The sequence below is a fragment of the Hippopotamus amphibius genome, chromosome 6, assembly GCF_030028045.1.
Source record: "Hippopotamus amphibius kiboko isolate mHipAmp2 chromosome 6, mHipAmp2.hap2, whole genome shotgun sequence".
NCBI lineage: Eukaryota > Metazoa > Chordata > Mammalia > Artiodactyla > Hippopotamidae > Hippopotamus > Hippopotamus amphibius.
In genome coordinates this window covers 137,188,448-137,260,536 of record NC_080191.1, presented here as the reverse complement: position 1 = coordinate 137,260,536, position 72,089 = coordinate 137,188,448, and the positions used below count along the sequence as shown (strand labels likewise).

Genomic DNA, 72,089 nt, shown 5'->3' with positions numbered 1-72,089 from the left:
CTCCACCTTTTGATGTTCAAAGAACATTCTTTACCGCACAAAGAAAAAACAAAACATGGATAGATAAGACCAAACTTTTTGCTAAACAATCAACATTATGCTAACCATCTTTTATTTGCTCTGAATATGGCTTTAAAAACATCTTTTGTTGTCCTTGTCTTTTTTCCAGGTTTCAACTCATTCGAGATTTTAGCTTCCATGACACCATTCTGACAGATACGTACTACCCTCTTACCATTACCCCTGTATATACCTTACCTTCCAACTCTTTTATTACATAGATATGTTTAAAGAATCTGAACTCTGGGACTTTCCTGGTGTCACAGTGGTTAAGAATCCCCCTGCCAATGCAGGGGATACAGGTTCAATCACTGGTCTGCCAATGCAGAGGATACAGGTTCAATCTCTGGTCCGGGAAGATTCCACATGCCACAGAGCAACTAAACCCGTGAGCCACAGCTACTGAGTCTGAGCTCTAGAGCCCACGAGCCACAACTACTGAGTCCCTGTGCCACAACTACTGAAGCCCACAAGCCTAGAGCCCATACTCCACAGCAAGAGAAGCCACCGCAATGAGAAGTCCAAACACTGCAACAAAGAGTAGCCCCCGCTTGCTGCAACTAGAGAAAGCCTGCTCGCAGCAATGAAGACCCAATACAGCCAATTAATTAATTCATTAATTAATTTTAAAAAAAAGAATCCGAACTCTGTTTCTTTAGGTGCTTCCATTTGCTCATTCAGATCATTAGCAATTGGACAATCACAACAGTAGCTCTGAATTATAGGAGGGGCTTAGGGATAGTAGTAATTTGACCAAAATAAGAGTTGGGTCTTACTTTGAGGTGACAATAATAACAAGCAAATATATTTTTAACCATATTGTGTGTTACAGATCAATAAAAACAGTGATATTAATAAATATGTTTTCACACCTTAAATGAGATTAACAAAATACCCATTATCCATATCAATAAATATTTCATTATTATTTCCATTATTAGAGCTTTGTAGGGGCTAATGGAGATTAGTAAGGGGGCCTTCCAAGGCTCCCCTTTGGTACCACCTCTTCAGAGTTAGAATTACATTTTTCTGAGCTTCCCATTTCTTAAATCATCCTACCTCTCTGGGTATAATCCCACTGAAATGCCCAGGTCTTCCATTTCTCTGAACTTTTTGACATCTTTGGCACAGTCTGATTCTGCCTGCCCTCCCTGGAAACATGAACTCTTTGCCACGGGAGACCTCCTCCTCCAGACCTTCTCTATCCCTCCCATGGCACTAACCAGTGCTTCCTTAGCAGTCAGATTTAGAACCAGAATGGTAGTTTCCTTCTGGCTTCCTTTAAGTAGAGAAAAAAACATCAGGTTAAAATGTTGGAGATTCTCTCCTTTTGGCCAAAAGTAGCTTCAGCAGACACCCAGAAAAACAAAGGTTCCCTTACTACCAGATCTTGGGCTATGACAATGGCCAAGTTTTTCATAACCTTAAAGAAATAACCACTTCTAAAAGTGTCATTTTTATCCCTACAAAAAAAAATCAGCAGAAGTAGGTGAGTATACTTAAGAAAACAATCTTTTGCACACTCTAGGATAGCATACCTCCCAAATGAATCTGGCAGACACCATTCTAGGGCAGCCAGCTCTGAGCTTCAAGAGTGCATTTCCATGCTCCATGAATGTCCAATACAATTCCTCTAGTTCTTCACTTGTTCTACTTCTTTCATTTATTCTCATCCATTTACTTTCTTCAAAAAACCATCTACCTCCAAGTATATCCATATCTGTGTAGGTATAAATCTTCTTTATATTATTCAAACTCCCTTCTTAACAGTATAAATGTGATTCACTTTTCCATCACTTATGTCCTAAAATTGAGTCCTATACAATTAAGTTTTGGGGATACCTCTGAGAAAAACAGATTCCTTTTCATTTGAGTAGTGTGACCTTAATACTTTTCCAAGAGTTTGCCATTAAGGAATATTAAAATCTATTGTAGAAATCCAAAGCCAATGGTTTACCCAAACATCTTTTCTCTCTTTCAATGTCAAAATAGGTGCCTAGTAGAAAAAAACAGCATGCTTATGGCAGCAGACTCCATATGTGCATGTGTGCATATGTACACACATGCATGCACACACACAATGAATCATGCCCCTGAGCATCACATTCTTGTTCATTCCCGAAGTGCATCTGGCCTAGTCTTATGTAACCAACAGAATGTGGTGCAAGCAATGCTGTGCACCTTCCAAGGCTAGGTCATAAGGCTCACAGCTTCCTCCCTGCTCTTGAGGAACATTTTCTCTGAGGAAAAAACCAGGCACTATGTAAAAAGTCCAACTATATGAGGTCTTGATCTGTAAGGAAGCCCAAGATAACCATGCAGACAGACTATGTAGAAAGAGACCGATGCCTGGCCAGCCTCAAGCTATTCCAGACATCCTAGATGTTTGAGGGAAGAAGCCATCTTTAAAATACATCTTCTAGCCCAGCTGAACCCTCAGATGGCTACAGCTCCAACCCTGATCTGAGTGCAAGCAAGAACCAAGGTGACTCCATAATTGGAAGAGATAATATAAATCGTTATTTTAAACCACTAAGTTTTAGAGTGGCTTGTTATATGGCAATAGATAACCAGAACATTCCATATACTTAAGCTGAATGCCCAAGTTTCAATAAACTTTAAAGGTATTTCCAGGTTCTATTCTATAAGTGTCATTCATCCCCACAAAAAAAAATTGTCAGGAGTGGGTGAGTATTTTTCAGAAAACAATCCGGTGCACCTGTTTCCCAAATGAACCTGTTCAGCCTGCTCTGTTCCTGCCTCCCCATTAACAGAAAACCACCAACACCACAACTTTTCATTCCAGGCCAGCAACAGGTGGCTGACAAAGCTCAGGACTCTTCCTGGTTGGCATGTACTCCTCTCCCAAACATTCAGCTCCCCTCTGTGGGTGACCAGCACACCCATCAGGACTCTCCTGTCTCATCTGTCTCCTTTGTCTCATCTTCTGCTTTCCAAACTCCTGGTGCTGATTTTGATCCCTCCCACCTTAGCATAACCACCTTCTCCCTGCTTCTGCTTCTCTTTCATAAGCTCACGTACAGCCCCCCTCTCCAAGCCTCCCCACTCTGACCTCAACTATAGACATCAGCTTAGGGTTTGCCCTCACCTCACTAGAGTTCATCTCAGGCAGGAAGATGAACACTGCTTCCAATCTTCTCAGTCCTCCCAATGGAGGCTGATCTCTTTTCTGGGTTTTCATTCCTTATGGGATCCCCTTTTTTAATGGTGGCAGGTGCCCATCCCCTGCACCAGCCCTGACGGGTTCTGAGAGCTGCTATCCTGCTTTGTCTCACACAATCCTATGATGCTTCCTCCTGTCTCTGACCTGGACTCCCCTTCCCCACACAAATCAGTGTGTATCCTTGCTCCAGGCCACTGGCCCAAGTTCCAGCCTAGCTTTCTTGATTCAATCTTAATGCCTGAGTCCAGGCAGAGCCCTAGAAAGGAAGAATTTCTCTCTCAAGACTATAGCCCTTGCTCAACTCCTGCCACTTCAACATCTAACCCAAGTCCTCTTTTCTCTCTCTCTCTGCTTTCTGCAGACACTCATCCTCACTCAGCTGGAAATTTCCTCTGCCTAGGATCAGACCCCAACTGAAACCCCTTAGAGTTATGCAGAAATATGTGGGAGCAAAGTACAAGAGCGTGACAGAGCCTCAGTCCAGGTCATGCCAGATCATCACCCACATCTGAACAGGCTTATCTGATTCAAGGAACTTCAATAAGGGAAGAACTAAGAAGAGAAATATTTTACATATGCACAGCACTTATCACTATAACATACATATCATATATTTATATATAATATAGATACATATATTTAACTTATCGTGCTTATTGTATATCTCCCTTCATTAGAATGCAACTTTCATGAAAGCACAGATTTTTGCTTTATTCACTGCTATTTCCCAAGTGTTGAAAAGAGTACCTAATACACAGTAGGTACTCGATAAATATTTGGTGACTAAATGAATGAATGTATATTCACAGTCTCAATCAGAAATCCTGTTTCCTATGGGTTTACAGATGCCCAATTTATATATTAAGGTTTTTTGGTTTCATACAAGAGAAACCACTTCTGGTTTAAACAAAGGGGAATTTATTGGGAGGCTATCATGGAGCTCCCAGAATTGTCAAAGATAGGAGACTTGGAAAACAACTGTCACTCTGATGGCCAGAAAATGGGAGTGACCAGAACATTCTGATCATACTGCAAATAAAGGACTCCAACCTTTTCCAGTGTTTGTCCCACTACTCAAGAGTCCAATTCCAGAGAGGAGCTATGTCAGATCAGGAGCTAGCCCCTTGGACACTGAAGGATGGCATCAGACTATAGACAATAGGGCAGGGGCCCATCCCCCAAGGAATTTGCTAGGAAGCAGAAATTAATTCTGGGCAACCAAATACAAAATTCTCCATCCAAAGGATCATGTAATTAACTTGGGTTTAGCAACTCCCACATCCTAATTCTTGAACTGCTTTCCTGCTAAGAGAATTTTCATGCATTTTCTTCCACTACTGCATGCTTAGATAAGCAAAACCAAACTGTATTAGGAACTTATTAAAAACACTGTAAAATTATATTTTAAATACAGTTTCAATAAACTTAGGAGTCAATACTATAAAGGCTTGAAATATACTGACTCATTAAAAAAACACTCCCACTTAGAACCTTCTCTAACGGCCAATCACAACTTTGAGCTGCTTTGATTTACGACGTTGGCCACCATGGCCCAGCCATTTAATCTTATAATCAACATCAATCACCAATTTTTATTACAACATTTTGCAAGCTGAGCAAAAAATATTTCTCCTGAGGACAAATTAGGCACCCCAAAGTGACTTGCAAATAAATACTGTTGGCCATAACTTGCTGTGCTACAGTTCACTCACAGCAATTCATTCTATAAGTGCCACAGAAGCTAAAAGCAATTGAATAATTTTTAAAAATAAGAGAAATATCCAGAGAGATTCATATAACATAATGCCTATCTGGTGACTGAGTAAAGGTTTTTAGTGGTTCAATGACAACATGTACTTCCATTTACGCTTCCAATGGTTGTCATCCAAAAGATATTAAGTGTGTCCAAATATCCTTCAAGACAGATCATAACTCACCATTAAGATGACAAAAGGCCCTATTAGGTTGACAGGCAGACTTCCCCATTGGTTCAAGGTGCTCATCTCTGAGCTTGCACTCAATAGTGAAAATGTAACCGCCAAACAGAAGACACTATGCAGAATGGCTAATTGCCAGACAGACCACCAATAAATCAGCTGGATCCCATTAATAAGTAATGGTGCTCAATTTACTGTTAATTCAGATACTCCCTGCAAACCCAGGGAGCTCTTTAAAAGTAACTGCAGTAATAATTCCCCTTTATGTAAAGTCCAATAAAATTAGCATTTAATCCTGGAGTTGTACCCTACAGAAATAATCATTATGATAAATTATTTAAATATTTCCCCCCACAGTTTCCAGGATTCCCCAGTCCTAGGTTCAATATTCCTGCTTGGCTCTCAATATGCCACGCAGCTTGTTGTCTCTGAGTTCCCATGCTGCTGTTGGTAAAGCAGAAGAGCCCAAAATATTCCATAAATAATACATAAGTCCAGATTGAATCACTATTGACTATAATAACAAAATAATTTGTTTCCTCTGACAATCTCTACATACTTGATTCTCCAGGTTTCACCACGAATGGCACAAGAAGGATACAGAAAGTGTTTTTAAACAAGAAGGATATACATAAGTACTCAATAGGGAATCCAAGGGTTCCCTACTAATTTCTGTGAAGTACAAGGTAGTTTTCCCCTCTAATCTTGTAGTTTTTCCTCCAAGAAAGTACTTATATATTTTGTTCTTTTTTCCTGGTGGAAGAAATGATGAGATAGGATCAGTCCCTGGAGACTAACATGTCCAAAGCCAATCTGAACACCTGTTATCACACTGGTCAAAACAGAGTAAAAAGAATGTCTATGTTTCTACAGCATCTTTTTCTTCCCACGCATTACCAGGACTTTATCTCAAGCAAAGGACTTCCGTGTCAACACTTGAAAACATCCCACTTCCCTTCCAGGACTGTTGTGAGAAACAAATGAGATGACATACACAATGGCCCTCTGTAGATCAGTAAAATGTCATACAGATGCTGGACATGTGTAGGATATTATTATTAATACAATTTAGAAATAATAATAATATGCCTTAAACTCTCCATAAAAATAGCCTTCCACAGTCCATTAATCCAACCCCTGTCTGCAGCCTGGTATTTATATGTGCAGCACATCCTCTGAGAGCTATTCTGAACTGAATGCATACATTTAAAAAATATAACGACTTCCAAATTACAAATTATTTTTAGAAGACCACAATGGTTATTATAATGGGTAACATATTTAAATAACAATATAAGCTTTTCAAAAACTGTACTAAGAAATGTTTACAATGATTGTTTTGTTGGTCTTCAAAGGGTCGAGCTAACATACACCACAATTTGAGCTATCAGTCTTCTCTTCAAGTAGCCCAGAGGGCATCTCCCAGGCTCTTATTTTCTTGGATCTGAATATTGTAAGATGGCCCCACCTTCCACTACCAATATGAACCATGGATAACTCAATAAAGTCAGTGCCTGGGAAGACAGTGAGATCCAGGCATTGTGAATTTCTAGCACATTAACTATAAGAATTGTTGGTTTTAGTACTGCTTTCTGTGTTCAGATATTTTTAAATAAATACATAAAAATTTTCTCACTTCTTCAGCACTTGAAATCAATTTTTTAAAAAAGATCAGGACCTTTTGTCCAAATTAATAACTAGCTTATGATGTGCATAAATTTGCTTAATTGAGTTCAAAAGGCTCAAAGTCTAAGTATACAAAATAAAATAAATGAATTAGTGCTATAACTCTAAAGTGCATTTAAACTCAATACTCAAGACACAAAGAATATTTTCCTACCATCTCTTAAACCAATCAAGTTAACATCCTGGCTTAGAGAAATTAAATATTCATATAACAGTTCCTATTGTGAGCTCTTGGAAATGGGGATTATCAACCAGGGATAAACTTATATTCTCCACAAAGCCAGGTGAAGAATGCAGCTCACCAGCCCTTGGGGCAGGCTCATCATAAGGACATGTGTCATCACATATGCCCAGCACATCCCATACCCACCAAAGCACTGGCTTTACCCATCACCACACAAAATCCTAGGAAGACCCAACAGATTGTGACAACCGCACAGATGTGGCCAAGTCCCCTAACGATTTTGTTCCATGTCTGTTGTAGTATATATTATACATTTCCAACACTGAGCCAGGGAAGCTTGCTGATGACACAAATACAAAAAGGTGCAATTTACTTGTTTTTTTTCCTCAGAAGGTTTCCCAAAAGGTGGCAAATGTGTCATAATTGTAACCAATACACAGACAAACTTTAAAGTGAAATCAGTAGTCATATTATTTCCATGGATACTGAAATATACACCTCATCAAACTCATATTTTTATTATTTAAGATGTGACCATTAGATTCTTAAAATTTTTAATTCAAATTTAAATTGATATTTTAACGTGTCAATTTAAATTTAAATTTTTTAAGCATAGTCGATCCTAACCTACACAAGAATCTAAAAAAGAATGATTATATGTATATGTATAACTGAGTCACTTTGCTGTACACCTGAAACTAACACATTGTAAATCAACTATACTCCAATAAAATTAAAATTTTTAAAAAAATTTTTTAAGAATAGTATGTAGTAAAAAAAAAAAAGAAAAAAAAAGAAAAAAATTAAAAAAAATATAAAAGAATAGTATGTAGATATAGTAAAAAGGGTGCTGGCAGGCTTGCAAATTTCTGAACATTCAGAAATGCCAAGACTTTTTCTGTTACTAAAAATGTATTTATTTTTAATATCTAATAGTTTAGGATGCAGAAAGCTTAAACTGAGTAATTTACAGGTGTAAGTAGTATTGAGGATTTTTCCTCCTCGAGTTCCCTTAATGGCCTATTCAGTGATAGAGTGAATGTGAGTAGAAACCCTGATGTTTCTGTGTGCTAAACTGCAACTACATACATTTACATATATATAGAAACATTCAAGCTTAAAATTGCGGCCCTGCACTGTGCAGATTAAAGAACAAAACAAAACACTACATGGGCTTCTAAGGTCCTGCTGGGCTGAGTGACTGAGATCTGGGACACATGCTCTGAGTCTTCTCTGGGGCTTATCTGCAAAACAGGGGCAATAATAATCCCTACTTTGGCAGGTCACCGTTGAGTACAAAGGAATGATTTACAAGAAGGCATATACCTATATGTACATATATACATATATCTAATTGTGTTATAACTTTTATTATGGAGAAACCCCACAGTTCTCCAAAAGGATTTAAAAAAAAAAAACATCTTTCTCTGTCCCTGATTTCAGACTACAGTCAAGCTCACTTCCAGGGAGTTCTGGGACAGAGTAAGGGACTGCAGGGCCAGACTCCTGTGTCACCACACTCAGAATCAGCACCTGCACCCAGCAGGCTGGGATCTGTCAATTGATTCCCAATAGTTACATGCAGTCAGCACTCCACTTCCCAGCTTTTTCACCTGTGACTAAGTCTACAGAGCAAATAAAGCACAGAGCTCTTCCCCAGGAAGAGAACAGAGGGCTGCGGTACAGGATCTGCACAGGTGGGACAGGAGGACAGGCTCATTGAGGGAGCTCCTGTGACAGCAGGGGTAGCATAGGAGCCACTAAAAGGCTTGGGAGCTGGGAGGAAGGCCGTGTCAAACTCAAATGCCTTCTAGGGCCAAGCAGATAATGAACAAGCCTGGACAAACGTGGGCCATAGTGAGCTGCGGAGCCGATGCCTCAGCTCAGAGAAGCAGCCACTGCCCAGCCCTGGATGACTGTCGTCAAACAAAAACCGACCCTTCTGGAGAAGGCGGAAGTCATTTTTATGTGAACTCTCCACTTACTAACTAGGAACTGATCCCCCAACCCCAAATGGTAAATCCTCTGCAAGCCAAATAAAGTAAGTCTGTGGGCCACGTGCCATCCTACAGCTGCCACTTTGCAAGCTTTGTAGTACCTACCCAGGAGCGGGGTGGAGAAAAAGCAAATCATGCCAAGCAGGCCGGTTTTTAGGCATTCCCTCATGTCATACACACACACGTACACAAAAGATAGCCGGCCTGTAAACCAGAACTAACAATTCCCTTGCCGGGGTGCTGAGAAGACTGGCCAGAACACCAGTTTGGAATCCTCTGAGAAAGCAGCTGACCAGTGTTTGTCTTTGGCCCTGACCCATGTGGTACCGTTACCTCCTGCCTCCAGGTCCCTGGATTTTGAGGCAGGCTGACAAACCGATGACAGCCGCATACGTGAGCCTCGGTCACCTGCCTTCCTAACGAAGAACTGGCAGGCTTTCTGCCATTTCCCCACCTTCCCTTCAACCTTTGGGGCCCGGGCAGCGCAAACTCAGTCATCTGCAGCGATTATTCCCGTACAGGTAAAGCTAACCCCGGGCTGCTTCGAGTATTGCTCTCCAAAAGGCACTGCAATTGGGGGGCTTCGGAATCCAACAAAGAACGGTCCTGAGAATACCATACCTGACCCCAACACCACCTCTGCTTAGAGGGGACCCCACATTTCGGAACAGAAACTCAAATCACCTGCCTTTCCATCCTGAAGTATGTCTTCCAGAGACATGGACACAGGGGAGGTGCTAAGGCCTTTAACTCCCCCCAGTGCAGCTGATGTCACCGGATGCCGGATTTCCGGGTGTCCTTTGTGCGAGGCTGCGTGGCAGCCTGAGCTCCGGCGCCGGCCTCCATCACTCCCACAATGCCTTGCGGGGCGCAGGGTCGGCGAAGGCGGCCGAGCCGCCCGATTCCAACCACGCGGGGAGGGGCCTTCATTCGGCCCCCGGAACTACTACAGTTGGTTCCTCTCGTCTTCGTATTTCAGTAAATAAGAGGGAGGAGGATTCTTCGTGCTCTATCCTGATGAAACAGTAAAGCTGTTTGGAAAATCATGACATTCATCCTGTGCAATGAGATGTAAGCAGTGAAACTCAAGAGCATTTTCCCCAGTATTTGGAGGCCAGGTTTGCCCCCATCTGTAAATCCTACTTAATCCGAGTCTTTTGAAAAACCCAGAAGAAAACATCAGATACCCTTAGTTTATATTTCAGCTATTAGGTGGTTCCTTACCCATTGTATGCTGTGGACTTCTTTAAAGATGCTTTCTAGTTTAACAATTCCAGAAACACTTTAAATTCTTTCCAATTGCTACTTTTTACTAAACCCAAGTTACGCAGTTTTTCACACTGGAGGCCTGAACTAACTGTATTTAAAATATATATATGCCATTAACTCAATAAAATAAGACTTAAAAAACAGTAGCACTGAAAGAAATATTAGGGCTCCATCTTCCCAACCTCTTTATTTTAAAAAAATGTTCTTAATAAAATATAGCCAATATTCACCTGGGAACTTTGCTCTTTGGGAATCATGGGTGGACGGGCTTAGATGAAGGGCCATATTGTAATCACCTGTTATCAGGAGAAAGGTTTTGAATAATGAAGTAAGAATTTGCACAACTGGGTAAATTAGCCAAGATTAAAAGGGCCTCAATGAAACCAGCAATTACAATGAAATATGGCCCCTGTGTATGCTAGCCTCAGGGACATGGCACTGTGGAATGTGGTACAAAAATCTGGCCAACACTGGTATGGCAGCACCAACAGGAGGAAGCTGGACAGACCTCTTCACTTAGTTCTCTAAACAGAGACAGGCCAAGAAACAGGGAGGGACTGTGTAAATGAGCCTCAAAATCAGTCCTCCTTTTTCAGTGACTGAAAACCTCAAATGTGACAGCACCAGTTTCTTTTTCCAAAGACCACCATCTGGAGTGAAATCTGCCTCATCCCATCAGCGTCAAGGCCCTCATTATTCTTGACAGGGGGGGGGGGGGGGGGGGTGTGTGTGTGTGTGTGTGTGTGTGTGTGTGTGTGTGTGTGTGTGTGTCTGAACTCCCAAAGACCAAGCAAGAAGTCTCTGTACAAGCTCAACCCAGACACCAGAATAACACCAGATTGTGCCATCCACGGTGAGCTGCACGGACACTTCTGCATGCCTGTGCCCCCAGCCCACGGGACAGTAACAGGACAGGCTGGAGGGGAGAAGTGCCAGAAGGACACCTGAGCACAGCTGAGTGCAGGTGTGTCTGAGACACAGCCCCACAAATCTGTCATGTTGGCACAGCAATCCCATCTGAGCAGAAACACCTGGAAATCAGAGCAGCACAGCATTGTTGGTCCTACAATGCCAGTCCTCTAGTTACCAGAAAGGAAGTGGGGTAATCTTACAAGCACAGCTTGCCTGCCCTCAGCCCCACACTCTGATCTGTTTGCCACCATGTCCCTGAACCTCCAAACAGCAGAGGTTAAAATTCATGTTGGCAAAACTAAAGCAGAGCTGAAGCTGTGTTGCTATGGAACTTGAAGAAGTGGCCATAGAAACGGCAGCCTGGGGATGGGGAGGGAACACAATGGCAAAGCAGCAGCCAGAAGGCAAAGAAGAAGGAATGTCAGAGAGCCCCATTCCTCCTGCCCCTCCATGCCTCTTGGGCAGGAGCTACACAAATAACTAGCTAGCCACTTTACCCAAACAGTACAATTTCCTGAATGCTGCTCAGTGCTTGATATTAGGGCACTAAGGGGACAGTTGTTTCTGATAAGGGGTGGGGGGGGAGGGGAGTCTTTTTTTAAATAAAATGTATTTATTTATACTTGGCGGCTACCGGTCTTAGTTGCAGCATGTGGGATCTAGTTCCTTGACCAGGGATTGAACCCGGGCCCCCTGCTTTGGGAGCACAGAGACTTAGCCACTGGACCACCAGGAAGTCCCTGGGTGGGGGGCGGGGGGGCGGGGTCTTACGAGAAGTTTCAGAACAGAAGCCAGATTTGAGCTGACCAGTAATAACAGTGAGGATAACAGCTAAATGTACTGCATGTTTACACAGCTTAATTAACTGTGTTAAGTGCTTATGCAGATTATATAATTTAATATAATTATAAAATTAACTAGATGGGAAGGAAGGTGTGTAGAGAAAGCACTGCAGAAGGAAAAGCGTGAGCAAAGGTAAGGAAGAGAGAAAGTGTTATCATGTTCAGGAAATGGTGAGATAGAAGAAATAATGAGCAGGTGAGAGAAGAATCATGCCAAAAGAAAAAAAAAAACCAAAAGAATCATGCCAGGATAACATATTCTTCCCAGAAGCCTACCCTCATGGCAATTCCGCATTCTGATCACTGCTCTGTATATTGCCCCCTCCACACTTAAAATGCACATTTTGTAGGAAGTGCCTGTCAGGATTACATTTAGCTGGAAGTATCAACACCCAAAACGATAGACAGATGGCAGTTTATTGATCTTTCACGGAGAACCCCAGGGGTAGCTGCCCCACGGCAGTACGGCAGTCCTACAAATGCAGGGCCCCCAGCCTCCCCTGGACTCCACTCCACCATTCTAGGTGAGGCCCTCATCTGTGTGGGCCAGCATGGTCACAGCTCCAGCAATTACAACCACATCCAGTGAGCGAGAAGAAAACATGAAAAAGGGCCAAGGAGACATAACTGACATATAAGGAAAGTCCAGAAGCTGCCACAGATCAGTTCCTCTCACACAGGATGGTCCAGACTTGGCGCTGGCCACAACTTACCTACAAGGGAGGCCGAGAGATGCACCCTTACTCTGGGTGGCCAACTAAAAACTGGAATTTCATTACTAAGGAAGAAGGGGGATGTTGGGGGACACCTACTAGCCTCTGTCCATAAAAATTTATTTAATCTCTTGTTTCTAGAACATACTCTTTGACTCAACCATATTACAACTTCCTTAAGAGTAAGGACTGTCTTCTATTCTTCTATGTGTTTCATGGTATCTAGTACATACCAAGCATCCAAGAAATGATGTGGGAAAAGAATTGATGAATGACAAATGAAACAAGCAAATTCTTAAAATCTTGGTAGTTTTTATGGAGACTGTCTATTTTCACAGCTGAGCTACACAGAGCGTGACCATAAGATAATGAAACCAATTTCTTTTTCCAGTATGTATTATGGAAAGATAAAGACTCTTTTAAAGCCATTAGAAACAGGATTTTTTTTTAACAAACAAACCAGACCCTATATAACAAAGAAGAGTCTTCACCTTCAATTCAGTCTTCACGGCCCACTGCACGTTCTCTTTTATAGTAACCAACAGTGTTGAAACTTCCATCCTGTTAGGGTGTGTTTGGAATTTGGAAAAGTGATCCAGAAACAAGTCTGATGAATAATAAGCTAGATGATCCAGTATATCACACCATTTCAGTTGTTTATTTTATTAAAATGATAAAGTAGTCTAGATTCCTCATATGCTTTTTCTTTGCTTTTTTTTTAACTTTTTATTTTTTTATTTTTTACAATAAACTGCATATATTTAGAGTGTACAATTTGGTATCCCAGTCTCCCAATTCGTTCCCCACCCCCAACCCTCCCTGCTTTCCCCTTTGGTGTCCATATGTTTGTTCTCTACATCTGTGTCTCTATTTCTGCCTTGCAAACCAGTTGATTTGTACCATTTTTCTATAGTCCACATATATGGGTTAATATACAATATTTGTTTTTCTCTTTCTGACTCACTTCACTCTGTATGACAGTCTCTAGGTCCATCCATGTCTCTAGAAATATCCCAGGTTCATTGCTTTTTACAGCTGAGTAATATTCCATTGTATGTATGTACCACATCTTCTTTATCCATTCATCTGTTGATGGACGTTTAGGTTGCTTCCATGTCCTGGCTATTGTAAATAGTGCTGCAATGAACATTGCCACAGGCATTTTAAAAAGCATATAAGGAATACACTGGAAGGAACCTCATATGCTTTTTAAATCACATGCTTTTTAAAATGCCTGTGGCAATGTTCATTGCAGCACTATTTACAATAGCCAGGACATGGAAGCAACCTAAACATCCATCAACAGATGAATGGATAAAGAAGATGCGGCATATATATACAATGGAATATTACTCAGCCATAAAAAGGAATGAAATTGAGTTATCTGTAGTGAGGTGGATGGACCTCGAGTCTGTCATACAGAGCAAAGTAAGCCAGAAAGAGAAGAACAAATACTGTATGCTAATGCATATATATGGAATCTAAAAAAACGGTACTGATGAACCTAGTGGCAGAGCAAAAATAAAGACACAGACATAAAGAATGGACTTGAGGTTGGGGTGGGGAGGGGAAGCTGGGACAAAGTGAGAGAGTAGCATTGATAGATATACACTACCAAATGTAAAATGGATGGCTAGTAGGAAGCTGCTGCATAGCACAGGGAGATCAACTAGATGCTTTGTGACGACCTAGAGGGGTGGGATAGGGAGAGTAGAAGGGAGGCGCAAAAGGGAAGGGATATGGGGATATATGCATAGGTACAGCTGATTCACTTTGTTGTACAGCAGAAACTTGCACAACATTGTGAAGCAATTATACTCCAATAAAGATCTGAAAAAAATAAAATATAAAATAAGATAAAATGCCTGTGGAAAGTAATTTCAGGAGTGCAATTCCTGAAATCTTGTCAAGAATGCTGAATTAACTAAATGTCATAATTAGCAGTTACTTATCATGTTACATTATTTTAGAATAATAATACACATATATAAGCATATTAGCATACTATATCTACACGTGTATTATGTATATATACATACATACATACATCCTATTATTTAATGAACAGGATTACACATTATAGATAATGCAAATTACCATTTTATATTTCTATGTATATATACAAGACACACTACATATAAAGGCACACATACATGTGTATGTAGGTATGTATGTATCCTCCCTATTACTTGATTAGATAGGAAATCTAAATCCTGATTACAGGATTATCTAAAATGGATAAGCAAAATATTTACCAATCCAGGCCTTCCAGCGTATAAAGCATTTACTGGGCTCAATATTATCACCAACAGTTATTGAAAAGCAAACCAAAATAAACAAATAAAAAGAAAATACTCTGATAGGCAAATAAAAATACAGTAACAATATAATCAGTTTAAATCAAGTAATAATGTATTTTCGGAGAAAGAGAAGGCATTTTACAGACATCAATTTTCCTAAGGGAAAACAGGCCACATCTCTTCTGCCAGCAATTCTTGGCTGTTTATGCAAGGCTGGGCCATTATCTGATATGTGGAGAATTTTATATTAAGCACAAGGAAAAAACTGAATCAATAATGTTGTTTGGAATGGACACAGCACTTCTCAACTTCCTAACACTTTACCAACATTGATGAATTAAGCCTCCCGCGGTCCCAGTGAGAGGAAAACAGAGTCGTGCTCTTTCACTCAGGGAAGGAGACAGATATAGGAGGTCAAATCAATTGCCCTCAGCTCCGTGGGGGGCTAGGGTGGGGGCCAGCAGCAAGGTGGGCACCCGCGTGGGGAGTCATGAGGACCACACCCCAGCACACTCAAGCCTCCCACCCGCCTCATGGCCGTCTTCAGAGAACAGTGGTCTTGAAGCTCAGGCGCCCCACGGTCTGGGGCAGCGTGGAGAATGTATTTTCAAGTCAAATATCTATCAATCAACACACATTGATTTTCTTTAATTATCTCCATAGAGCGGACTTGATTCTGAAGAGCTTATGTGATTTGAGAAATGTATCACCTATTTGTCAGACATGTATAATTTATGAAGGCCCTTTCAGGTCTGTAGTCCAAAGCCAACGATTTGTGAGTTATTAACATGTTATTAGACACACCCTATTAAGATCTCCAGACTTTCAGCTCTTTACACAAAATCGAGAAAGACACTACGTAAATCTTCACTTGCGTTATTAAGCTCAGAGAATTCTGACTCTAACACCACCCCATGAATCCTTTCCAAGAAACTGCCTGATACAATGAAACTACCAAAAAAATTATCCTTACTTTAATCATTAGAGCCTTTTTTTTTAAAACGAGCCTCTTTACATGGAATGTATTTCAGTGACTTTCTCGCTATACACAGTGCTTGCCAATACTGATATTCAGCTCAACAGAAAATCTTAGGAATTTTTATTCCCAACAGATGCTCCTGAATTGGAGGACAGATCATCTATTTTAGAGGTAACCGACTTAAAAATAAGTACTAATACTTAATTCATGAAGCAATATTCCCTTTATATTAGCTGTCACTTACTGATACTAAGTATTATTAAATTTAGATATGTGCAAAAAACACGGTAGAGACTTCTATTAATCTGGTAAGATAATTAACGTTATACCTATTATTATCTTATGAATAGTAAAAATGAAGCAAGAATAAATAGACATGGCTCCATTCATAAAGAGGGATAAGAAGGTGTTACAGTGTGACCTGATTCATTTAATCTCCACAATTCTCATTTCAGGTTAGTGAGAGTTAATAAATACGCATAGATCCCATATCACATAGCCCAGCACTGGGGATGCAACAGAAAAGGAGACCAACACAGACCCTAGTGAGGGGCTCAGGGAAGATGGCCTTGAAGAAGCACCTGGAGCTTGGGGCTGAAGGGGGGTGAGGGACAGCAGTAAGGCAGGCAGAGGCCACTGCCCTGTGACGACCTGGTGGGAGAGAAGGGGGAATGTGGCAGGAGACAGAAGTCCAAGAGGCAGGGGAGACGCCTGGGGCCAGATGCTGCAGGGCTGCAGGCCGCCTGGGCAGGAGTCTGAGGACAGCAGGGGGCCATGGGAGGGTTTTGAGCTTGGGGGCGGCAGAAGCAGGCGACGGGCCTCAGGGACACCTGAAAAAAAATAATTATGAACCAGAAGGCCCTGGGAGTCCAGCTCTTTTGCAAAACCTACCTCGAATCTGAGTTTGAGGCGATGTTTTTAGATTAAAATGAAAGAAGAGACCACCTTTTCAAAACCACAAGAAGGTAACCCAATCTTCTAGAGGCTGTTTTCCACATGCAGTGCTATGACATCTCTCTGAGGTTGATATGAGGAAAAGGGGGGAAATGGAGAAGGGGAAGGACCATTTTATTATTATTTCCCATATACCAAAAAGCATAAAAAAGCAATAACAGATACACGTATGCCCACCAGCAAGATTTAACCAAGGTTAATATCTTACAATATTTGGTTTGGTTTTTTTTGGCTTTTGTTTTTATGGGTTTTTTTTTTTTTTTTTGAGAAATAAAACATTATAGACATAAACTAATTTCCCCAAAATTATTCTGAAATTCTTGTGTAGCCTTCTTCTACATTTTACTTTTATTAAAAATGTGTATACCTATATATAATATGGAGTCTTATATGTTTTTAAACTTCAAGTGGTTTCATACTATATGTAATTGTGCCAGTTGCTTTTTTCACCCAACGTGTTTTTGAGATACTTTCGTATTGATACATATAGTTCTAGTTCATTCATTTTAACTGCTGCATGAATCCTGTATGATTATAGCACAATACATTTATCAATTCTCCTATTGGTGGATATTTAGGCATTTTTTTTTCCTGGCCTCAAACAATAACTGCAGTGAACATCCTTGCATTTATCTATCTCCTGATGCACATGTGTGAGAACTTCTCTGAGGGATAATGTTTATGTAAAATGTTTTAACACATTATAGGAAGTTAGTCCACTAAATTGAACTAACATTCTAATTGCTAGCAGTGATGACAATAACAGTGATATGTTTAGTTTACAGGGAATAATTCAAAGCCACCATTTTCAGGACACATATTCAAAAATAAATGAAATCACTTTTGCAGACATAAAGAATGGGCATTTAGAGGTCAACCAGAACTTGGTCAAGTTTTTAATTCAATGGCTGAAGTTCTGCAGGGTCTGATCTAAGCTGAAAATCTAGTTGAAAGAGCTAAGCGTTTCTAATTTAAGATACATGCCAAGTAGACCTAAATAGCAAGGAAAAACAGGAATAGATGTACCGAGAGAAAAAAATCTTGAGATGTTCAGGTTAGCATCTCACTGAATAAGTTTCCCAACCCTCTGAGGCTCAACTAGCATGAAGAATTATATAGAATTAGCTATAGATCGATAAGATTTTCAAAGTCTGATTTTTCTTTCCTGAGTTTTTTCTTTCCCAGAACTAATAATCCAAGGCCAGGCTGGAGCCAGGATTTCCGTTCACATCCTAGTGCTGCTTTTTTCATCATTGCTCATCAACAAAACTCAAACAGCCACCTTGTCGGAACGTGCCCTCTGGCTAAGTGAACTGAGAGTGAAAAATCCTTCTAAACTGAACAGTAGTCCCGTGTGGGCGAGTGGCAAGGCTTCAGTGGGAAGAAATTAAGTACAGGATTCCTCCCCTCTAAGGTTGGCTAAGGGTGAAAGTCTTACATCTCCCCACCTGCCTACAAAGTGCAGAGCAACACTTTCTAACAGCCCAAAGAGGCCCCACAAATTGCGCCCTCAATACCACAGCTACTGTCACCCAGACACGCCATCCAGCATGCACCTGGAATCAGAGGAACACAGATGTTTTTTATTTACAATGAACTTGGAGATTCTCTAATTTAAACCCTTTGTTTTGCAGAAATGAGAGTTCAGTGGTACTAAACGTCTTGTCCAGGCTCACTCAGTAAACTATTGGTATACAAAGACTCCAAATTCTCCATATCATGCTCTCTGTCCTGCATTATGTGGCTTGTACATACTGCTAATACATCATGACAATTAAAAAATTCATTCTTTATTAAATTTTCATTCATAAGAATTTGCGAAAACTTTTCAGCAGCAGTACTTTTAGATCATTAGAAACTTCCTGTGGAAGATTATTTTGATATTAACATTCTCAATCATTTGTTCTGCCTCCCTATGAGAGAATTAAACTGTCCCATTGGTTTGACTATGTGATTTGCTTTGGCCAATGTCATGCAAACAGAAGTGAAGCATGCCTTTCTAAGCAGCAGCTTTAAAAGGCATTGCATATTTCCCCTCTCTTTTTTCCCCTCTGCTCTCAGACAAACATGTCCCAGACAGGGACCATTCCCTTGGCCTGGATCCCAAGATGGAGAAGAGACATGGAAAAGAGCTGACCCTCACTCACACTGGCACACTGGGAATGAGAAACAAACCTTTGCTGTTTTAAGCCATTAAGAGTTTAGGGTTCTTATAAAAACAGATGATTGACCTTGGTGTACCTCAAAGACAAATAAATAAATAAATAAATAAATAAATGGAAAAAAAAGAGTTTAGGATTCTTTGTTATTGCAGCACAACCTAATAAAAGCTCACTGATACAGCTATCAACAAACAGCAAAAACCATAAAAATGCTTGGTCAGTCAACACAAAACAACTCATAAAATTGTAAGTAGAGAGACCAACCTAACACATTATTTTTGAAGATGAAGACAAATCACAATTCATTCTTTTTTTTTCTTTTATGTATTCACTTTCATATTATACAGAACTTCTTTTCCAAGAGCAGTGTGAAAAGTTGGCTATGGGATCATTAATAGGTGCTTTTCACTTATCTTCCTCAAGAACACACACCTCATATTAAAGGAATCAAGACCTGAGAACATGAAATTGTAATGTTCTATCTCATTACCTATGGCTTCTGGAAAGGAGGGTGAAGAGTAGAAGCCATAGAGAAATTCAATACACCAAAAGTCAACACTTTGGGGACTGAAGGTTCAAGCTACTTTCCTCTGTGTACATCCATGATGGTGGTTACCCAACAACCACTGTCTCAGAGGCTAGCCTGTAATCGTCTGTATGAATCCAGCAATGAATTTCACCCTGCTGGGGTAAGAGAGGCAGCATGACCCTCAATAGAGCAACACACTTGTCTTCCTCTCTTCTGGAACAGTTAACAGGGCACTCCATCATTCAACTAAGATCTGTTGAGCGCCAACTATGTGCAAAGTACTGTTAGGCCCAAGGATATAAAAAAGAACAAGACAGAGGACATGGGATGGGAGGAGAAGGGGAAGCTCGGACGAAGTGAGAGAGTAGCGCTGACGTATATACACTACCAAATGTAAAATAGATAGCTAGTGGGAAGATGCTGTGTAACACAGGGAGATCAACTCGATGATGGGTGATGACTTAGAGGGCTGGGATAGGGATGGTGGGAGGGAGTCACAGGGAGGGAGGGGATATGGGGATATATGTATAAATACAGCTGATTCACTTTGGTGTACAGCAAACACTGGCACAACAGTATAAAGCAATTATATTCCAATAACGAGCTTAAAAAAAAAAAAAAACAAGAGAGACAAGGTCCCTTACCTCAATTATCTTATATTTTAGTGGAATACAGACAAAAACCAAGCAAAATAATAAAGATTTTATGAAAAATATAGAAAGTAAATAAGGTGCCATAGGAAGGAATTATAGCACAAATTGTTCTAGGTAGTAAAAAGCCCTCTCAGAACATATTTTAGCTGAGATCTGAAGGATAAGATGAATAGAGTCATGCAGAGAAAAAGCTAGGGAAAGTGTGCTCCAAGCAGTTGAGGGCAGGAATTGCAAATACTCTGGGGCATGAATGAGCATGACATGTTCAGGGGACAGATAGGCCTTCAGGGAAATGGACTTGTGATTTGGACCCTGGAACCAAATCTGGCATCAGAATAATCCAGACTGAATAAGAGTCAAGGATTGGACCATGGGGAAACAGGCTTTCTAGAATGCTTAAAAGCAAGAGGCAGACATTTTTCAGTCTTAACTGAATATTGACTCCCCTCCAGTGATAATGTGGCTTTGCTGATACTGAATTTGGTTCAAACCTGGAAAATCTAAGGGCAAAGTATACAGAAGGTTAGGCTTAGGTCTTTTTTTCTTTTTTTACATATACTCGTTTGGCTAGATTGTACGCTTTTCATCAATTTCTGTGCTGGTTTGTTCATTCATTCATTCATGTATTCTTTTGACCTAATGCTTTCTTTTTTTTATAAATTTATTTATTGATTGATTTTATTGGCTTTGTTGGGTCTTCTTTGCTGTGTGCGGGCTTTGTTTTTAGTTGCAGCTAGTGGGGGCTACTCTTCGTTGTGGTGCGCGGGCTCCTCATTGCCATGGCTTCTCTTGTTGCGGAGCATGGGCTCTAGGCACGTGGGCTTCAGTAGTTGCAGCACATGGGCTGAATAGTTGTGGCTCACGGGCTCTAAAGTGCAGGCTCAATAGTTGTGGCGCATGGGCTTAGTTTCTCCATGGCTTGTGAGATCTTCCTGGAGCAGGGATTGAACCCGTGTCCCCTGCATTGACAGGCGGATTCTCAACCACTGCGCCACCTAGGAAGCCCTAGGCTTAAGTCTTGATGTGAGCAAAAGAGAGTTGTGGTACAGCAAAAATATGGCTGTTTACTTAGAAATAGCAGGCCCCTATGCTGTTCTGTGTGGACATGCCATGGGGGTACTAGCAAAGAAGGAAAAGCTCTACCAGAATAGACTCATCTGCTCCTGTCCTCTATGGCCACCCTTTTTATGAAAAGTTTCTGGGCCCTGACTCCACCAATCAGGGTGTGTGTGTTTATGTGTGTGTATATGTGTTTATGTGTATGAGAGAGAGAGGGAGAAAGAGAGAGAGAGAGATTTCTCCTCTTGTCAACCCATAACCCAGCTGACACACTGCAGGCAGTTGGTGTGGCTATAACTAGAGAACTATAACATTCTCTCTATCTCCTAGCCCTGCAACTAGAGGATAGAGAGGATGAGACAAGGTTGGAGTGTAGGGCAGGGATAAGACCACACAGGACCTGCCAGTCCAAGGGAAGCAATTTGGGGTTCATCCTGAAGGATAATAGCAAGGCCACAGAATGCCTTTAGAAGGGCACATAGTCTGATTTATGCTTCATACAGATCACCCTGGCTGCTGTGCATGGAGCAGGTATAAGGAGGCATGGAGACCAGTGAGGGGTACAGCTGAAGTGGACAAAAGATTACAGAGCAAACACCAGGGTGGTGGCAGTGAGTAAGCAGTAGCGGATGGTGTGACAGATATTTGCTAAAACTTGGTGATGGACTGATGTGGGAGAAAGGAATAGAGAAGAATGGAGAATGATTTCTGGGATTTTTGCTTGAACAACTGGCTATGTAACATGTCATTTACTGAAATGATAGAGAATGTTGATCAGAGAGACAGATTTGGTTGGAGAAAAATGAGGAAATTAGGAGTCCACTCTGGGCCACATTAGGCGAAATATGTAAAATATCCGGGTAGTTCTAAGTGGGCAATTGGATATACAAGTTTGGAGCTCAGGGCTCAGAACAGAGCTGTAGATATGGATTAGGGAGTTATCAAGACATGGATAGTGTGAAGAAAACAAGCTTCACATACTGTTTAGAAATTATTCTTCTAGAATCACAAAGATATATTCCTCTAATAAACCCTATAACAAGAAAGTCAAGACAGGGACTTCCCTGGTGGTGCAGTGGTTAAGAATCTGCCTGCCAATGCAGGGGACATGGGTTCAATCCCTGGTCCAGGAAGAACCCACATGCTGCAGAACAACTAAGCCCGTGCCCCACAACTACTGAGCCTGCACTCTGGAGCCCGTGAACCACAACTACTGAGCCTGTGTGACACAACTACTGACGCCTGCGAGCCTAAAGGCTGTGCTCCACAACAAGAGAAGCCACCACAATGAGAAGTCCACGCACCACAACGAAGAGTAGCTCCCGCTCACTGCAACTAAAGAAAGCCCATGCACAGCAATGAAGACCCAACACAACCAATAAATAAATAAATAAATAATAAAAGTTAAAAAAAAAAAAAAAAAGTCACGACAAAGGGGATTAATGGTTCCTGACTAGAAACTGGGTTTATGAATTTAAGTAGAAATAGAGTTATGGGACAAAGTTAGTGAAGTCATTAACAGTGCTAGTGGGCACATGACCACTTAGGTATATAAATCCAATCTCCTATCCAGACATACTCTAATATATACAATTTCTTATAACAGACATAGTGAATAAATGCAATTCCCCACGACAAATATGTAAAACAAGCTTTGCAGTTACCACAGACTCGAGGTTAAAGATTGTAGTCCATAGATGATTACAATAAACCTCTATAATAAGGAAGGGAAATATCCCAGGAGAATTCTTTACCTTCTCAGCAAACAAACCAGCTAGAAGTTCAATTTCATCAGGAGAAGAGCAACATGGGGGCCATTGGGAACCTTGACAAATTCAGTCCAGTGCACTGGTATGTCAGAAACCAGATTCAGGTGGTTCCGTGGCATATCCTCCAAGCATTATTAGTCATGGCTCCTAATTGATAAAATGAAGCAGAAAGAGCACTGCACAGAGTACCAGGAGATCTGGACCTCAGATAAAGCGCAGCCACTAACCAGCTGTGTCTTCTTGAGCAAATTGCTCACTTAATCTCTTGGGGTTTAACAGCTGCCTCATCTATCAAGTGAGTACCCCTGCCTTGCACCCCAGGGCCCTCTAGCGCTAAAATTCTCGTTATTTTGTTATTTTCTGTTCTGAAACTTACTGGAAGAAGTCATCCAAATCTGCCCAGGTCCCATTAGCAATTCTCTCTTATATTGCTAAGTTAAATTCTCCTTGGCTTGGTTTTCATTTCATAGAATCATTTCCCTGAAGGCCACATCACTGCTGTGGTTGGCTTGGGCAGAGCCCTGGGGTATGCTCCCTGCCTCTGGCATTCCAGACTAAGTCTCTTCTCTGTGACCATCCACGGCTGACACTATCCCCACATGTCCTGTTTTGGGGTCTCCATGCCGCTTCTGCTCTCATTGCTGCTCTCATACAGAAGACACAAGTTATAGCTCCACAACATTTGTCCAGGAGAGTTTCACAGGCCTTCTGATCCTCTAAAAGGCAAAGATGTTTGCTGATTGGCTTTCGTTCTAGGTAGAGTCTTTTCTGGAATATTGAATATGCACTGCTCTTTATTTCACACCATGGGCCTGTCCCATTGCAAACTGGACATTGGCCAGGAAGCAAAACATGCACCAAAAGTCAGTGGCTATTAAAATGCATCCTTCTTATTGAGCTCAATCAGGAACAGGACAAGAGAGGTTAATTTTTCAACAGAGTAACATACCATATATATCAGCACTAACAATGAGATTTTATTTCCCTGAGTCAGCTTTAAAAATAATGTTGACTTTTATGGTCGATACATTATAGATCACCATATTTATGTCGGAACATATTGGCATGAAAATAAATCAATGAAAATACTAATACATGAGCCTTGTGTTTAAATGAAACCCCTTGCAACTCCACACCTTCCCCTCATATTTCACTGCAGCGCTTTCTGAGACCTCACCTCTGATATGTTTTACTGAACATGACATCAAGGCCTGTTTTCACTCTCTATGACTCCTATTTTTAATATGTGTTGCATATAATGAGATTCCAAAAATATCCAGTTGGTTCTTTTACCATCAACATACATAACTGCATTCCTTCATTAATAGGACTGCCAATTCAAATGTATGGTTTATGCATGAACAAAATATGTCAGAGTCAAAGCTCTGACTGGTATACTATTAATACACGAAACTGTGTTGGAGACCACCTTCAAATACTATGTCTGCTATCTACAATCGCTTTAAGTGTCATGAGAAGTTTCTATTATAAATATGTTTTAGAAAGCAAGTTCATAATTGAGACGTTATTAAAGAAAAATAGGGTTTAGTGAAAAAGAAAATCCCTTCTCTTAGGTGTATCTTCTCTTTCTAATGCTCTTTCTAATGCTTCTCTTCTATACTCACAGAACACGTTACCTGCCAGCTGCTTCCAGCCCTCCTCTGAGGGGAATTGCCTTTCTCCAGGCCTCCACAGAAACAGCAACCGTGTTCATCCGTCAGGTGTGACCCTGCTCCGAACTCCGTGACCCCATCACAGAAGCCCCTGGCCAACGTGAAGGGGCCACCCAGGCAGCCAATGTGTGTGCAGACCCACGGCGTGCCAGGGGCCTGGCTGTGATAGTCCTGTTCACACAGGAATAACAGTGAATACCTGGGTCAATCAGAGCCCCTTGGGAAAATTTCTGTGGCTCCATGGGCAGTTATCAGTCATCTGCAACAGTAGTGGAAGCCAAAGGAAGCCCAGAGGGAAGCAGAGTCCAGAGAAGCAAGGAGGAAGCAGAAACTGAACAGAGAGGCAATGAAATAGGAAAAGAAAAGGGTGAGGGCATCAGTTAAAGCAGCAGAAAAAGGGGTCACCAGGGGGTAGTCCTCAGCCCCTCCCCCATATCTCACTCATCACCAGTTTACATTCATTTCCTTCCTAAATATCCACTGGATACACCCATTTCTCCCTGCTGCCAGGCTTACCACTCAGATCAAAACTACCAGGATGTCCCTCCTAGACTAGAGCAAATGCCCCCTCACCTGTCTCCAATACTCCCTGGTCACCACACAGCATCTAATCTAATCATGTTTCACTGTTTCTTAGACACACACACACACACACACACACACACACACACACACACACACACACACAAACATTAAACACACACAAACATTAAACTCTTTAGTAGAAAAAATCAATTAGATCTAAATGGGAAAGGCTTTCATATGCTAACACAGAAGAATATCTTTATGACCTCAGGGTAGAGAAAGAGTCTTAAACTAGATACAAAAAGCACAAACCATAAAAGGAATATTGGTCATTTCAACTACATTAAAATTAAGAGCTTTGTTCCTTAAAAAAAATTATATATGTCATTAAGTCAGGGAAAGCCAGAGCAGGAAAACAGCTGTAACATGAGTAACAGAAAACATTTTTATCCAAAATATGTAAAGAGCTCCTAAAACTCAATAACAAAAAGACAGACAACTCAGTAGAAAAAATGAGCAAGAAGAAACTAGAAGAATCACTTCATACAAAGGGTACCAGTCCAGATATAGCAGGAGCCCTTCATCTCCCAAGTAGAAGCAGTACAGAAATGTGTGGAGAAGGAGAGGGAACACCCCACAGGGCAAAAAAACTGGGGTTTGGTGAGAAAACCTGATGCCTGAGGGTAAGAGTGGATAAAGGCAGGGTCCCTCCTTCGCAGGTCACTCCCCTTGTCCCTTACCCCGCTCCCTGGGATTTCACTACCAAACACAATGGTAGCACATCAGCCTCCCTCTCACCTCCTGTGCTGAGTGTCCAGAGCCATAGGGTGAATTTCTCCCTCCACCCTAGCAACACCCTAGCAACAGGAAAGTCTCTGACAATGGACCGCACATCCATCAGCATGTTACTGTTGTAAATGGTATTTTAGGGAAGCTGTGAGGGGAACCTGATGCCTGAGGGTAAGAGTGGATGAAGGCAAGGTCCCAAGATACAAGCCTTCTACTCTGCAGATGCCTTGGGCAACTTTACCACTAGTCCTCGAGCCCCAGGCTCTGACACTGATCTCTCTTGCCCCAAACCAAACCAGCTTTCTACATTTCTGCACAGAGAACACAGGCAAAGACTCAATCGTGATGTGTTTAAAGATCTTTGATGCCAAATGAAAGGAAAAGGAAAAAGTTTCATAAAGATCCCCTTTCAGGGTCATGAGCCCAGAGGCAATGATGGACTTCCAGAGCCCCAGGGCGTTAAAGCTATGGTTATTTTAACTGCACCATTAATGATAAAAATTCTGATTTCAAAGTCATTGGGGGCGGAGGTGGGGGGTGGTATTATTGCACATTTGTGCAGATGAAGTAAAGAGATTATTTTTTCAGTAGTGATTATTTTTCCAGACAGGGTAACATCAGTTTCAGAGCAGCCACCTTCTCTGTTGTGACAATACAATGTCAGAGCAATGTCTCCCAATCACTCCCTGTGTTTACACTAATTTGAAGCTGCCAATTATGTCAGATCCTTGTCAACGGAAAACAAAAATGTGCAAGCTGCTAAATAAATTAATTATTGAAATTAAGTACTCACTGTCTCTCGATAGTCTTCTAAATTATTTAAAGGATCCAATTTGCTTTTCCTTGTGAAAAAAATAAAAGCCCTTGGACTCTTATGTTTGGGGACAATTCACACATGGAAGAGAAATCTAGGTACACAGCAGACGTAAGCGCACACTGTTAAAATATAATACAAAATCATTAAAAGGCTAATCAGTGCCTTTTATGTTAAGACTCAAGGTATAGTTTAAAACTGGGTTACTATGAAAGTCTCATTCTTGACATTTTTTAAAACTCTGTTCTATCTTCTCTCTCTTTACCATTATCTCCAGACCATGCTTTTTGAGCTAGGGTTCTGTTATCTATAACAAAGGCACTACATCTAGAGACTTCAGGGATGACCTGCTTTTTTATTTCCCTGTCTTCTTTCTTTGTTATGTGATTAGGGGTGTGAGAAGGGGGAAGGTAGCTAAAAAAAAAAAAAAAATTCCCTGGAAATCTGGGAGTTTGCTGAGAAACTCAGGTTTTTCCCAAATCATTGAAGATAGGACTTCCACTGAACCTTAGTTTGCTCAGCTGTAAAATGGGGGAAATAATGCCCGCCATGCCTATCTCACAAGATCTTTTAAAAAATCAATCCCAGAAGGCTGCTTTCAGCTGACTGCAACAACATTTCATTGTGTGAACCTAACATAGTAACTTTAGACAAAAGACCAATAGGAGGTGGTTTGGTAGGTGGAATTTTCTGTATGTCCTCAGTGAATTATATTTCATCCACAGCTGCTATGCCTGGACCTGAGCCCAACCCCAATTGCTGCTTCTATTTGGGGGAAAAAAATGTCTGTCAGTCTTCATCGCCACCCAGTGGTCTATTGGCCAAATAACACCAAACTATCTAGTGGATTTGAAACAACTTAGGAAAAGTAATTCAAAGTAAACCACTGACTACTGTAATCCACCAACCTAATTAAATGTACCTTGGGGCCCCATTTTTAAAAACTCATTGAAAAGTAAAATAATTATGTTGTGAATATGAGTATGAATAATAAATTTCTAATTCATCTTTGTAAATTAAGAAATGCACATATTAAGTGGCTTTTGGGGAAACCTCCATACTGTTTTGCACACCATTGTGGGAGGGCATATGGGGTGGGGAAGTGGGAAGTACAAGCTATCGGGTGTAAGACAGGCTCAGGGACGTATTATACAACACAGGGAATACAGACAATATTTTGTAATAACTGTTAATGGAGTATAACCTTTAAAAATTGTATTAAAAATAAAATAAAAATAAAAATTTTAAAGAAATGCATATATTTATCCATGGTTTTACAGAATAACTTGTAAAAACAAATTTACTGACTGAAGGCATTTATGAGACTCCATTACATAGCTCCATTTCTATAAGAAAGATCTCCAGATACAGGTAAAATATTAAATATTAAAATCAATTAATAGATTTAAACACATTTATAATACAATAGTGGCATTTTAAAAATGAAAATAAGCAATGCCCACTCCTGTGACCCAAAATCTTTTTGAAGGGGGATTCTATTTTCTCAATTCAATAACCACTCCTCCACAATTGAAAGGCAGTAATATTTTGTTGTTACTCAAATTTATTCATAACTTTTTCCCTTTACTGAACTCTTGAAATATGTATCTTATAAATACTTGTTAAAAGAGAGAGAACAGCCCTTTCTCCATCTTGGCTGAATCATTTGTCTGGGTAGTGATAACTATTTCAAACCATGAAAATGATAGACTTCCTTAACCCCTTGGGAAGATGTCCACCATGGTACTCAGAGGTCACTGCTGCTTGTGGGATGACTTGCTGGGGCCCCTACTCAGCAGGGAGCCAGAAACAGGCCCAGGCTCTTGGAGACTCACAGTGGGAAGAACTCTAGGCTGAAGTTCAGAAGCCATGGCGCCCATTTAACCCACCTTCAGGATTCTCACGTCATTATTTCCTCAAGGCTCATATCCCCACTGAGTTCAACAGTGAATACAAATTCCAACTCTAAACCATGTCAGTCTTTTTGAAAGCTCTTGAGAAATGGTGACAAAGAGGGGAAATCACATCATACAACATACACTCACTTTCTAGAAGTGAGGACATCTCTCTCCTGAGCATTCCATTCATCATAGCAACTGTGCCCCAAATTCTCTTCTCTCTATTGTAAAACCCCAGCCTGCTTCTCTTCCACTCTGAGTCTTTTCCTTTGTTCTGTGAACAGCTACATAGCCCTGTATCCCAGTGAATGGAGGAAGCTAGGGGTTCTAGGAAGACAGGAGAAAAGTCAGGGGATTGCAGAGGCCAGAAGAGAGAGGCTTCAAGGAGGAGGTGGTCAACATCCTCACAGCTTTTGGCAAGTGAACTAACCCTTTATGACCTGAGTTTTTCTCCCTTTTCCTTTCTCTATAACAGCAGCCTCGATAATGCACCAAACATTGTGTAGTTCTCTTACACGATGCCTCGACTAAGGATGGTCAGTCTCTCCCCAAAAGCTGTCCCTCCTGACTGGGTAGGTCTGGAAGTACATGGAAGATGGCTTAGTCTTCTCAAGCTGCTGTAAAAAAATACCACCGACTGGGTGGTGTAAAACAACAGAAATGTATTTCTCACAGTTATGGAAACTGGGAAGTCCAAGATCAAGAACTGCAGGGTTTGGTTCCTGGTGAGAGCTCTCGTTCTGCCTTACAGTCCACCTTCTTGCTGTGTCCTCACAGGAGAGAGATAACAAGCTCTCTGCTGCCCTTTATTGTAAAGATACTAATCCTACTGGATTAGGGCCCCACTCTTGGGACCTCATTTAGCTTTATTTCCTTACTCCAAATGTAGTCACACTACAGGTTAGGGGTTCAATATATGAATTCGTAGGTGATACAGTTCAGACCACAACAGAAGGTCATACCCAGGAAGAAAAGTGACCTCGCCAGGTATAAGGCAGTAAAGCCACACTCGTCCTCCCATCCTCCCACATAAACCAAAGAGCTCAGGCTTCCGGGGCACCATGGTCTCTAGAAGAGGGAGAAGGAGGGGTGGGAAGAGAACCAAAACGTGTTGGGTCACTCCCTTGTAACAGGCCTGCGTGCCTCTCTTTCAGCTAATTCTCACAGCAACCTCACCATACACGGTGTCCCATGTTACAGCTGGGGAGACAGTCGCTCAGAGAGGTAAGGTGACTTGCTTCTTCAGACTGTGCTCACGGTCCCTGGCAGAGTTGGGATCTGAGTGCTCTTCACCACAGCCGTGAGGGGGAGAAGCCCCCAGCCCACATCTGGACCAAGCCCACCAGACTGGAGGGCCTAGCGAGCCCCGCAGGCGGGTCTCCTTTGACTCACGATTTCCTCACAGTAATGGAGCTGATGCTTCATCCACGAGGTTGTTCTGAGGACTAAACAAGATCACGGTGTGAACTGGCGGGCGCAAGCCAGCCCTGGACCAGGCCGGTCCCCTCCTCAGACTCCCTCTGAGAGCCTACACCGAGCTGGGAAGGCAGCTTCGCTGGAAGTAACCAAGCATTTGCCAGCCCTCCACGTGGAAGATGACAGGGGACAAAATGAATGAAAACGACATTCCTTTCACTCACCCAGACCAAAAGCTCTGCTTTCCCAGTCAGGTAGTTCTAAAAGTCAGTCGACAAGCCCCTTGGCAGGCTGCGGCACAGACAGCCACCGTCCCCGCCACTTCGGAACGTCAGTCCCAGCCTTCAGGCTTCAAGCTTCAGCTCAGGGACTGGCCTCACCACCTGCCTGGTCTCCTCACGTCCAGTCAGTCCCGTCGCTCCTGCCTCAGCAGTGCCTCTGGGGTCAGGTCCTCTTTCCTCGTCAACCCTGCATGGCTTCGCTTGGGGTCCCGTGCATCTCTCACCTGCCTGCACTGCTCCAGCCCCCTTACAGTCTGTTTCAACCTGGGTTCCGTCCTGCTGCCGGGTGTCTTCCTCCCACACAGCCTTGTCCCGTCACTGTCCCGCTTAAGCACCTCCATCCTCTTTATGTGGCATCCTTGGTCTTCACCCCCCACACTGCTAATCCCGCCATCCCAGGACCCTTCAGCTCTGTCTCCTTGCATGTGCTGTGCCCTCAACCACCCCCCACCAACAGCCCCCCACTCTTCTTTCCCAGCACGCTCCTCTTTGTCCTCCCAAGCAGCTCCCACAGCACCTAGCCTAACAAGCTTTCACGCAACTCCCTCAGTAGGCTGCTGGTTTCCACAGCATTTGGTTGACCATTTCCCACATTGCAATGCCATCAGCTGTATCTGCTTGTCTTCTCCACCGGACTGTGAGAGCCTGGAGAGTGAGGGCTGTGTTTTATTTAGCTTTTATCCCTAGGGCCTGACCAAGAGATGCTCCATGAATGTTTGCTGACTGATAGAATGCATGAGGTCTCTGTTCCTTCTGTTGAGAGTAAAGATCTATATGCAGTCAATACTCAACTTACCCCAAAATCACCCAACTTAAACTTTTCTCTCTTGCGTTGTATTAACTCATCTTTCTGAAGGTTAACCCCTGGAAATCAACTTCTTCCCACCCCTGGAGGCTCCACGCTGACTGACCCACTGGTTTCCCAGTGCACCAGAAATGCAGGCTCCACACACAGCTGCCTCAGCTCTGTGCGTCGGCCTATCGGATCTGCTTTGTCAGCGGGAACAAGGGTAAGAAAGAAGCTGCACCTGGCTTCCTGGCTCAGATTTGTTTTCCTGGATGTCCGGGATGCTGAGATGGTTAATAAGCAAAGCAGCCTCAGGATTCAAATACTCAGTTAATAAATCCTGAAAGAGATACAAATCAAAATCCTCCCACAGAGCCTGTAGGCAAAACCTGTTCTTTCCCTAATCCTCCCTAACCCCCAAGGATCACTTTCTACTCCACCATTGGTATGTGGGTTAGGGCCAGATTGTGGGCAATACTGCCCCCCAGGAATGCACCAGCGTCTCTGGCTGGAGAAGGTCCTCTTGGAGGTTTCCTAACTCTACGCAAAGTAGTCTAGCCAGAGAACAAGTCACAACACTGGAGGTGGTGTGTCCTGTTTAAATGACAGCAGCACCTTCCTGCCACCAAGTGTATCTGAGCTTCCTATCAACCCAGCCTGGAGCCAAGAGCATACATGTCAGGGTAAGGGCAGCCCTATAGACCTGGTAAGTCTAGAAGCCCTGCTTTTGATGACTGCTTTGCCCTTGGGGTTAACTTTTTTTTTTTTTCTCCCCCTGGAGCTGGTCTCTCTCAAAGACTCTGGCCAGACTTTGGGAGTCGGATGCCAAACCAAGGCAGACTAACACCCAGCTGAGGTCGTGATGCTCTGCTATTCACTTTGTTTCCTCCCAGGAGATGGAGAAGCTGGAGACCAACATCTCAAAGGAGGAAACATTCTGCCACTTCTCGGAGGACTACAAGCAAATCTACCTCTCCCTGACCTATAGTATCATCTTCGTGCTAGGGATGCCCCTGAATGGCACTGTCCTGTGGCTCTCCTGGCGCCAAACCAAGCCCTGGAGCTGTGCCACCATCTACCTGGTGAACCTGATGGTGGCCGACCTGCTCTATGTGCTGACACTGCCCTTCCTCATCATCACCCACTCCCTGGGTGACAGATGGCTCTTCGGGGAGCTGCTCTGCAGGCTGGTGCGCTTCCTGTTCTACACCAACCTCTACAGCAGCATCCTGCTGCTGACCTGCATCTCCGTGCACCGCTTCCTGGGCGTGTGCCATCCGCTGCGTTCACTGCCCTACCGGACACGCCGGCACGCCCTGCTGGGCACTGCCGCCACGTGGGCCCTGGTGGTCCTCCAACTGCTGCCCACGCTGGTCTTCTCCCACACGGACTACGTCAATGGGCACACAATCTGCTATGACACGACCAGCCCAGAGCACTTTGATCAGTTTTTTGCCTACAGCATGGTCCTGATGCTGTCCGGCTTTGTCTTTCCCTCCTTGGTCATCTTGGTGTGCTACTCGCTGATGGTCAGGAGCCTGACCAAGCCAGAGGAGACCCTCATGAGGCTGGGCAGCGCGTCCCGGGCCAAGTCCATCCGGACCATCCTGCTGGTGTGCGGCCTCTTCACCCTCTGTTTTGTGCCCTTCCACATCATGCGCTCCCTCTACTTCATTCTCTGCTTCCTGCCTTCACAGAACTGCCAGCTCCTGATGGTGAGCAGCCTGGCCTACAAGATATGGAGGCCTCTGGTGAGCCTGAGCAGCTGCCTCAACCCAGTCCTGTACTTTCTGTTAGGTGGGAACAACAGAGTCAGGCTCTTCCAGGAACTGAGGCGAAACAAGGTGGGCGAGCCCCCAGCTGGAGCCAAGGGAGAGAGACGCAGGGGTGGACACATCTGGGTACTGTCAAGATGAAGTTCACGGGAAAAGCTCCAAGCTGTTGGCAATGACTTGTTTGAACACACTCATGTGTTAGTGGGGGAGTGACTCAGGATCTCCTAGTGGTGTCCTGCTAGAAAGGATTTTATACTGATGCTAAGGGATTTTTAAATAAGAATATGGTAAAAGCCACCAACACAAAGGAAAACATTAATTTAACGAGAGCTGACATTCATCTTGTCATTCAAATCTCAGCTCAAACATCACCTCCTTCAAAGCCACTTCTGCCTCCCTAGCCAATGTGGGCCTCTCTCCTCCTAACCCAGTCACGCTCTATTATATTTCCCTACTTACTCTGTAACACTTATTAGTACCTGGGCTTGTTCATTTGTTTCCTTATTTATGGTCTCCTCCCCCTAGAATGTAGGCTCCAATAGTACAGGGACCTCATCTGTCTGCTGTACCCCTAGCACCAGCCTCCACAGCAGGGCCCAGCACATAGTGAGTGCACAATAGATATGGGCTGAATGAATAAGTAGGTGGATGGATAGATGGAGCCCTTGATATGTAAGAGCACTTTATGAGGAGTAACTCATTTAGTCTTCACAACAGCCCTTGGAGGCAGAAGCTAATGTTAGCCCCATTTACACACCAGGAAAATGAAGCACAGAGCTTTAAGTAGCTTGTCCAAGGTTATCCAGCTGGCGAATGCGGAGATCATAGTGTTGGATGGAAGCTTTGAACCCAGGCACTGGCTCTGAAGCACACACCCCTCAGATTGAAGCAGATGGCCCAATCCAAACACTAGTCAAGAGCTGGCTGAGTTTTCCTTGACAGCATCAGCTCACCTGTTTACCCAACTGCTGTTACCAGCAGACCACTGGGTAGGTGTTCTTTTATTACACTTGTTAACCAGTGTTCTGGGTAAGGTCAGATAAAGCTCTGCAGGGTAAATGGCTGTGTGAATGATGATCCACCTTATTCTTATTTGAACATAACGTTTCAGTGTATGAGAGAAAAGTTTTACCACTATCTTAAATCATAATATAATGTTCATCCTCTTAAAAAAAAAAAAGATTCAAGGTAACCCCCCAAAAAAAAAACCTTAAAAAAACACCTCATATTTAAACAGTAATGATCTCAAGGAGTTCTCAGATCTAAACATACATTATTTAATAATTCACTATAAGCTCCCTATGAAGAGGTGGATAAGCCTTTTTCATAAAAACCAAAGTGTTACCCCTCATTACTACCCCACTCTATTTCTAGGAAATGTCTGCGTAAACCATGTTCACATCTAAATTATAAAACTTTATTCTAAAAGTGCAGTTTATTGCTTTCAAGGGCACACAATAATTAGAACTAGACTGTGTTGCCTAGCAGAATTCCTTAGGATAATTAGTTTAATGAAGAGGCAAGGATGTTTTCTAATTAGCAGGTCAGCTGTTTATACATAAATGCTTCTACAGCAGCTGAGAGAGCTTAAAACTGTTTGGTCTTCTGAATATTCTCTCAGTTGTCTTGCTTATCTTACTAATTTTTGAAGATTCAGCTTATCTACAGGTCTATCACCCCTTACAAATTAGCAAGGTTTAACATTCCTGGAAGAACTGGTACATAGGCTCCCCTGTAAAAGCTTGAAGCCATTCCACGTCCCACTTAGCTATTACCTCTAATGCCCACCAGCCTGCCAACCCTGGAAATAGAAAGACAATTAACCTAGAATCTTCAGGATGCATCGCCTTTATCTAAAAAGCAAGCCCTTTATACCCCTTTTCCAGCCTTTAGTCCTTGTTAACGTAAGTGTTTGCAATTATTTTCCTGATCCACGTTAATTTTGCTTCTGCAGAATCTTTTGACCTAATTAACAGCAATGTATAAGCATCCACCTTTAACTTGGTTATCTTTTTTTAATTAATTTATTTATTTATGGCTTCATTGGGTCTTCGTTGCTGCATGGGCTTGCTCTAGCTGCTGCGAGTGGGGGCTACTCTTCGTTGTGGTGGACGGGCTTATTGCGATGGCTTCTCTTGTTGTGGAGCACAGGCTATAGGTGCGCAGGCTTCAATAGTTGTGGCTCGTGGGCTCTAGACTCAGTAGTTGTGGTGCAAGGGCTTACTCGCTCCACAGCATGTGGGATCTTCCCGGCCCAGAGCTCGAACCCGTGTCCCCTGCATTGGCAGGCGGATTCTTAACCACTGCGCCACTAGGAAAGCCCTAACATTTCTTGATAGTTGCGATCAGAAAGGTTTAACTTAGTTGTCATCGTATCCTGGTTTTCAAGGATAGTTATCTCAAGACACAAGAATCAAAGCAGACTATTCCCTTTGGAGAAAGGGTCCCATTGAAAGGGGAGCTGGGAACCCACTGCCCAACAAAAGGGGATATTCCTGACTCGCCTGTGGTTATCAAAAGCCCATCTACACAAGGGGACGAGGAGATTAGAAGAAACAAAAGCTCTTCCTGAAACTCCCCATTCAATGCCCACCACCCCTGGTGAAAGCCAGGGTCCTCAAATATATTATCACCCAGGGCCCCGAGCATCTTGTGTAATCTGTCTGGCTGCCTGGACAGGTTAAAACAAAACTGAACTTCAGCAAATATCATCATGTTCCAAACACCATGACTGGGGCAGTACTGGTCGCAAACATAATGACTGTAGCCACCTACAAGTGTCAAGCATGGTGCCAGCCTTTGAGGAGGTTACAGACCGTTGGAGAAACAAAATCAAAACATGCAAACAACAATATGAGCACTAATTAACAACTTCAGCAGCTACAGAAAAAAAAAAGTCAGCTGTTGATTAATCAAAAAAGAACACCACAATCAGTATTAGGGAAGTTTCGACAGGGGGCAGAGGCTGCAGGGCCATGAAAGGAATTGTGAGTATACTGAAGGCTGGGTGAAACTGCAATTGTTAGAATTTCCCAAGCACTGGAGAGAATGGAAAATTTGTGTGGGGGCCAGTGGCTGGTTCCTCCTCCCTTCAGGTAGGAGGTGCAGACAATGCTGGAAGGGTGGGCTGAGGTGTGATTACAAAGACCACCCCAAAGCCAGCAAAAGAACCGCTCCTCAGGGCTCGGGAACCCACCAAGAGCATCTGAGCAGGAGGGTAACAGGATCAAAGCTGTGACTTAGAAACTTAATCTGGCAGCCATTGTGTTTAGAGAAAAGAAACAAAATGTCACAGCAGACTTCTGTGAGATCTCCTAATTGGCCTTCCTTCCCTTCAAAGTCAGCCTACATACCACCTTCAGATTTTCTTTAAAGAACATTTTTCATAGATCACACTCTCCCTATTTCTGTCCATTCCCTCCCTCCCTATATCCTTACTTCTAATAGGATAAAGCCCAGATTTCTCATGCTGGTCTACCAGATCCATCACAGTCCAGTTCCAGCTGAACTTTTCAACTTACAGGTCTCCTATCACACCATGTGGATTTCCACCTCTCACATGTTTACCAGGGGCCACCACCTACCACTCAACACCCTCCCCAAAACCTTCTCCACATGCCTAGGTACACATCTTCCTTCCTATCACCCTGGAATCGATGACGGGCTCCTTTCTCATTCAGGTCTGTTTTATCTCCCCTTCTGCTCCATTTTTCAGTTTATAGAGCATGGCATCCTAGCAGCATTCTGACCGTGGCGGACACTCGGGAAGCAATGGTGCTGTTGACGATGGAGAGGAGGAAAAGGGAGGTTATCACTATCTACTGGACCACTGCAGTGATCCAAGCATACAGATAACGGGCATGAGTAGAACTAAAAAAGATGTCAAAACACTGGAAAGAATGAAGAGAAATGAAATAAACTGAGACATGGGGGGCAAGGGACACGGAACAAAAATGACTCTGAGACTCCAAGCCTGAGGAATATAAAGGATGATCACCTAGCACTAGGCACACAGTGGGCACTCGGTAGTCACTGGGGAAAGAAGAAGGAAGGGAAGGACGGAGGGAGGGAGGGGAGAGGCTGTGTATCGTGAAGGCAAGTTCAGACAATGTGAGCTGCTAGTCAGGCCTCAAGTTGGAAATGTAGGAGGGAGGTTCAGAGACAGCTTAGGCTCAAGTTCTAGGTTTAGAGTTATCTGTCTAGGCGACAATTCAAAGCTGCAGACAAAAATTATATCTCTGAGGAAGACGGGAAGAGAAAGAACAGAGGACCCAGGACATAACGGGAACCATACAAAACACCCTGCCAGGAGACAGAGGGACAGGAGGTGGTGCTGGATAACAGTGTTGGAAAAATCAAACGAGGGCACAGTTTTAAGAAAGAGAGTAGTCAAGGGTATCACATGAAACAGACTAGTCAAAGAGAATGAAAAATCTCAGTAAAATTTCATAAGAAATGCACATTCCTTTTGCAGATTAGTTTTTAGATGTTTCATATATATCAGCTAGTATGAATTTTTTTATTGTTGTTTCTAAATCCATATCTCTAATAATAGATTTGTGTTGTTGCTATTTATTTACCTTGTATTCATCTACTATTCTGGAGCCTTTTATTAAAAATTATTGTAAATTTAAAAACAAAAAAACAGAGAAAGAAGTTGTCTCTCAGCAAGCAGCTCAAATGCCACCTCTTCCAAGAAGCCTCCCTGATCACCCATCAGAAGACCCTCTCCCTTCTTTGACCCCCTCATCCACACCTCTTAAGGCACATCTCCCTTCTACCAAGTATGAGCAGCATTATTTAAGTCCCCTTATTTCCCCTCCTACAGGATCTAACAGAGGCTTGAACATATGGGTACTCACTAAATTTCTGTGGAGTAAATGAATATACAGCAAATAATTCTCCTTTGTATGCTTTTCTGGAATTACTGCCTGAATCCAGTTTATGAATACATGCCTATACTACTAAATCACAAATCGTTTGGGATTTATTTGTTCGCACACTCACCAACTGCAATTCAAAGCAATTTCAGGACACAATACCTGCAAGCATTCTCACTTTTTAGCCCATATTTCAAGGACAATAAAAAAGGGAAATTTTTTACAAAGTCGTTTGCAATTAAACATAATCTAAGCTTAGAAAGTTATATATTCTCATTGTCTTTTACCTTCTTGTAAACAAGCTAAATCTCTTTAGTATTTCAATTTCTCAACTTTTTGTTTTGTTGCGGTTTTTTTGTTTGTTTCTAATGTACCACACAACTTCAAAGGTAATGGCCTCAAGAAGAATTCCATGATAAGAAGCAGAACTTATGTTCTTGCAGCAAGCTATAGCTGGGCATTTTTATAGTGGTTAAATCATGAACAAAAAGCCAAAAGTGCCACTTCAAGAAAATTAAAGAATTGCAGAGTCTGAGAATGTTCCACTCTGCAAGTAGAAAAACACATTAGCCATGAGACCTCTAGAAAGTATTAACCCAACAATCGAAGACACAGCCGCTGAACACTCCCTATGTTCTCTCTTCCTTCACAGCCTAGTTTCTTGCGAGAATAGGCTACACTTTTTATTGCAATTTCCACCTTGAATTCATACACCAAATCATTACGAGCCGGCGGCTGCCCATCCCACCATCCCACTCCACGGCTTTCCAGTTACAAACTGAATGGTCAGGCCCTATCCTGCTTGGGCTTCCATGGCACTTGTCACTGTCACCCATTCCCTTCTTAAACTCTGCTCCCACAGAATGCACCCTCTCCTGCTTCTCTTCACACCTCTTCCTGCTCCAGCCCTGCTCAGTGTGGGTGGGCGGGCCCAGAGCGGCATCCGTGGCACTCTTCTACTCTACCCCACCCTCTTCCTGGACGATCTCACTGGCTCCCTGATGGCCCCACTGATGACTCCCAAACCTCTCTCCAGGCAAATCCTCTTGCATTTCAAACCCATGCTTCTGTTCATACAACAGTCCCTCGAGCCCTGCAAGTTCCACAAAGCCCAAACTGAAACCACTTTCCTCCCAAAGCTGCTTTCTGCTTAGTGGCACCACCATCCACCCAAGCCAGAAATCTGGGAGTCGTGCTTAATTCTGACCTCTCCCCGCACTTTGCATTGTCATGATCTCGTTGTGGAATCAGCCTCCCAAGCATCGCCGGCACTTGTCCTCTCCTCTTCATCTGCACGGCCACTGCCTTAGTTAAAATCCATCGCTACTCGTGGGCGTCACTGCTCCAACCTATTTACCATTCTCTGATTCCAGATTTGTTCCCCTCAGCCTCTAATTCATTCCCTTCCTTCTGCTCCTAGGGTCATCTAAGATGTAAATCTTAATCCTTAACGTAAAAATCTTCCAAAAGCTCCCACTGCCCTCTGGGTTAAGATTCAAATGCTGAACATGGAACGACCGGCCCTCAGCAATCTGCCTCCTATCAAAGCTTCCAACCTGAACTCTCCACATGCCTCCTTCTCTTAGAAGTATTCTAGGGTCCCTAAACCCCAGTAGCCACTGTTCTGATGGTGACAGTGCTCATCACACTGTATCGCAATCACAGAATCACCGATCCTCTGTCTGTTTTCCCCACTCATCGATGTGACCCTTGTGGGAGATGGTCCACATTTTCCACATCTCTGAATCACCCCCTCTAGTAGAGAGCCTTAGGTTCAATGATGCCAGAAATGAACGATGACACAAGTCTGTTCATATCTTATGTCATAAAGCATCATCGCATTATTACAGCATCATGCTTGGTTTGCCCCACTACTATATTTCTTTGAATCATAAGATGCTGTCACAGACATCCCAATTTGAGAGCTGTTAAGAAGTGACATACTATAGTCTACAGAATACAGCATATTAATTTAAGTAACATGACTATAAAAACTTTACACTTAGTCATCAAACTAAAAAGACATTTAAAAAATCCAAGTGTTGGAAAATACACCAAAACTTTCTGAAATAACTCTTAAATGAAGAGAACACACATATGTTATCTTAAAATATTACAACATTTTTCCTTTGAAATGTTAACATTAAGGAACTGTTTATTCTGTATCCTGATTATGGTAGCCAGAACACAAATCTGTATCTATAAAAATTCACAGAACTGTAAAATACAATTAAAGTCATGGAAAACATTTTAAAAAATCTCCTTTAAATATGGCCTATTCCTCAGCTCTCCCCTTCCCCAAGCCTGGACTGCACCTCCACAGACCCCATCACAACCCAAAAGTGGACACTTATTTCTCCTCTGACACTCTCACTCCACCTCACGAGCGATGACTCTGAAACTGGACCACCTCCGGACCCACCTCCCCACCACCTCCACGTCCCAGGCCAGGTTTCCCGCTGCTCATGTAGGCCCTGTTCCCCTTGCAGCAGATTCTCTCATCCCGGTTCTCCCAGCCCTGTTGCTGCCAGCTCCAACCCACCCTCTCGCCTCTCCCTCTCATCCTCCTCCCCCCTCACTCCATCAACCATTTGACCATCTCTTGTCCACTGTACCCTGCAAAATCTGGGCTCCACTGGGGTGGGGAAGGGGGAGATGGAGTCGCCTTTTGTCCTGATACTTTTATTTACTCAGGGCAGACAGGGTCTGCTTTGAATGGTTAAAAGCTACTTGAATATAAGACACAGACCCTGGAAATAATCAGATTTTCCTTGGGAAACTGAACCAACCTCAATATTTGGGGAGGAGTTGGGGGGAGGCCGCTGGAATGAGCCTGGCAAGAAGCTTGAAACTTTCACCAGCCCACACTTTTGGCTCTTTGTGAACAACCCACTGTATCCTAGAAATGCGTGCACATGCTTCATTTGCTTGCCACGATGTCCAAAGGAATTTGAATGCGATCCTAAGAGAGCCCATTCTGTCCAAGCCATCAACTGAATGCAGGAATGGAGAGCTATTTCTCTAGACAATGTTTTAGGTCATCCATCAATGAATACACATCTAACATATTGCAATTAACTGTATTTATATGTTTTATAAATTAAGAACATGAGTGCTAGAAGAACTCTAGTGATATTCCCATTTTGCTAATCAGGAAATGGAAGCACAGAAAGCTACTACCCTACTAAATCTTAGGAGACAGCACCGAAAGCAATCCTCTTCAAAAAGACGAACTCTGAAAAAGCAGGTGCACATTCCAAATGGAATGCCTCTTAACTCCACTGATTTTCATTACACAATTGATTTGTAGTCAAATCTATGGGGGAAAAAATGAGTACAAGGAGTAAGTCGGGCAGGGTAGCTGCCAAGAAATGGGGTTGATAAGACCCACCAAGGAGAGGACACATTCACCTGAGTGCATAACCACATATAAGAACACCTCAGGGGTATAAGTACTAATAAGTTTGTAATAAGTTTGGCTGTCTGTCTCGCCTGTATGATGTCAAGGACTTTTCAGTATTTCTTACAAAACACCCAAGTTTTCCCCATTGCCCTTGATGCAACAAATCTCTGCTGAGAGCGCCAAGGACCTGCAAATGGCAGAAGCCAAGGGGGCTGAGGCTGAGGCATTCCAGAAATCGTGAACAGCTTGTGGATAACTTGAAGCTGCTCTCTGCTACCACTGTGACCAAAATATAAGTGCCTTTACCCCCCATTTTCTATTGTTTTGTCACCTGCGGTTCCCTTCACATACAATTTCCTTCCTATCAATGCAAATTCTATTTCTCATTCAGGGCATGTTTAACTCCCACCTACATTCCCAAAGTCCTTTGGAAACCACTACCCGTTACCTTCCTCCCTTCTGAACACTAACTACCAGCTTTCTTCAAACAGTAGCATTCAAACTTCTGTTGAATTTTGTTCTTTGTGAGGTTTTTTAAACTTTTATTGTACAATAAGTATTTACTATTGAATAATTAGAAAATACAAATAAGCATAAAAAAGTCATCACTCAGAGACATTTGCATACATATCTTTCAGACATGTCTGTGTTTGTTTTTACAAAACAACAGCACTCTGAATCTTCCACATAATAATGCCACCATTCCACACCAATATGCTCTCTCATGAAACCATTTAAAGACTGCTCAATATTCCACTTAAAGCATATGATACAACGTACCTAACAAATCTTATAAACATGGGTTGTTTCCTATCTTAGGCTGTTATGAACAACCTTGTTATGAAGATACTTTGTCTGATGGTTTCCTTAACATAAATGATTAGTAATGGAGGTGCTAAGTCAAAAGGCATGTGGCCCACCACCATCCTGCTTTTCAGGTCTTTTTATTCAATTTTATTGCCAATTTATCCTCCAGAAAGGTTATTCTAATTTACTCTCCTTTTTATTTATGCATCATTCAAAAAATATTTATTTTCTGCCTACTTTGTGCTAGGCACTAGCAACACAATCACCTTTAACATAACAGACACAGTCCCTGCTCTCACGGAGCTTACAACCTGAAGGAAGAGACCCATACACACCTCATCACATTCTTCATTACAAGCTGAGGTAAGCTAAGAAGAAAAAGTACAGGGTTTTTCAAAGATCACAGGCATTTCAGAAGAAGCTGATATAGCTTGAAGGGTCTGGAAGAGTTTCCACAAGAAGAATGGTTCCAAGCTGGGGCTAAAGTTTCCTGTTGTAAATCCTGTGAAATCAGGCTGTAGAGAATCCTGGATAAAATATTCTAAGCAAAGGGAGCAGCACAGACAAAGCCCCTGAGAAAGGAAGTAACACGACCAATCTGAAAAAATGGAAGCAGCTCACTGTAGCTGAGGCAGAGAGGTAGTGAAAAGAGTGAGGCGAGGGCCGGACCACACACACCCTCACAGCAGCAGACTTTTCTCAACTGGAAAGGCCAATTTTCAACAGCCATGGGCTAGACCTGTCACATGGCAGTCCAAGTCTAAAGAACTAACAACTGAATAATGACACAATAAATCACAAACCAGAAAAATGGATGTAAATAAACTTATCCTGAATAAGGAATGCACTTTCAAGCTGCTCTAGAACTTTTAAACTTACCATGTTATGCCATGTACTTCAAACAGTATAATCAGCTAAATACTTTACATAGTTGTTGTCTAAAATATCCGCATGTCCAAAGAAAGCAAAACACATAAATTCCTTGATTTTAATATGTAATATGACAAGACTAAGTCAACTAAAAAGTGTTTGTCAGAAAAATTTCATATCCATATTTTAATGCAAAAAATATAAATGTTCTCATCTGGAGAAAAAACTACTCCCATAATCTTTCAAAGACAGTAATAAGGCAAATTTTCTTTATTCCAACTTAAATTTTCTCGTAGAGATCATCTTCCACATAAATAAGAGTTAAAATCAGCATTTTAATATTTTTTAAAAATCAAAAGTTAAAAGACATCAAGGATTCCTTTTGCAGCGTTTTTATTTATCCTTGTAGATATGCAATTATAATTTACAGGACGCTTTTTAGTAATTAATTGGACTATAAGAAAAGCCGTACAGAAAGTTTGTACCACAAAATCATGTCCCTAAGAGATTAGGGTCCTCAGTAACAGAGAGAGAAAGAAGCTCAAGAGGAAGTAACCTCTCATAACTAAAGAGAGCAGAACACAATCTGCAATTTGTGGAAATGAAGCTCCATAAAAATATCTTTCAAATATTCCCTATTACAAAAGGGAATGCTTATTAAAATGCCATTGTTTATTCTATATAAAACATCCCTTCTACCCTCTCAAAAGCTTTCTTTTTGCTTTAAGATAAAGAAAAGGCCATACCCCTAAGTTATACTTTGTGAAAATTATCTCAATACAAGATCCAAAGATTTCCATTTTTTACTATCCTTACTCAAAAGTAAGGACATCGCCTGCATGTACCACATGCAATTTTCTAAACTTCACCATTGATGAGCCTGCTCCAAAGCAGAATTCTTCAGCAATACAAAAGACACAGGCTAAAATAATCCTCACGATTATACTTTAAAATAGGTGTATTCAAAACATAAATATAATAATTCTCCAGACCATTATTTTTCCTAACAACTAGACTCTAAATTAAAAAAAAAAGTTGGAGGTTTTCAAACCAATGATATGTGCAGCCCATTCTCATGACACAGTCATTTAAACTTCTCATCTGCAAAACACAATGCAATACATTATCAACAAATGGAGGGAAAAAAAGACAAAACCCCACCATCACAAAATGAAACCCATAACCACTAGAAGACATGCAGTGCCAAATATTAAGTTACACATTTTGCTGGATAATCTTTTCACTCCTCTCGATCATAAAAGCAATACAGGATTGATGTAGAAAATTTGGACAATATAGAAGAGCCGAGAAAAAAATAAACTCTTCTAACCTTACCACCCAAATGGAATTGTTAATACTGGGGGTTTTTCTTTCAGCATTTTTTCTATTACATACAAGTAATGGATTTAAGAAATACACATGCCTGCACACTTTTTCTTGAATAAAATTAGGATATTATATTTGCATTTTTACCTCTGTTTACTTAACATATGGCATGTTGAGTATCTCTGACTTTAAAAATCCTTCTAAAACATGACTTTAACAACGTGTATTTATAGAAGTAGAATTACTATGTTAAAAGGGAATTTGAGATGGCCAAGAATCAAGCCCAAGAAAGCAGTGTTGTTCTACACAATTTTAACCTAGTCAAAATTCATAAAACTTAAGAGTCATGTGGTATGTGTTTACAAATAAATTTTTTAAGTCATAAAAAACTCAATGTCTAAAAACCTAGAAATAACAAGAAACAGAATCACTACTATGTTTTAGCATGCACTCATGGAAAAAATTAAACTTAAACCCCACTCTATATACTTTAATCTGTTCTAAGTGAGTCAGAGAACAAAGAACAGCATGTTAGTACCAGAAGAAAATAAAAGATTATCTCAACTAGTTAAGAAAAAGAAAATATGAGAAAGAATGGAAGGGTGAGCCCAGCACAAGAAGTTAGGACAAAGACCTTTCCTCTAATAAATTACAAACACTGCAGGTCTCTCTCTTCTCTCAGAAGGCAGGTTAAAGCCCAATTTGTACTTTATCCCCTTCATTTTAACCTTTGATATCCACCCTTTTAAAATTTTCCAACACGAAGAAGAATTATGCTACCAATAGTTTTAGAGACAATCATTAGCTCTCAAAACTCAAGAAAAAGACATTTCTTAAAAGCCCAAACCCAATATCTTGAAATGAAATACTAGTCTTTTAAGATTTTCATAATAGACAATTCTTCTTTCTTTCAATACTTACTCTGCATGAGAAAGTTTTATTTCTTCCCTTTGTCTTGCAGAATAATTTAGGTTCCCACCTAAAATACAAATAAGCATAGAATCTTTTCAACATAACTATCATAAATAAAATTCAAACATGCACATGTACACACACTAAAAAGGCTATGGAAGGTAAGAAAGAAACAGTTTACCTCCTGCAAACTTCCCAAGGGGAAAAAAATGCTTTTTAAGAATCCTTAAACATAGGAAGGGCTTTAGGTTATTTTTTTTTAAAGTCATACTTCTTTATGTTACTACAAAAAGAACATTTAAAATTTTACATTACAAAACTTAAACTGAACTGACCAGAAAGAACAGGACAACAATTTTAATAAATGTGAAGGTCCAGAATACATAATTATATGTTACAAAATAAACTGTGTTCCATCACTATGAACAGAATGCTATTACATGAACTAAAGCACTGGCCTCTACAGGGGCATGGAGACCATCCAGGGACCCCACAAGATGATCCACTGTGGTTTAAGAAGAAAATACCTGAACTTCTACTTACCCTGGGCACGATTCACCAAGTAGAGTAAGACCACAGATAAAAGTGACACTGGAAGTGAAAAAAACATAGGGCCCTTAAAAACATACTTTTCCCCAATGATTCGTATGTAATCGTAATTACAAAGTAAAGCTTAGAAAAGCAAATCTTTCTTAACTAGCATTTAAAAATAAAAACATTCTTCACATTATTTTCCAAAAGCACTAAAAATAAGTTACATACAATTTCCTCCATGAGAAATATATTTTTAAAATCTGAGCCCAGGGATGGCAGGGACAGAAAAAGAGAAACTTGAGACCCCTCTGCCCCCAGAAGAAAGAGCCAACCCACAGGTCATTTCTCTTTCCTCTATCTTTGTAATGCTGGTCATCCCCAGCACTTCCCCAAAACTCCTGCCAGCTGCTAGACTGCTTACGTTTTTACAGAGAGCCAAAAAGAAGTAATCTTTGGTGGGGGGGGTTAGGTCTGAAAACACCATGCCCATTTTACAAATTAACCAAACATTAAAACGTGGTCATTAAACTTCTAGAAACCCAGAGCCAGTAAAGGCCTCAGAAAGTCAGCTACTTGGCTTTTCACTCTAACAAGTGTGGCACACTTAAGTTAATAAATATGTCAACAAAACATTTTTAAATGGCATGGTGTTTGGTTAGAGAACCAAATTTATAAACCACACGCTGCAGCATCAAAAACAGATAAAAACACTTTCACAACCTAGTATTGTGAATCTGTATATGGCCCATTAATTAAGAATAATATATTTTTAAAATCTGATGTGTTAATTTCTAAAATTATGAGATAATAAAATGCATTCAGGCTATTCATAAGCAATCATCTGCAAATACTTCAGATGTATAGATGGTCTTTACTCCTGTCAATGAAAATGAAGTCGGATAAAATCATCTCTAGGGCTTGCCATTTTAAACACAATTTGTTGAAGTATAAAAGACATCTTGATATGTTATGTGAACATTTTTTTCCAGATGAACACAATTGATATGTAAAGCGAACACTGTGGAAAAATACTGATTTATTTTTGTACTTTTCAGCAGTTTCCTAATGCTTCCTATTTTTAACCAATGAATCACTACAGGTAAAAATTAAATAACATGACTAAGAATAAAAACAATTCAAAACAGACTAATGAATAAACCATAAGCACTCACACCTAAGCCACACTAATGTCCACACATTCACACCAGGGACATAGGACCCTTCAAATGGTTCCACTCTAAAGAGGAAAGTGTTCTTTAAAAACCATAAATATTTATAAAACAGACAAGATGAGTATGGGATCTGGGTAGCCATTTCTGTAGGGTTTTTTTCACTAAGGATGCTTTTAATGTTCACTGATGTTTTAACATGTATTCATACTACATTCTTTCTTCCATTATAATTAAAAATACATAACATGACATTTACCGTTTTAAGATAAATATTTAAAACATAATATAAAGCAGATGGCATTGCTGCCTTTAAGGAAAGGAATCTCCTGAAAAATGCCTACAAATCTTCAGAAAACTAAAAAGTCACCAGCTGGGACAGTGATGCACAGGCTAAGAATTAGGCAAATCTGAGTGATACATCTTAGGGATTTGGTTTAAAAAAGGGGAAAAGAGACAATAACAACAAAAACCTAAAAGTATAAACGAGAACGTTCTGCAGTATATTAAAAGCAACTAAATGTTGCCAGGTGGCGCACTTACAAGAAACACAGGCAATGAAGAAAACTTCTAAAAACAGATATCCCCTAGTATCCAGTATCATGCCAGCAATGATGGAAATGACCGCCAACCCAAGATTCTGAATGGACTGCATGCTACAATTTAAGAAATTAAAAAACAAAAAAATACACATTTCAATTCTAAAGTCTTCACACACAGAGCAGCAATTCACTGTAAATATTAGTATCTATAAACCACATACTATTAGTGTTAAGAGATGTTTTCAACCAGGAATGACCTGATTAGATTTTTTTTTTAATCCCATGACTGTTTCCACTACTAAACTTTAGGCTCAAAGGTAATGGAGTTTGCCTTAGCAAGTGCAATCTGAACTCAACACCTTCCTGCTGAATGAAATGAAGGGCTAAGTGAATACCACCCACAGATTTGGTTTCCCCCTTTGGCCTTTTGTGCCAGAGACGGGAACTCAACTTCTCACTGAGAAGCCCTCAGATAAATGGGCAGTGGGATGGTCACGTCAGCAACAATCTCTTATGGGGGTTAGCTTAGCTCCAGCTCTCTTGCTAGAGGCTCGGAGCACTTTTTTGCCACAATAGTAAGATTAACTGACTTTTTTGGTTATTTTTAGGTTCAGAGCTGTCCCAGAAGCCTGAAGATGACTAGATTCAGGAGACCTGGAGTTTTATAAGATGATTAAATTGACAGAGCAGAGAGAGACATTATATGATCCACAATGCAAACAACTTACAAGCCATATGCAGTTCCCAGCTGATGTTCAGGAACTACAAATGCCACCATTGGCCACAATGCACAGGCGAGCAATGAGTAGGAGAGTCCCAGGAGACACTAAAGAAAGCAATACAGAAAAGAGTAAAAAGGTCTTATATTTACCAAAAGGTGATTTTCTTTTGATGCAGATTAGCAAGAGTGACAAAATAACTAACATGTGAATATCCGTGCAAATTGTGTTGCAAAATAATTGGGCTAAAAACTCATATTCAATACAAAAAGGTCTTGGCCCTCCCTAACAGTATCCCTCTAGTGAGTGACAAAATACACACAACACTGTCTTCACCATTTTATATTACATGAATATATAATTGGCTGGGCCCAGGGTGCAGTCAAAGACTAAACAAGAAAATAAAGCTAATTTGCAAAAAGTCATTTCCAATGTTTCAAGCAAGCTAATTTTTCAGTATTCATTAGGGATTACAAATTAAGCAATCAAGGAAACATCATGCCAATAGCCCATTATCTTACCTCTGGGTCATCACCACCACAGCAGAGAACCAACAACCACCACTGCTTATCAAACATCACCTAATACTAACTTCTTCAACTAAAGAAGAAACCTTATGCTTTAAGTTAAAATAAGATCATCTATCCCTATCTGATTAGCAACAATTAAAATAATGCCAATGTCTAACAATGGCAAGGATACTAAAAAACAAACATATTCATGTATTATTGGTAAAACTATAAATGGGTAGAAAGTTATCAGAGGAGAGGTTTCACAACAAAATGTTAGCTGTGCAAAAAGCCTCTGCTCTAGCATTTCTACTTCAAGGAATCCATCCTAGAGAATTCTCACCAAGTGCACAAACATATATGTTCAAGATATTCTTTTATTCATAGGTAAGAAATGCAGCACTTTGGCCTGTGGTCTTAAAAATGACATTTTGAAGACCAATAACAAAAACTTGATGAATTCATTATTACTTTTTGACCTAAGAGTCAAACACAAAAGAACGCAAAACCATGGATAATGAAAGGCGCTTACACATTTTTTTTGCCACCCATGATGGAATGACTTCTTTTAATGAAGTACAGAAAAATAAATGGAACTAATAAGCATCTGGCTTTTATAAGGCTATTTTATTTCAAATTCTGTATCAGCATTGAGGGTACTCTTGTTATACAGGCCAAAGGAAATCAATAAATACCTTATGCATTATTTATTAATATTTATATACTTTAAAAATAGTTATACTGCAGAAACTGAAATTGTCATCGTTTTCCCCACTGTCACAAGCACTACCATCAGAAGAGCTGAACATGACTTCTGATACATGCTGTACCGAGTCCTCCCTGTAGCCCTGAGCCCCGCAGGTGTCAGCAGCGACATTACCATAGCAATCCAAGGGTTCCACAGCGTGAAGGCCAGCATCATGTGGGAGGCGAGAGTGGTCACCACTGCACACAGGACCCAGATGATGTTCCTTCCTGTTTTATCCACCAGGAGCCCAAATATTGGGGACATGGGAGCTGATATTACATATACAATACTGCCCAGAAAATATAAAAGATATTTAATAAAATATATCACAGCAAGGAAAAAAAAAAAAACACCCAAAGTCCTAAATTCTAAAATCATTAGGTAAAGCAAACCCTAGCTCATTTAACATTCTTCTAAAATGGTCAGCAGTAAATAGAAATATAAACATATAAACAGTGGTCCAAGACTTCTTTAGTCTTCCATTAATGCAAAGATGGCCACTGAGGATCAAGACCCAAGAGAGACTTGGTTTCACACTGTAGATGTTAGCTTGTATACGTCTTTTCTGTCTCTTACAACACTGGGCTATAATGAAAGACCCACACTAAGCACACAGAAAGCACTTACAGAATTAATGGAATACCTGTTAATAGCACTCGCTGCCTGGGAGGAAAATCCAAATTTCTCTGTAAAAAAAACCCTAAAATAAAAAAGGAGAGGAAATAAAAAACCAAACACTTTAGAGAGAACTATTCTGTTTTTTAAAAATAAAGGCAAAATAAAGCAATAAAAATAAGTTTAGTCAATTTTCCCTTCTTTACACTGTTTTCCCACCTTATTTGATAATTCATCTTTGAGCAACTGGCTACAGCTTTAGTAATTATGTAAGTACTTCACCAACCAAATAAAATATATTGGTACCTATTTTTTCCTTTTTTATGTGTATAGCAAACAATACACACAAATTTTCAAAAACCCAAATGTATTACTACAAGGAATTAAGATGGCTCTTTTCCTTAAAAGCAACACTGGATGGGTTCTTTGCTAAACAATGCATAAAACTCTCAAACTGTAAAATGACAGTCTGAATTTAAAGGTTATAATTACAAAGACACATCTCCACAAACACACTCACACACTGCTCGGTTTAAATAGCTGCCCACAAAAACGGAGAGAAGGTAGAATACAAAGCAAAAAAGAATTTGATTTAAACCCTGTAACTGAGTCTGGCAGAACTGCAGTCCTAACAAATAGAGATATGCCCTGTCACTACGAACCAATGCACTGTCTCCTTTCTCAATAAGAAGTTTCCTAACAAAGAAATAAATAGGAAATAAAAAAGAATACAAATCCAAAATCAAGCATTAAAATAAATCAGTATTATGAATCAAAAATCGTTTTTAGGTATTTCTTCAAAAAACTAAAACAAGTATTAAACCAATACTAAATCTTAAGCTAGGAAAATCAGTTGTATCCCAGGATGTAAAACAATTCCTGTGAAAATATAAACTATAACCAGAGAAGCAAAATTTATAGCTTAAAAAAATTACATTTATGTGACTGAATTCTCATTATAATTTAGTGAACAAAAATGGAATGCTAGTGAATACTCACTTCCCAAGTCCAATGAAAGGGAACACAGCAACATAATAGCAGACACAGATGATGAATATGAGCCACAGGGGTAAAGAGAAGTCCTTCACATCAGTTAACTTGATAACTTCACCTTATGGAAGAAAGGGAAGACACTGTCAGTATCATTTTGCATTTCTGGGGCTTCCTAGGTGGCGCAGTGGTTAAGAATCCACCTGCCAATACAGGGGACATGGGTTCGAGCCCTGCTCCAGGAAGATCCCACATGCTGCGGAGCAACTAAGCCCATGCGCCACAACTACTGAGCCTGTGCTCTAGAGCCCGTGAGCCACAACTATTGAGCCCATGAGCTGCAACTACTGAAGCCCACGCGCCTAGAGCCCGTGCTCCGCAACAAGAGAAGCCATGGTAATGAGGAGCCCGTGCACCACAACGAAGAGTAGCCCCCACTCACCGCAACTAAAGAAAGCCCGCGCACAGCAAAAAAGACCCAATACAGCCAATTAAACAAATAAATTAAAAAAAAATTTTGCATTTCTAAGTCAAGACTATTTTCCTTTTACCATGTGATTAAGCTTTGCAATTCAGTTAAAAAAATTTTTTCTCAGTAAATCACTAGAACATAGTTTCTGGGATAAGTCAAAAAGACAATAGAAAATGCAAAATCTAAGATTAGTATCTACCTTCTTTCTCTCTTTCAAGAACACTCATCACTTTGCAAATATACAAAGTACAATCAAGAATGTAAATTCTGGACTTGCTAGCTGGCACAATGGTTAAGAATCTGCCTGCCAATGCAGGGGACACGGGTTCGATCCATGCTCCAGGAAGATTCCACATGCCACAGAGCAACTAAGCCCATGCACCACAACTATTGAGCCTGTGTGCCGCAACTACTGAAGCCCATGCACTTAGAACCTGTGCTCTGCAACAAGAGAAGCCACCACAATGAGCAGCCTGCACACCACAATGAAGAGTAGCCCTTGCTCGCCACAACTAGAGAAAGCTCGTGTGCAGTATCGAAGACCCAACGCAGCCAATACAGACAGACAGACAGACAGACAGACATAAATAAAATGTAAATTCTGCCAAAACTGCTTACAGGAAAAAAAAAATGTACCCAAAAGTTTAGACAAGTGGAAATAAAAGATTTAAATCAACTATACTCCAATATAAAATAAAAACATTTTAAGTGGAAAAAGATTTAATAAACATATATTAAGCCTCACTGGGTTCACACTACATTAGGAAACTTACCTCATTGTAAACTATCTCAGAAAGGCCATAATTCCTAAAAGCCTAACTTTTCTTGCATTTAGACTAACCTGTTTTTCCTTGCTCTTTATGAAGGATTCGTTCTGCTCTCTGATCCAAGTAAGCAAGGGCCAAGGCACAGACTAGTGAAAGAATACATGTTATGCCCCCTATAATAAAAAAAAAGAGAGATTTTTAAAAGAGAACCAAACTGAAGGTTTCCAAAAGGCAGCACATTACTCTAACAGCAAAAAACTTAGCAGCTGAAAGGGATGGCATCTACACACGTAAGTGAAAAGCCTACAATTACTAAATCAGGATGGAGGGAAAGGAAGTGCAAACAGCAGTCACTATACTATATTATTTGCCAGTAGAAGGTTGGAGATTAGATGGAAAAGACTAGAACAAACAAGGTTAGTCTTGTAATCAGAATACAGATTGAAGAAAGCTGATGATCAGCTATCAGATTAGTCCTAATTTCTTAACTCAGTCTAAACACCAATTATTGATGGATGCCGGGGGAAAAAACTGTAAATGCAAAGTCTTGATTCTGTGATCTCCTCATGTTCCTTCTGATTCTTTCCCAAGCCTAACCCTTGCTCCTACCCTGTGGCAGCCCCGAGGGCCCCATCCTCCCACAGCACAGCCCGCTCACTCTCCTTCGGGTATTCAGCATTACTCACCAATGCTGACCTCATTATCCTTAAAGTGAATCAGGATAAAGAGTGAATAAAGTTTACACTTCTCAAGAATCTTAATAAAAACAAGCTTAGTAAAATAAATGAAATCTTTAATTGGCTGACATAATATGACATAATATGAAAAGCTGCAAAGAGTCAGTAGACATGGGTTCTACTTCTTGCACAACAAGCGGATTGACCTTGGGCAAGGATTTTAACCTCTCTGGGCTTCAATCTTCCCAAGTGTAAAATCAGAAGCTTTGATTTGATGGCACAGATCTTTTCTGGCTCTAAAATTCTTTAAAATTTTCAAATTCTCCACTGAGGAGAGAACTAGAAGGAATACTGAAGAGCATTTAAAAATAAGAAAGAGGATATAAGTGGCAAAGGATCTGAGAGGGAGGGGAAGAAAGGAGTCTCTAGACACAAGCTGCCTGTCTAGGATTACCTCTCACTGTCCGCCCTTCACCAGCCCATACAAAGGAATTATAAGGAATAAAAGACATCACAGAGCCTTCAGCCCACCACCCACAGGTCTCCCTAGGGCTCTGCAAACAGCTCTCCACATCCCATGGGACTGTTAGACAAATTTACTGCTTGGAGAAGAAGCACAGGTGGTGAATCCAGAGAGCCTCATCCGCTTCTCAGCGACCCACCCAGCAACCAGCACAACCCAGCCTTAGCCAACAGAACTTAGGGCCACAAGGGACCTATAAGGTTTTAGTCACATACCCACAATTTTACAGAAAACTAAGACACGGAGGTTAACCTCCTTGCCCAAGATGAGCCAGGACCAGAACCCACGCTCCGAGCTCCGAACTTGGGTTTCCGACCATATCCTATCACCTCTGCATTCTATAAAATCTAAGCTTCATAAGCACATGAAGTGAATTTGACCAAAAGGAAACAATTCTCCCTTCTGCTACAGACTATTAATGAACACCTTACCAGTACAAATTCCCTGACTGTTTTCAGAGTTCTCACATACACTTTCATTTGCCCATCACAGCAAAAGTGAAGCACACATGATGGGACAAGATCCTTATTTTAAGAAAGTGGAAATAAAAACACAAATGCGGTGAATGATGCCACTATGTTCACCGTGTCTAATTAAGTCCAAGAACTAGTGAACCGTGCAGGCAAAACTATAACCAGGTGGTCTAACCCCGATTCCCGTGTTCTTTCCTCTTCCTCACACCACTTCCTATGACAAGCTGTCAGAAGAGACAAAAGGTGGGACTTCAGAAGTCACTAACCGATCATAAGTGTGACCCCAAGGGTTGTGTGACCAGCAGAACCCAGTGAAGCTTCAACCTTAGAATATAGCCATCCCATGAGGTTCATGTTTACTGTACTTCCCTGAAATAGAAGGGGGGAAAAAAATCAACATAATTTTCATTTCTGTCTTGCTCAAAAAGAAAAAAAAAAAAAATGACGTGAGGTAGCTTAGAGAAATAGGTATAATAGGGTTCAGATTAAGCAACAGATAATTTAAAAAAAAAAAAACACTACAAGCGAAAAACTAACAACCTAAGATAAAGCCACAGATAAGATTACCACACAAAAATGCCAATTTATAGAAAATGCTAGTACTCAAAACTGCACAGTACATCTAGAACATCCTGGTAGCTCAGACAAAAATGAAACATGAGTTACAAAATTCACAGGGTACCCAAGACAAAAATAAACTTTGGCTCAGAAAAAGCACAGTTTTTCCTGATGTTGACATCTGAAAAAGAAAAAGAAAAATCACCCTCTGATTGTCCTTAAGAAGACAGTAGCAGTACATAATAGTAAGAAGTCATTCGTTTATTCTTCCATTTAGCAGTTCTTGAATCCTGATTACATGCCTGTCACTGTTCTAGTTACTGGGAATAAAATAAAGAACAAAACAGAAAAATTTCCAGCTCTCCTCAAGAGCAACTCCATTTTAGTGGGGTAGAAAGAGCAATATTTAATATACTGTATATTGCTATTTAATATACAGTATATTAAATAACAATAAGTGCTTTTAAAAAATATGGACAAAAATAAAGCATGGAAGGAGAATAGAAGGACCTTGCTGAGAACGTGACTGTGGATTAAGAACATGAAGGAAGCTGGGAGGCTACCCAGGGGAAGAGCACAGTATTCCAGACAGAAGGAACAGCCAGTGAACAGGCCCCAAGAGGCAGGCTGCCCAGCGTGCTCAAGGCAAGGAGTGTAGAGACTAGGACAGTGTCAATGAAGAAGCGAGAGGATGAGATGAGCTCCCCAGAGAGGAACTGGTGGGAAAGTGGGCTACTGGTAATAATAATAACTTCCGGCTTTTATTCTGTGTGGGATAGGAAGCCACTGGGGTTCTGAGTATAGACGTGGCATAATCCTTTACATTTAAGCAGACTCGCTCTGGCTGCTATATTCAAAGCAGACTACAAGCGGGGACAACTCAAGCAAGGACATCGTCTGGAGGCTACTGCAATAATCCTGAACCGAGACAACAGGTCGTGGACCGGGGAGACTGGCAGTGGGCACAGTGAGAAGGGGCTGGAATAAAGACATATCCTGATGGTAAAGCGAACAGGATGTGCTAATGGAAAATACGTGGAGAGTGGAGGGCGTGGTAAGGAGGGGCTCAGGGTAACACCAGAGTTTTTACCTGAGCAACTGGAAGAAAAGAGTTGCTTGTAACTGAAGTTGAGAACACTTCAGCCTGAGCTGGCCTGGGGGATGGTAGGGAAGATTGAGAGCTGGGCTTTGGCTGTGTTGAGTTCGATACGTCTATCAGACAGTCAAGTAGAAATGTCAAGGAGGAAGCTGCATGTGCAGGTGTGGAATTCAGGGCAAAGGCCTGGACGATATAACTTCAGGAGCAAAGACATGCTATTTAAAACTTCAAAACCAGATGAGATTACCAAGGAAGTGAGCGGCAAAAGAAATGAGGTGTCCAATGACCAAGCCCACACTTACAGGTTGAGAAATTGAGATGGAACCAGCAAAAGTAGTAGAAGGAGCAGATAGAAAGGCAAGAGGAAAACTACAAGAGTGTAGAGTCCTGGAACCCAACAGAAGAAAGCAAGGAAAGGGGAGTGTCAACTGTGTTAAATGCTACTGACGGGTCAAGCACTGGAGACTGAGAAACGAACGTGTTCTCAACCGTATTCTCACAGCAAGTATGGCAGCAAATTGCGCGTGGCTATTTCTCACAAAATGCTAGCCAATGGCACTATTCAGATAACCAATAAGGTACAAATGGAGACCTACTGGAAACTTTCCTCAATATCACTGAAAATTCAAGCCCCTCAAAGACATATTGCCTTAATAACCCTTTAATTCTAAAATGCCTAACATGGGGACTGCCCTGGTGGCACAGTGGTGAAGATTCTGAGCTCCCAGTGCAGGGAGCCCAGGTTCGATCCCTCGTAAGGGAACTGGATCCCAAATGCATGTTGCAACTGAGAGTTTGAATGCCACAACTAAGGAGCCCACCTGCTGCAACTAAGAACTGGCACAGCCAAATAAATTAAATACATTTAAAAAAAAATACATGATAACATCCCAAGGGTCTAAAATCAGACAAACGCACAGCTCAGCCAACAAAAAATCACGGCGAGGTAAAGCCAGAAGCTCTGTGATCATTTTGAGTATGTGCAGGGCCAGCAGAAGCACAAAAGAGACTGAACCTGCATCCACCCCAGCAGCTCTGTAATGGAGTCCTTTAGTCTCATGAGTCTCTCAAGGACCCTAAATATACCAACCAGATCAGAGCTGAGCTGCCCTGGGTGACGGAGAGGTGGCTGCCTGAGATCTGGCTCCCTCCACCTCCTCCTCAGGTCCCACCACTCCCATAACCTCCACCCTGCATCCTAGAAGCCCCTGAGATTCCCTTCTAGAAACTTAGAGCTCCTCAGGACGCAGGTGAATGGACTGTAACTAGTTTGTGACCACACAGAAAAGAACCTGAAGATCACTTGTAACCACAATGGCATCACTGAGAATGAGTCTTGCTCAACTGCTCCTATTTCCTTCTTTGAGAAGTTATCAGACAGCGAGATCTACCAACTGCCACAGACATGTCTTGACTTGCACAAGATACATAATGAAGTACACAGAATATCCTTGAGGATAAAATTTAGAAAATGTGGAAAACCACACTAGTTATCAAAGAATTACAAATTAAAATAATATTTAGGTGACCCCTATCAAAATGACAAATGACTTTTTTGACAAAATGACTTTTTTTTAAAGTAATAATAGCCTGTACTATCAACGCTATAATAAAAAGGATCCTCTCATAGCCCACAGATAGAGACGTAAACATCTCTGAGAGGATAGGTGGAGTACGTCTCAACAGCCCCAGGAAACCCTAACAAACCCTCTGACTCAGTAATAATTCCATTCCTAGCAACCTAGCCTCAGCAAACAACCAGAGATGCAGACAAGCTTTAGAGTGTTGCACAACAGCACTATTTATAATAGTAGGAAATTAGAAAGAGCCTGCATGTACAAAAATATAGAAATGTGTTATACATATGACATACGTATGTGTTATTTATTTCATATGATAAAATATTACATTAAAGATATTTCATTTGTACTGGATTTTTTTGTGCTGGATTTCTTCCCTAATACTATGTTCCAAGCATTTTTATGCTATTTACGATCTTTAAAACCTTGATTTTTAATGCCAAGGATTTTTTTTAAAAACCTCTACTCACAGAAGTTCATGAGGAAAAAACCTAACAGAGTTTGGGATGGCCAAAACACCTTCCAGGTTGCATTTATAATAGCATAATGTTGTTCCCCTGGCTACCCTCTACCAGACCCCTTATCATGAAACACTATGATCATTTCCAGGTTCCAAATGCTGCAAAGGAGTACTGACCACCTGCGATGAAGTCCAGAGAGGCAGGAACACCACGGTCAGGGAGCTGAAACCCATGCCGCGTGGCTTACACAAGCACAGGAAACGAGCATGTCTGACCAAGACCTTCAAAGCTGTCTTCGTAAGCAAAGTGCTGGTGCCCAGCACAGAAAATAAACATTCACTAGAGGGCAAAAGTCAGAACAATCAGTAAAAGCTACTTGTGCAGGTAGATCTCATCTCTATGGAAGACTGAGCTTCACAACGTTAACTGTAGTAGATGAGCTGTCCCATCACACAGTGAGCTTCTAATCACTAGAAATGTACAAGCAGAGCCTGGATGACCATACGTAAAGACTTTCATTGCAGAATGCCAAAAATGGGTAAAGAAACAAGACAACGAAATCTATATAATCCATCCCAATGCTCAGATTCTTTGAACTAATGAATGCAAAATTAGCCATTTTAGGGCTTCCCTGGTGGCGCAGTGGGAAGCCCTAAGAATCCACCTGCCAATGCAGGGGACGTGGGTTTGAGCCCTGGTCCAGGAAGATCCCACATGCCATGGAGCAACTAAGCCCGGGTGCCACAACTAGGGAGCCTGTGCTCTAGAGCCCATGAGCCACAACTACTGAGCCCACGTGCTGCAACTACTGAAGCCCCCGCACCTAGAGCCTGTACTCTGCAACAAGAGAAGCCACCACAATAAGAAGCCTGAGCACTGCAATGAAAAGTAGCTCCTGCTCTCTGCAACTACAGAAAGCCTGTGCGCAGCAATGAAGACCCAATGCAGCCAATAAATTAAATAAATAAATAATAAATAAATAAGCCATTTTAGGTTGTTTCTTAAGTGAAAAAAGGTTAGAAATGCCTTAACTAAAGTAAGGTAAATGGTATACTACGGTCTAGAAAAATCTATAAAAAATCAATACCTAACTTATACACAAACACATTTCATCCTGTAATCTTTAAGAAATAACTACAAGGTTCAATCTTTTGCTTCCTATTTGGCTTCATTATCTGTGTCATACTTACAATTCTTGCCATGCTAAGCTGGAGTCCAAACACCAAGTTTAATTCTTTGCCTTTAAACCAACTCACAGCATATGTATTCTGGGCAACTGCTAAGGACTCCCCACCAATCCTAAAATGAGGAAAGAAAAGTTACAGCTTTTAAAGAAATACCAGTTAGCAATGCAGCAGGTGTAAAATTTTAACACCCCTCCCATCAAGAGATGGGGTCTATGACCCCTCTCATGAATCTAGGTGGGCTTGTGACTGCTTCAACTAGTAGAATGTGGTGGAGGTGGGGTTGTGTGATACCAAAGCTGGCTTATAAACGGTGATATCTGCCTTTTAACTCAAACATTTGCACTTAGAACCCTAAGCCACCTTTTAAGAAGTACAACTATCCTGAGTTCACCACACTATGAGAAAGCCAAGCCACTCACAGAGGACACGTTTAGGCACTCCAGCCAGCAGTGCTAGCCTTCAAGTCATCCCAGCTCAGGCTCCAGCCATCAGGTGCACAGACATGCTGTCTACGCTGTACCCTGTCCAAATTCCTGACCCAGAAAGTCCACAACATAATCGTTGTTTTACACTGCCAAGTGCTGGTGATTTAATATACTGCAATGACAACCATGACTGGCAATATGGGAGTCTCAGCTACCACATCACCATTTATGCTATATAACATGTTCATGGGGGAGAGTGGTCTATAGTTTGTGCAAACACAAAAATTCACACTTTTCAGGCCAGTATCTTCCATATCCGACATTCTCCTGCTTCCCAGATTTTAATTTTCCTTCTGTAAGTTCTACATATTGACCTTCAGGTAGGAGCTTTCTCTCCTCTGCATCCTAACACTGAGCCCTCCTCATCACTGTCCTCATCCAAAAATATTTTTCCACTTCTACTAATCCAAATTCTGTACTGATGTCAAGGCCCACTTTATCCATGAGGTCATTTCTGACCACACATCCCTCTCTGAATCCCTTTCCTATTTTTATATACTTTTTTTCCCTTCTCTCTCATTAAAAGCACTTTTGGAGGTTTGTCACCTATGTCTACATGTCCCTGGTAACTGTAAAAAGTGTAGGTTATGACATCTGCATCCCTCCAGGCAGGTAACCCATGGCTGAACTCAGAATGGGCTTACTGAACAGACACTGAAACTCATGAAGAGCAATTAGTCTTTTGGTAATTTGTTCATTCGAGCCTCTTCAACACAGTTGAAAAGGACCTACACATTAGCCACTAAGAAACAGCAAAATGTCCATTAATCACCAACCTAGAAATTGATGGTCTATACTTTTCTAAATGAGGTTTAAATCATAGTCTTCAATACAACAGAAAAGCAAAACACCTAAGAAAAATATCATTTCTGGAGAACTATTTAATGTTCAAACCCTACACAGAGTTAACTATGATCCCTCAAAATTGTTGCTTACTTTAAAGGAAAATTAAGACAGCAGTTGAACAGTCATATACACAGCTAGATTGAAAGGATTTGAAGTAATTCTCCAGAAGATACAATAATATATTTTTTGAAAACCTTTAATAAATTGATAGATGAACACTAAAACAGTAATATATTAGGATCAATGAAATTATGCATAACTTACCCAAACACAAACCTTCCAAATTCCATCAGCCAAAAAGCATTAAATATTCCACCCAGAGCAAAAACAACCTATAATGTAGAATACAAAGTAGGATCAATAAAAATGTAAATTCAAGGAATCCAAGAGAAATAAGTAACATGATGAAACGCAACTGCTACGATGATTTTAATAGTCCTTCTTAGTAAATCTCTGAAATTTAAATATCAATGTTCATCTGTCTCAAGGCTTAAAATGAACTATGCATTATGTTACATGGGCATTTGTGAACCCTGCTAAATTGAGTTAGGCTTTCACTAAACACATCTTTGCTGGTGGAATTAGACGAGAATTCAAGAGTCACTGTTGCAATGAGTCAATGAACGTTTTTGTCTTTTCTTACCTGTCCAATGCAAACAAAGCAACTAAAAATAATGGTGCCCCACCTGTTAGAGAAAGAGAGAGAATGAATTAAGAGTATATCACCAAGTCCTTCAGTAATAATTCACTTTGGGTTTCTCTGACCCCTATGCATTCCCTCCAAAGAAAGAAAAATAAGGTGCTGGTCGGCCTCTGAAGTCAGCAGCTTTCCTAGGCTGAATGCTAATCTAGAGAAGTCTTGACTTCCAAGGGGAGTCCAGAGGCTTTAGTGATGGTATACGTTTGTTTAAGCCATTATTATCTCTCAAACAAAACTTATTAAATAATTTTCAAGAAGTTCCCGGGTTCCCGTTTAAAAATGGACATTCTTTATAAAAATTGTACTGAGTTTAGGATCGACTCCAAGGAATTCTAGATTACGTAATTTTAAGTGGTTATAATTCTTGATAACTAAAAACTATTTTTAAAAGGAAAAATAGCAACCATGTTAATACAATTATAAATCTACCTACTCTAACATTCCACACTCTGAATATCTCATTAATACTTCCCCAGAGTAATAAAATACTAGTATTAGCGGAGTCCTTAAAGATCATACAAGTAAACCATCCTTCTGAAACTCAAATCCCTCCAAAGATCCTTGTAAAATGGTCATACCATAGTCTACTGAATGTTCTCTAGCGCTGAAAACTCACTGTGGTCCCAAGGCAACTCACAGCCCCTCCTGTCACCCTAATCAAGCAAAATCTTCATCATACTAAGTGGAATCTGTCTCCTTTAAATTCAAGCTAATTCTACCCCTTTAGACCAAGCAAATTAAATGTAAGTCCTCCTTTACACACTCTTCAAAATGTTTAAAAGTTAGCTCCCAAGTTTAACCACTTACAGTTTCCTTAATTCTTTTCCACCAGACATGGTTGAAAAACCCATCATTATTTTGCCCTCTGCCTTCTGAAAATATTCCCCGTCTACATCCCTCCTAAAGTCTCCACTAACAGCACACACACAACCAATCATTAGGATGAAAACTGACAAAGCTTATAATGTTGTGCCTTCTTCAGCATCTAACAGGAGTGGTCACAAAAGGTCTGATGCCTAAAGAAAGGCAAAAGAGAAAATCTCATTGGGGCTGGGAGAGGTAAACACCAACTATGTGCCAAATACTGTGCATCCATCTCTCTCAATCCTTATAACCACCTTGCAAGGCAGGAATTCAGTTTCCTCATATTTTACCAATGAGGAAACTGAAGCTCAGGAAGCTAGGAACAGCTCAGAAGAGCTGCAAAGTTGAGCAAGTGGCAGCAACAGAACTCAGACACAAGTTTGCCGATTACAAGTAAGGGCAAAATCTACCTTTAGATAACTGAGTTACCATACTCCCTGAGCAGCATTTTCCTTAACTGAAATACCAACCAAGTTTCAAAAACTAATTCCAGATATATAAGAATAACACACACACACACAAACTAATGCAGATTATCACAGTCAATGCACAAGTTTATCCAGTTCTTTCTAGAAATACTTAATCTAGTTCTGTGTTTCCTTAATAATCATATTTACCCATAAATGAGGTTTTTCCCAAGCTTACCGTATTCCAAATACTCGGTCTATCAAAAAGCCACCAAAGAAACACAAAACTACATTGGGCCAAGAATACCAGGCATACAGCAGCATGAATTTTGTGGTATTCACCTGCATATCCTGTATGGAAAGAAAACAAAACTATTTTTTCCAAGCCATTAGGTTTAACAACTAACAAATCATAACATTCTTTCTGGTAGGGCAGGCGTTTCTTAATCATTTGCAGTTACTATTGTTTTGAGACTCTCATGACAGCTATGGCCCCTACCCCAAAAAAACAGTCACACTTGGGAACTTCTTGCATCTGTAGTCATTTCAGAGGCTTCACGGTGTTCAGGATCAGTCGGCTCTTTCACTACTGGGACCACTTCTGTCTGCATCTGCCTATATTTTCTACATTTTTATTCCTCATTTATTACCTGCTGTGCAGCTCCCCCACGTGGAAAGGACAATCTTAGCCTATCCTTCTCTCCCCCCAACTAATTCCTATCTTCTTTCCCTTTCATTCTAAAATATGAAAGGCCAATCTACGTATTTCTGCAAATCCAAAGGTTAAAAAAAAAAACTTACAAAGAAAAAAAAAAAACTATCCACATACACAAGAAACTGTAAATTTCAAATATATTTTTATAAAGCCAGACTAAAAATACTGACATGGACAATCCTCTGGAATCAGTATCCACATTTTAAAAAGGAAATAACAACAAAAAACATACTTAAGAAAGCAAAATGCTATCCTACCAAATCATTGTCATTCATATGATTACACAATGGGAGAGAGAAATGCAAACAAAAGTCTGCCATACTTTTTGGCAATACTGTGGAAATAGCAATTACTTATCTAAGATGTGAAACAATATCAAGCCACAAGTGCTATAAATGAATTCTTTGTGGCCACTCATTCCAACTCAAGAACACTCCCTACCCACACAGATTTGGTGACAATGGATGTTAAAATGGATTCATTAGACAATGTTTCAGACCAGGCAACCTGAGAGCTGCTCCAGAGCCAGCAAAAGAAACAAAGGTGAAAAGTCAACTTACCTGTTTAACCTGAGTCTGAAGGGCAGCAGGATTATCATAGCAAAAATAGCTGCCTAGAAAAAGAAAAAGCAAATTTCTTTTAAGTAATAATACTTTCCAAATAAAAGTTTCAAGTTGCAATTACTATTAAATGGTGATTTTAAATGTTTATACTAGGGGCTCTAAGACTGACACTGGAAACTTTTTTTGGGAACACTTCCTTGTCCATAAATATTTTCTAAATTGCAGCCAAATAACCCAGAGAAAACATGCCAAGTTATTTACAAACTATTATTGTACAAACACTGGAAACCTGGATTAAGAAGTTAATCAACAACGAATTGTTCTTCCACCTTACTTTCATCACGTTTCATGTGTCTACTGTCTCATTAGCATCTTCATGATGCTATATATTTTCCTTAGAGCTACCAAAACACACACACACTAAAAATTTCAAAAACATCCTCAGCAGTTTCCTAGTAATGTTACCTAAAGCCACCACTTATCTTGAGAGCAGAGGAATGGAGTTTAACTGCACTGACTAAACCTGTTTTTGAAACAAGAATTCTGATTCTACAAGCAGCATACCCAAGATGAAATAATTTTGGAAATACAGTGCCAGGAATGAAGAAAAATAAAAGTTCTAAAGGATTAAGTTAAAACATAATAATAACATCTTTTGGAGGGTAAGAAAGAGAGAAGTGGAGAGAGACTGGACATTCATGCACTCAGATTTATTTTTACAGTAATAAAGTCGACAGATTTTTGATAGGCCACCAGCTAATGCTGCCTCCATTTCTCCACTAACTGTATCTAGAAGTATACATTAGAAGCCACCAGCTTTAAAGCTTATGAATGGGCACCATCTTTCCACAAAGTGAGAAGAAGGCGAACAATAAAAGATGCAAAGAAACTAAAGCCCAGCCAAGAGGCATATGAAAAGCTGCTCAACATCACTAATTATTAGAGAAATGCAAATCAAAACTACAACGAGATATCACCTCACACCGGTCAGAATGCGCATCATTCTACAAACAATAAATGCTGAAGAGGGGGTGAAGCAAAGGGAACCCTCTTGCACTGTTGGTGGGAATGTAAATTGATACAGCCATTATGGAGAACAGTATGAACTTCCTCGAAAAACTAAAAATAGAATTACCATATGACCCAGCAATCCCACTACTGGGCATATACCCAGAGAAAAGCATAATTCAAAAAGACACATGAAGCTGGTACAAGAGTGTAACGCAATTATATTCCAATAAAGAGCTTTAAAAAAAAAAAAAAAAAAAGACACATGCCCCCAGTGTTCATTGCAGCACTATTTACAATAGCCAGGTCATGGAAGCAACCTAAATGTCCATCAACAGATGAATGGATAAAGAAGATGTGATACGTATATACAATGGAATATTACTCGGCCGTAAAAAGGAACGAAAATGGGACATTTGTAGAGACATGGATGGACGTAGAGACTGTCATACAGAGTGAAGTAAGAAAGAAAAACACATATCGTAGAGTAACACATATATGTGGAATACAGAAAAATGGTACAGATCAACTGGTTTGTGAGGCAGAAACAGAGACACACATGTAGAGAACAAACATATGGACACCAAGTGGGGGGGGGATTAGGGTGGGTTGAATTGGGAGATTGGGACTGCCATATACACATTACTAATAAGAAAAAAATATATCAAATTGTACACTTTAAATACATGCAGTTTATTGTATGTCAATTATATCTCAATAATAGTTCTTACAAAAAAAGAAAAAAGAAACTAAAGCCCAAAGCATCCTCCATGTCTAGCAGTAGCATAGAGGTATCCACCATAACATTACTAAACCTGTTGATTACACTAATTCCAGCAGAGCCCATGAAAAACACATTCTTGCTTCTGTACCACGCTGATATTGACATTAGAATACTGCTGAATAAATTAGCTGCTGGAACATAATAGGCAGACATTTTTTAAATTATCTCCAGAAACTAACTGCTTTCAGAGTCACCAAATTTCATAACTGAAACCAAACACCACCAGTCCAATCCAGTATGATTGCTTCACACTGACAGAGTGGAAAAATAGAAAACATCATCTCAGTGAAGCTACAAACAAGATACACTCATATTTCACCAAGGAGGGCGAGGAGCATATATATTACTGCTAGCAAACTATTCAATCAAAAATTTTAAAGTATGTGTGGGGTTCCTTTTGGGGAGAGGGTTACCAAGGAGGGGGAGGGTGGGGGGCGGGACGAACTGGGAGATTAGGATTGACATATACACACTACTACACATAAAACAGATTTAACTAATGAAAACCTACTGTATAGCACAGGTACCTCAACTCAATGATCTGCGGTGACCTAAATGGGAAAGAAATCTAAAAAAGAGCGGAAAATTATACATATAACTGACTCACTTTGCCGTACAGCAGAAACTAACACAACAAAGCAACTATACTCCAAGAAAAATTAACTTTTAAAAAAAGTATCTTGAGAGGAACCTCGACGATCTAAGGATTCCTTCCCATCTGTGGCCGCAAGAGGAAAGTTGCTAGCCTTTTGAGACTTCTTGGAGAGCAAAGGAGTGGAACAAAACTCGCCCAGCTCAGTCCCCTGACCCCCACTTTCAGGAAGCTGAAAAAGTAGCAACACCCACAGGCGTGGATGGGGTCGCGAAGGTTAAAGAAGGGAAGCCCAGGAGCTGAAGCAAGATGCTGCGCTGAAGCCGCGTGGCACTTAAGAACGCAGTGCAACTCCAAGAGAAAGTCGGGAATTCCTGATCATCAACCCCACCCCACCAAGCCGGCCCGCTCACCGAAACCAAGGAAGCACATCAGCAACAGCACCACAAGCCGGTGCGCCAGGCGACTGGGGTCGCAGAGGGCCGGCAGCACCCCAGGGGCAGGGTGGGTAGCAGGGACGCCTCTGCCAGCCTCGTCGGGGCCGCCTGGCAGCAGCGCCCTCGCTTCCTCCTCTTCCTCCTCCATCAGGCCGGCGGGAGACCGACAGACGACAACCACTGCAACTCCGGGAGGAAGCCGCAGCCTGCACCCAGCGAAAGCTACGCTCACGTGACCGCAGTCGCTCACGTGACGCCGCGGCAGGTCACGCAGGGTTACGCTCACGTGAGGGGGCGTGACCACGTGGTGGGCATGGCCGGCGGGGAAAGAAGAGGTAGCGGCGTTGGTTTTCACCCGGAACTGCCTAAGCGCGGGGCCCCCGGTCTTACAGTGCCGACCACGCTGTCCTCTTGTTTCTCGCCCTGCCTCCGCTGCCGACCCCGCGCCGCTCTGCGGGAGAAAGTGCGGGACTCCCCTCCGGCCCGACTCCAGGTTCCTCCTGAGTGATCCCACCTGCGCGAAGGATGCGAAAGCGCGCGCCGCAGTCCTCGAAGCATTGCTCTACGCAGCCTTTTTTGGCTACTTTTAATAACACATAGTTGATTGAGCACCTCCTGATGTGTCAAGTTACGTGCCAGGTACTGGGAATACAAAATGGAGTGCGACAAGCTCCCGAACCCCAAAGAGTTCACGGTTTAGTTGGAGAGGTCGACAGAAACTGATACTTTAAGGGACAGTTTGGTGAATGGATGAATGTAGTGAGAACAGAGGCTGAAATGAGCACTGAATTCTATAGCAATGCCTGGGAAGGACGTTTGGGAAGGGGAAAGTAAGTGTACAGTTTAACCAGCTTTGGGGGAAAGTGGCGGCGGAGGGGGTGAGGAGTGCTGAAGGTCCTTGAAGTTCGTACCTAAGCTAGAATTAGAGAATGAGCTAGTCATGGTTTCTCTGCGAGGTGGCGGGTTATAGGGGTGAGGGGGGCGTTATGGGTAATAAAGACGCAGGTAATAAAGACGAAACAACTGAGATGTGTGTGGTGTGTGTGTGAATTGATCTGGGAATGAGAGAAGGAACTCCAGAGCAGGAACAGTTAAGCTTGTTTCACCAGGAGCCATGAAAGGGTTTCGAGCAGAGTAGCAAGAACGCCAGACCTGTGTTTTTAAAAAATTCAATCTGGCAACACAACCCGACCGCCCGCTTTCGTGGGGGAGGTGGTGGTGCCAAGCTTGCCAACAGAATCTTGAGGGTGACAAAGCTAGAGGTTGAATAACGATGAGGATGATTAGATATTACGAAGATTAGAGGTGGTGAGGGCCTATCCTGGAGAAATAGGGATGGAACAAAGGAAACATTAAGTATTTCGCAGGTGAAATGGATGTGAGTTAATAGCTTATGAGGTCTGAGAGAAAGGCAGGACTTGAGAACGTCTCCCAAGTTTCTAGCGTGGGCTCCCCAATAGAGATCAGAATATAGGAAGAGAGTGGGGGAGGATGCCAGAGAAGATAAATCAGTTTGGAATGTGTTGCCTTTGAGATGTCTGCACAAGATGACTCCACTTTCCACCTATTGTTCTCTCTTCAGCTCCAAAGAGGAGCCCCCAGTCTAATAAAGCTGTCTTGCCGAGATGACTAACAACTCCATCATCCCAATCACAGTGGTTACTTCTCTGTCCTCATCTTACTTCACTTCTCAGCATTGGCCGATGCAGTTGACAGCCTCCTTCTTCATGGCCCCCTTGACACTACACTTGCCTTGTTTTTCTCCTAGTTTACTGGGCTCTCATTTGTGGTCTCACTTCTCAGCTCCTCCTCTTCTACCTGAACAAAATGTTCAACTGCTCCAAAGTCCAGTCCTGGGCTCTCTTCCACTCATCCAGTCCCATAGTTTTAAATATCATCACCCTTCTGTACTGTCCAATAGGAGGCCATCACCACATGTGACAAGTTGACACTTGAAATGTGGCTAGTCCTATTTGACGTGTGCTGAAAGTGTAAAATACACCAGATATCAAAGACTTGGTATGAAAAAAATGTGTAAAATATCTCACTGGGAATTCCTTGGCGGTCCAGTGGTTAGGACTCCGAGCTTCCATTACAGGGGACATGCCTTGGATCTCTGGTTGGGGAACTAAGATCCCACATGCCACACGGTACAGCCAAAAAAAAAAAATCTCGTTAATTTTTAGACTGATTACATATTAAAATGATGTTTACACATATTGGGTCAAATAGAATACAGTAGAATTAATTTCATCTGCTTTTACTTTTTAATGTGGCTGCTAGAAAATTTTAAATTATGTGTGTGGCTTACATTATTGGTGTTGATATATATGCTGATGCTTCCTAAATACTTTCATTCCAGACTCCTTTCTTAAGCAATAAGACTCCTATTCCAACTGCCTATTTAACATCTCTACGTGGATGACTAACAGGCATCTCAAATCTTACATATCCAAAACAGAATTCTTGATTTCTCTCATGTGTTATACCTGTTTCCTCCTTAATTGCTCCCTAGCAAAGTAAACGGCACATCTCTCCACCAGTTGCCAGCCATCAGCCTGACAGTCATCCTGGACGGCTTGCTTACCTCATCACCCACATCTACTCCACCTTTGGAGTTGTCAGGTTTCCTCCAAAACATAGCCTGAATCTGTGCACAATCTCCACCACGACTGTTGTTAAAAGACTGATATCACCTGCACAACTGCAACAGAGATTTAAATTTTTTAAATTTTGCTCATTTTTAATGAGAAATACATACACCTAGTATGACATTCAAACAGAACCAAAGAGAATAGAGCTAAAGGCAAGTCTTTTCTGCCTCCCTATTCCCAGTTCTCTTGGGAAGCAATCACCTTTACTATGTTCCTTTTTATCTTTCCAGAGACATCCCACAGTTTTTTTTCTTTCAACTCAGCAATATAACACAGAGATTGGCTTCATTTCTTTGTAACAAATGCAAAGGATTCTGTTATGTGGATGTGTTACAACTTACATAGCAGGTCCCCTATTGATGGACATTTGTCTCCAAATTACTGTACACAGTCCTGCAGTGAATTACCTGGACAATACTCATTTCACATTTACCTGTAGGGTAAATTCTTACAAGTAGAATTGCTAGACCAAATAGGTATACTTTTTAAATGTCATTACATAGTGTCAATTCTCATTAAAATTCATACCCGTTTACACTCCCACCAGCAATGCTGGGAAGACTCTATTTCCCACACCACCCATAATCAAGCTTGTTATCTGATTTTTGTTCTTTGCAAATCAGATAAGTGAAAAATAACTATCATAGTGTTGTCTCAATTTACATTTCTGTTAGACTGCAGGTTGAACCTCTACATGATAAATAGCCACTTGTATTTTCTAGGGATTCTCTTCATATCCTTTGCTTATGTTTTCAGATGAGTCATTTGCTTTCTCTTACTGATGAAATTGGCTCTTTGTCAGTAATATGAGATGTTTCTTTTAACTATGTTTATGGTATATTTTTCCATATAGTTTTTGTAGTGTAAATTTTTTTTTTTCTTTCATAACTCTGGGGATTTGCTTCCCACACAAGATTTTCAACAGCCTTAACTGGGTTTCCTACTTCCACAATTGCATTTCTATGATATGTTGCCCACACAGCAAGTCAGAATGATCTTTTTGGTTAGTTTTGGGGTTTGGTTTGTCAAAGGATAATGAGACAACCATCTAGTATGTGAACTAAAAAGGACAAAACTGGAGTTATTGTGTACTCTTGTAAGGAAGAGTTGTGGGGGTAGGCACAGTCTTACCTAGCAGAGCAGGCTGTGGATCCTATATAGGGCTTATGGGAAGTATGGAGTTCAGGGACAGGTGCATTTAGGAGGCAAAAGGGTTGGACATCATCTATCTAATTGCACTGGCTAATACCTCCAGTTCAATGTTAGATAGTAGTGGAAATAGTGCGCATTTATCCCTCGAACCTGGGATAAATACTAAACAAACAAAAAAGGGGGAGAAGGGAAAGCTCTTCCTTACAGTGGAGACCCAACTAATAAATGTAGAAGGAACAATGGAGGTAGAATGTCACAATTTAGCAACCATCATAATATTAATTCAGGCAAGAATCATCAATGTTTGCTAAAGTTAGTGGGTGAAATTTTGAGGAGGGGTAAGATACATATATAGCCTCAAAGTATCTCTTCACAAGACACTAATTATAAAGAGAAAAAATAATAGAAAAACCTGGCACATACCACCTGAACCAAGTGATCCAAGTTAATATTGCCACTACTGAGATAAGCTGACATCATGTGGCTTCTGGTGAGATAAGCTGACATCATGTGGCTCCTGGTATTATGCACTGAAGACACAGCCCTCTGTAGTAGACTTACCAAAAGTTCATGCCTAAATCTAATCATGAGGAAACATCAGACAAACCTAAATCGAGGCACATTTTACAAAATAACTGCCCTGTACTCCTTCAAAAAGTCAATGTCGGGCTTCCCTGATGGCACAGAGGTTGAGAATCTGCCTGCCAACGCAGGGGACACAGGTTCAAGCCCTGGTTAGGGAAGATCCCACGTGCTGTGGAGCAACTAAGCCCATGTGCCACAATTACCAAGCCTGTGCTCCAGAGCCCGAGAGCCAGAACTACTGAAGCCCTCACGCCTTAGAGCCTGTGCTCCGCAGGAAGAGAAACCACCACAATGAGAAGCCTGCACACCGCAACGAAGAGTAGCTCCTGCTTGCCACAGCTAGAGAAAGCCCGTGCACAGCAATGAAGACCCAACACAGCCAAAAATAAATAAATAAAAAATTTATATAAAAAAAGTCAATGTCATAAAAGACTAAGGAACTGTTCCTGATTAAAGCAGACTAAAGGGACGTGACCATTGACTACAACACGTGATCCAGAATTTCTTTAGTTATAAGAAGCCTTTTTGGGTCAGTTGACAAAATTCGAATAAGGCCTATGATTAGATCATTTATACTCTATCAATGTCAATTTCCTTATTTTGACTATCACATTGTGGTTATGAAAGAGAAAATACTACATTTTAGAAAACATACACTGAGATATTTAGTACCAACTTACCTGCAACTTACGTTCAGATAGTTCCAAAAAAATGTGTATGTGTATGTGCACACACACAAATATGTACATTTGTATGCAGAGTGAGGGAAAGAAATCAAATGTGGCAACATTTAGCGGATCTGGGTAAAGGATATATGGGAATTCTTTGTACTAGTCTTACAACTTTTATGTAAGTCTGAAATTATGTCCACCATATTTTGACCTCCTGAGAGCCCTGTGCATCTTTGTATCTCAAACACCTTGTACAGGACCCAGCTCTAAAAAATGCTAAACTGCATGGATGAGGCCCTTAAATCTGGGAAGAGTTCCACCAGCTCATGGTGTAACAAGGAAAGCATACTGCCTTGGAAAAACCCATTCCTGCTTACACAATTAACATGCTTATTCTACCTGCATTGACCATTTATGAGTCAAGCAAACTGCAATTATAATTACCCAGTGAGGAAAAATAGGAATGAGGGTATAGGTGTAGGTTTTATCATCTGGCTGGGACACAAGACCATTAGATTAACGAGCTGGTTTTATTAGTGTGGGGATGGCTGCAGCCTCTGGAGCAAAGTTAGCCTCCATAGGCAGAGAAGAGGGTACCATTCTCTCAAAAATCTAAGTTCTGGATTCACTTTCATCTGCCTTTACTTCCTACCACTCA

The 72,089-nt window shown here is 41.2% G+C and overlaps 2 protein-coding genes across 3 annotated transcripts; one reads left to right on the top strand and one right to left on the bottom strand.

Annotated features, from left to right (window-relative positions):
* Positions 1-32,268: 32,268 nt before the first annotated feature.
* On the top strand, positions 32,269-33,288 carry LOC130854979 (P2Y purinoceptor 3-like). The gene is given in 3 exon segments (XM_057737802.1): positions 32,269-32,859; positions 32,862-33,166; positions 33,168-33,288. Coding segments are annotated over 3 exon segments (1,017 nt in total).
* Positions 33,289-43,422: 10,134 nt separating this feature from the next.
* Positions 43,423-66,612, bottom strand: MFSD1 (major facilitator superfamily domain containing 1). 2 transcript variants are annotated; one of them, XM_057739265.1, is made up of 16 exons: positions 66,346-66,612; positions 63,546-63,598; positions 62,509-62,621; positions 60,943-60,985; positions 60,564-60,631; positions 58,972-59,080; positions 54,350-54,452; positions 52,485-52,583; positions 51,181-51,292; positions 50,210-50,266; positions 49,699-49,855; positions 48,319-48,416; positions 47,592-47,704; positions 45,889-45,936; positions 45,355-45,412; positions 43,423-44,208 (listed from the first exon to the last, which is right to left on the bottom strand). In XM_057739265.1, exons 1-16 carry the CDS (start codon positions 66,515-66,517, stop codon positions 44,205-44,207), a joined length of 1,407 nt encoding a protein of 468 aa, XP_057595248.1. In that variant the 5' UTR covers positions 66,518-66,612; the 3' UTR covers positions 43,423-44,204. The 2 variants fall into 2 exon arrangements, with proteins under 2 accessions (XP_057595248.1, XP_057595249.1); XM_057739266.1 differs by lacking the exon at positions 43,423-44,208 and having other exon boundaries at positions 45,351-45,412.
* Between the last annotated feature and the right edge of the window lie 5,477 nt (positions 66,613-72,089).

Bases quoted from the DNA above. Each gene is read 5' to 3' on its own strand.
- MFSD1 (XM_057739265.1), bottom strand. From the start codon at position 66,517: ATGGAGGAGGAAGAGGAGGAAGCGAGGGCGCTGCTGCCAGGCGGCCCC. The intron at 60,986-62,508 runs GTAAGCTTGGGA...TTTCTCTAACAG, and splicing joins GACCGAGTATTTGGAATACG to GTGGGGCACCATTATTTTTA. The intron at 45,413-45,888 runs GTAAGTAGAAGT...TTTGTATTTTAG, and splicing joins CTTGGTGAATCGTGCCCAGG to GTGGGAACCTAAATTATTCT.